The sequence below is a fragment of the Anomalospiza imberbis genome, chromosome Z, assembly GCF_031753505.1.
Source record: "Anomalospiza imberbis isolate Cuckoo-Finch-1a 21T00152 chromosome Z, ASM3175350v1, whole genome shotgun sequence".
Lineage (NCBI taxonomy): Eukaryota > Metazoa > Chordata > Aves > Passeriformes > Viduidae > Anomalospiza > Anomalospiza imberbis.
In genome coordinates, this window is record NC_089721.1 from 41,640,175 (window position 1) to 41,701,122 (window position 60,948).

General features: G+C 37.1%; 2 protein-coding genes across 3 annotated transcripts; both read left to right on the forward strand.

Annotated features, from left to right (window-relative positions):
- The first annotated feature begins 8,254 nt into the window (after positions 1-8,254).
- Positions 8,255-18,025, forward strand: NUDT12 (nudix hydrolase 12). Its single transcript, XM_068175732.1, is given in 7 exon segments — positions 8,255-8,460; position 8,849; positions 11,052-11,646; positions 12,597-12,764; positions 14,739-14,852; positions 16,227-16,426; positions 17,688-18,025. Coding segments are annotated over 7 exon segments (1,404 nt in total). The 3' UTR covers positions 17,808-18,025.
- A 13,089-nt stretch (positions 18,026-31,114) lies between these two features.
- LOC137464411 (uncharacterized) lies at positions 31,115-60,089 on the forward strand. Of its 2 annotated transcripts, XM_068175733.1 has the most exons (11): positions 31,115-32,865; positions 35,335-35,517; positions 38,724-38,891; positions 40,579-40,680; positions 43,472-43,582; positions 45,175-45,353; positions 53,452-53,609; positions 54,838-54,880; positions 57,277-57,463; positions 58,361-58,496; positions 59,824-60,089. In XM_068175733.1, the coding sequence occupies exons 1-11, from the start codon at positions 31,251-31,253 to the stop codon at positions 59,921-59,923; spliced, it is 2,982 nt and encodes a 993-aa protein (XP_068031834.1). In that variant the 5' UTR covers positions 31,115-31,250; the 3' UTR covers positions 59,924-60,089. The 2 variants fall into 2 exon arrangements, 1 of the variants encoding a protein (XP_068031834.1); XR_010994218.1 differs by lacking the exon at positions 57,277-57,463.
- The last annotated feature ends 859 nt before the right edge of the window (positions 60,090-60,948 follow it).

Below are 60,948 nucleotides of genomic sequence, written 5' to 3' on the forward strand. Positions count from 1 at the left end.
TTGGGGTAGGGATGTTTTACTGATAAAATCCCCTTAATTTGGGTATAGAATTCCCTTTGTTGGGCAGATAGCGTGGTCCCCATGCTATTTCTACCCAAAGCCTCACCCCTGGTGCAGAAAAGGCGAAAGAAAAAAAGCAAAAAACGCGAAAGACCCCGGCGGCCCGCCGCACACGCTGCGCGCTGCGTGATCCGTACCGCCGGAAACGCGGCAGAGCCCACCCACGTGAAGTATCAGCCGGGTACCCCCCGCGGCTAATCACTCACCAAACCGGAATCTTCGCAAATAAAAGCTGCTACCAGGGTCTTCTTTCCCGGGAAGCGTCCGTTCTTCGGCTTTCCGTAGCCGTGAATGGTTGCGCTTCCAGTCCCACGCGGGAAAACAGCGTGTTTTCCTGTGGGTGGCGGAGATGTCACTGACTTACTTCGGGGGGGCACTTGCTCCCGTTTTCAGTCCGGCACGGAGCACTTTTCCGTCGTGGACCGCGACCCTGCGGTGGCGGTGGCGGTTTTCCGCGCGGATCGCGCTCGCTCGTCTCGGCAGCGGCGCTCGCTGGTCGGCGGCGCGGCTTCGTGGCGGCGGCGCTCTCTGTGCGCGGCTCCCGGGTGCTCTGTGGTGACTCTCTGCCTGCTCCGCAGCTTCGCGCTGGCCGTGGCCCGGACGTTGGGCGTCACTCGCGGCTGCTCTTTACTTTGTCTGCCCCGGTCAGCTCCCGAATGCCCGGCTTGGGCTTCTCAGCTTTTCGTCGGGGCCGGGGCTCGCCGCAGTTTCCGGGCGCTTTTGCTGTCGCGCTCCAGGGTGGGCTGATGGCCGCGCTTTGCCGTCGGCGCGAGGGAAGAAACAAAGAGGCAGGGAATTCGTCCAAATCCGTCCGCGTGGCGGCTGGATGCTTTATTGGCTGCGAGAGCTGCGATGGAAAGGCTGCAGCCGATCCCAGCTTCGCACGGACGCAAATGGCCTCGAGCATGCCAAGGAGTGGGATCAAATAGGGAAGGGACAGGGCGGACGGGGAGCCCTCCCGCCCAATGGGTACAGACATCGCGGTGATGACGTGTACTACAGCGACCAATGGGAACACGGCAGGGGCGGACACGAGACTTTGGGGTGAGTGGCACCACGAGACCGGGAACACAGGCACGGAAATCGCAGGAGTAGGGGAAAACCCGGGGGATGCACGAGGGTGCAGAGAACTGGAAAACTAACAAAGGAAAAACCCATGTGAACCTAAACCTGGGATGCAACACATGTGTGGTCTGAGCAAATGGCTCTCAGATTGTGGTAAGGCAAAATGGCCCCAAACAAAAGATTGTATCAGATTAAATAGGGAGGGGGCGGACAGGGTGGAAACCTGGCTCACCCTATAGGGTTAAACTGAGATAGGGTTTCACAGCCAATGGTGACATAACAGAGGTGAGTACAGCGTTCTGGGACAAATAGGAATGTAAAGGTGGGGTGATTGACACAGAATTTTCATGAAGAAGCAAGGAGTGGTTACAAGGTTGACACCCAACAGGGAGTGACAACCCCTGATTGGCAGAACCAGGTAAGGAGAAACCCTGGGAAGAGTGAGATGATTGACAAATGACTGTGGATTTGTGTGGTGGGAACTCTTGGAGTAAACAACCTGGATTGAACCATTGTGAGGGAAAGATAGGAGTACAAGGAACATGTCTAACTAACATTATTTAAATCCCTGACTAAACCAACCCAACCTACAACAACTACACTATATACACTCTCCATTTGGATTGCACCTTTGACTAGGTCATTGAACAGCTGCATTTTAAGTGCCTTCATCTTACCCCTACAAATCAAGATTAAACAAGTTAAATAAGGTGCAGAAGCAGAAAATGGGGCAGTAGTCAGGCATTCAATCTCACAGAGGAAGCAGCTGGGACCTTTCATAGCAGTGGTCCCTTCTGAAAAGTCACTTGCTGAAAAAGTAAGGTTTTTGTGCTTCTGCCTTCCAGCTCTCCATACTGTCCCCACAAATTTAATTCAGGCACATTTTTTAAGCTTCAGCACTCATCACCTTCCACCCTCACATCATTTGCTTGGGGAAAATTTGTTTCATAACCATCATATGACAAACCATTCACTTTTCAGGAACACATTCTGCCCAGATTCTACATGCCTTTTGTCTTGTCAGACACAGTATGTATTGCAGTACATTCCACTGCTCCACTGGCCATGCCAGGGTCTGTCCTGCTGCGTGGTCTGGGGTCACTGTCCTTCTAAGGTCATCCTCCACCAACTGCACCACGGGGTCCGTCTGTCCCATCCCTGGCTGCCCTGCCCATGCCAGCTCCGCTGGGCGCCATCTCTGCTACCGGGGCCACTCCGCCTGCTTTGTTTCTGCTGGGAGCTGCCGAATCAGCCGCCATCAGCCATGTGTGGCTCGGTCACCACCAGAAGATCCCCTTTGGCAGTTCCAGCAGCGGACCCTGCCTGCGCCTTGGAGGACTAAGCCTCAGAGTGGATCCCTCCCCTAAACCCTCCTCTTGCCCTGCGTTCCGTTCCCTCAGTAACCACAACTCCAGCTGTTCAGGGAAACACTCTCTAGAGGAAGCACCTCCTGAGCGGGGTCAGGAATTTAATGATCAAGAGAATGTTGGCGGGGGGGGAGTCAGTCTCTCGAGGGCAATATACTGAAGGGGCTTTTGAAGCACAGCAGGGGAAAGAGGAGGCTCCAACTGAATGGTTGGGCAGACTTGGGAGAAATATAAGACAACGTTCCAGAATAGATCCTGAGACTTATGTGGAAAAAGCTTTGTTAAGGATTAACTGTATTATGGTGCTTGGCCAGAAATTAGGAAAAATTGGAGAAAATTGAAGATTGGCAGGATAAACCACTAGATGGTTTATTAAAGGAGGCTCAGAAAGTCTGTGGCCAACACCAAACACACAAGTACTACTCCGAGATATTGAAATGAACAGGGCTAATGCCCTTATTAATGTTCAGCTCTCTATTAAAAAGACCAGCTGGGCAGGGGGCACAACACAGAGCTCGCCCCCACTGTTGTAGCTTTCCCAGGTAGCCAAAAGGAAAGGAGGCATGCAGAGTCTGTCACTGAAGTCCAGAGCAGCAGCTGTCCCCTCTCCTTTCCTTGTGGCAACTTCAGGAAATTCCATCACTTCGTCTTTGCTTCCCACAGCCTACTCTAGTCTACTCTTTGTAGGTGATGGTGACGGGCAAAAGTCGATCAGGGGATGTGTTTCCCTCTTCCTCAGCTAGGGCATTTGTCTAGCCCCCTCTGCTGTGTTTAGTTCTTTATTTGTGGGTGTCTTTATCCCCTAAAAAATGCTCCCATGGTCCCAAGGGTTTTTATTTGCATTTTAGTCCCAGAATGTCAGTGTGGGTGGGGGAAGCAGGTTATCTCCTGGTAGTTTAGAGAAAACAAACAGAGCAATTAGCTAATTAACATTTCAATATCGGCACTCAGCTAGAGCCAGCAGCCATTCCAGTATTGCCGTGGGAACTAGGAAGGCCCTGCCCGTGTCCCCAGGAACACCGGGAACTTTGTTCATTACAGATATGACAGTTGTAGAGACAGGGGAACAGGAAAGAATAAAACCCCAATACAAACCAAGTGTCAGGAGCATTCCAGGAATTTCTGCTTTTACTGTAAGAGCAAAGGACATTATAGAAGAGATTGTCCTAAGAGAGTAACCGATCTGAAATTCTTCCGAGAGACAGGCACAAAAGAGGAATAGAGAAGTCATAAGCCCTATATTTTAGGGGACAAATACCATCTGGAACCAGTAATAACTTTAAAACTGGGTCCCCAAGGAGAAGAATTAGAAGCTGTGGGAGACACAGGGGCAGAAAGAACCTGTCTGTTAAATATTCCAAAAAGATATAGTGTGAGCAAAAGTAACAGGAGCAAAAGAAGAGAGTTTCACAGTTTCTGTCATTAAAAATGTAGCAATTGAGGGAGAAACTAAATTTTAAATAGGGGGTGTCTTATTAGTCCCAGGGGTGGGTAGCAACTTATTAGGACAAGATTTACAAGTGAAATTAGGAATAGGGGTTATCCCAGAAGATGGGAAAATGACAGCTAGAGTTTTAAAATTAGGCCAAGAGGATAAAGAAAGGAAGTTTGGGCTGGGAAAGGAAATAGGGGAGGATACTTCATACTGAGCAGATGTCTTCACTGAGCTATTGATTCAGCTAATACTTTCCCCTGTGCTGTATACAAGTAGTTTAAATTATTTATTCCAATTTGCATTGTGATTTTTCATCTTGAAACATGTAACTTACTGCACTCTAGGATTGAAAAACTAATTTACAGCTGTGACATAGCAAAACCTGTCTTTAATTTATTTTGAGTCAATGCAAGGCTATTCAATCAAGTGGTTCTCAGTGTGTAAAGTTAAACTAAAGGTAACACCAGCTGCTTAGTAGGTCAATGAGAAACATTTTTTCTTCCAGCCAGTCCTTTTTCATGTACCCAAAGGCATTTTTGCTTTCTTAGTTTTTGTTTTGTTTGTTTGTTAGTTTTTCTGGAAGTACTGATTACTTGCAGTGCACCTGGAACAGCAGCTAGAGTTGTGCATGCATAGCACTTCTGAAAAATAAGGCTCATTTTTTTACCCAGAATTGGAGGTGGCTACATATACAAAAGGGAACCTACAAAGCTGGATGAAGAAAAGGTTTCAGTATCTTCTAATGTAAGCTGTTAATTTGTTACTTTCAGCATCACTGTGGGTGTGTGACACACACAAAAAAAGATGGTGGGGAGCCTCTCTGCTTGCCGTAGTTTTATTTCTTGAGTGAGTTGGAGATCTGTGAGGAGGTTGTGGGTTCCTTGTGTGGTTTATCCAGGCCTGCAGGGGGAGCTTGGCCATGATTCCCTCTGTGCTGCAGGTAGCCCTGCAGTGTGGCAGCAGTAGCTTGCCTCTGGTGAGTTTGCAGGCAGGGTGCTTCACCACTGCAGTGCTCAGGTGCTGTTTCCTATTATGACATTAAGGTTTAAATTCAAGAGTGCCTCTTCCCATCCAGTTATTGTTTGTACCACAGGAACCTCTTTAGACAATGTATCCTGGCAGTCAAAGGGAGAGTATTGCAGAGACAAATTCCTTACTTGCTGTCCCCCCACTGTATTCATATTTTGTCCATTCCCTCTTCAAAATATGGATTTGTAAAATTCATACTATGTGTCCTCAGATGCCCTTCCCAAATCAAACCTTAGTTTTGTTGCAAATTGCATTACACTAACTAACATTGCCTTAAATTTTTTAGTGCAGGCAGGGTCACTTTGGAAGTAAGTTGTTGTTTACCTTGTTCCTGCAACCTTTTCAAGCTTGTGAATGGAAAAATTGTGATAGCAAAGCAAGTCTTCAGTTTTAGCACTGTGTCAGCTGTGACTAGCTAGTAGCCTTAACATATATAACGGAAGTAATTTAATTTGTAAAGAAGTTGAAAAAGGGGGAAGGAGTGATTGGCAGACTCACCTCTCCGAGACGTTAGAATGTAGACTGATGTTGGAAGGTGGACTGATGTTGGAACGTAGATGTTGAAATGTGAAGAGAGAGAAAGGGAGAGGAAGAGAGAGAGAGAGACCGAAGGGGAGAGTGAAATAAGCCCCCAAGGTCACCATGCCCGTGGCTGTCTGTAAGTTCTCCCCCACTAGGTAGAGTGACAAGGGGTGGGGAGAGAGGGGGGAGAGGCCAAGAACAGAGTTAAACACAAAGCTGTGAAAAAGAAGAGATAAGGATCAAAGCAAAAATAGATGGCACTCCAAAACCTCACAAAGTAGGTTTTATGGCAAGTTTTCTTTTTTTCTTTCTGGTTTTGTTTTTTTTTTTTTTTTTTTTTTTTTTGTTGTTGTTGTTGTTGTTGTCGTTAAGAAGAGGAGGCTTTTGTTCTGAAGAATGGGTCTGTAAGGCTAAAACAGTTAAATGTCACCCAAAAAGTCAAAAGCAAGAGATGTGATACATCTCATGTTAAAATTGGCCTGGTCTTTTTATTTAACAAATTATAGCTCACAGGTGAAAGAATTGGCCTTTGCAGCAATTAACACAGCTGCATACAAGAAGAAGAGGCAACTGTAGAAAAAGAGTTTAGTTAAACACAGAAAGTTTTGAAGAAAACTAATGGTAAAAGTTAATGCAGTACTGTCTTTCTTTTAACACTGTGTTATTAAGAAGTCCTTTCCAGGTACCACTAAAGCAGCAATCTGAATCACAGAAAGAGGGTGAATTCATGACAGCAAAATCAAAGGACTTGTGAAGAAACTTTAGGAATGGACTATCACATCTAAACCGGGTGATACCAAATTGACTTTCAGCTGGGACTGGGTGGTAAGGGTTCGGGAAAACCCAAATGATCCAAGGAATGTACAAAGAATAACACCTGAGAAATAAGGCAAAGTTTACATCACTGGTTTTAAGCACTGCTTGAATAAGCCCTGAGACACCTCCGACACCTCCTTGGGAGAGGAATACTGCCACTTCAGATAGGAAGATCAGGACAATTTTAATCAGAGTTCTTATATTCTGGCCTTAGTCTGTGACTTGTACAGGGAAGAAGGGAAATTACCATTAGTACTATACTGTATACTTAATTTGATTCATCCCATTACTGGACTCACTAGCTGGGTTATAAGTAAATGTTCAAATTATGGGAATAACTGGTATTATAGTTCATAAAATCTATGCTCTCGTTAATAGAAGTATCGAATATTGAATCAATCCCCTATACAGATAGAACTCAAAACAACTAAAATAAAAACTTGGTTTTGTGGATGGGAATTATCAGTGCCTGTTGACGGAGAGATACCTGAGAAACGGTAGGAAACCACAGTTAAGGAATGTTGAAAAGGACTTGCCTAAAAAAAATTAGTAAACAGGAGTGACAAGGGAAAAAGAGGGCAAGCCTGGATTGACCACTGTACTCGCTACCAAGAAGATCACACATACCTGCTATGGGAAGCAACTCCATAGGCAGGGGAGGTGCGGGTATAAGCCATACCAGACCTCTGCTATTCCTGTTTCTGTCACTCATTTGTTGTCTTTTACCTTTTGGGATATCGGCAAGATTATGTCACAAATGCTACAGAAAGCATTGCATGGAAAGAAACCAAAGTTCCTTTTTTGTTACACACACCCATTTCAACAGCCACTGTTATAACCCATCCAAATTAAGTACCTGCAGGCAAAATGGGGAAAAATACTGCATTATAAAGAACTTAGGAAAAAGTGGTAATAGATGGGGCATTGAATGTCCAATAGGAGAGAGATGGATTTGTTTTACATTTGATCTCAGAGATATAGTCCAAGATTCGGCAAAAAGGCAATTAGTAAACAAAAAGGTGAAACAAGCACAGCAATCTAGCTCTATATTGACCCCAAAATTATATACTGTATTGTATTATAGGACTCCAAGCAGTTATAAAGATCATAACAATCAAAGCTGCTCAGGCATTAGAATTAATATCGAGTCAGCAAAGCCAAACAAAAATTGTAGTGTATCAGAACAGGTTGGCTTTAGACTATTTATTGGCTAAAGATTGGGGGTGTTTGTGGAAAGTTTAATATATCAAATTGTTGAAAATAGATGACAACAGGGAGGTCATCCTGGGAAAAACAAAGGATATCAGAAAAAAATTATAACCCAGGTATCAGTCCAAAAATTGGAAAACAATGTTAAAAACTAACTGGTGGGGTAATGTATTGAGAATGGGATGGTGGATTAGGATTCTTCCTTTTATGTGTTACAATGGTTCTGATGTTTCTTCCTTGTTTAATCCCATGTTTCATTTGATTAACGACAGAGACCAAAGAATGCAAGTTGATAAGAAATATTGCTCAAGCCAAATGATTTATAAAGAATATGAGGAGGGATTGTGAAAAATGCATATTTTATGATTGGCTTTTTGTAAATATTACAATGAATATTATATATGTAATGTTAGAAAGTTATGCTGTATTAATTCTCTTAAGTAGTGTGTTAAATGTATTTTTAAGTTATAACACAATGCTAAAATAGAAACTATGCTATGTAAGATACTTTTTAACTAGCTCAAGAAAGAGATGAGATAATCAAGAAATTCTTCGCACAGAGATGGCAGTGACAGGGGCCCATAAAGAGTTACTGCCTCCTTATCAGAAAAGACATTCTTCCACCTTCTCTCTGTCTTTATGGAACCACCACAATTAAGGGGAAGTTAGATCTTTTACTTAAATCGTCTTAGTAGTGAGAGGCATGCTCTCAGGCATTTTTATTTTCTTTTTCTTACCTTTAGAAGGCACAATGACTGACTTTGAAAAGAACCTGCATCAGGACATGGTTTCTCAGCTGCATGACTTTGCTGCTGCTGGAGACATAGCCAGGCTGAAGGCACTGCTCAGCCACTCCCCGTCACTGGTCAATGCAGCTGCACAGAATGGCTGGACAGCCCTCCTGTACGGTGCTAGAAATGGACACCTCGAGATTGTGCAGGTTCTTTTTCAAGAGGGGTAAGCTCTTTAGTAGACCCCATTCGAGAGCTCTGTTTTGCACCCCTTTTTGCCCCCATCAGTTTTGTCTCAGAAGTAAATTTACCAGACAGATAATAGCAGAATTTTCAGGGCTAAGAAAATGTACTCTGTGTCAGTTTATAACTGTTTTCTGCTATTGCATCATGCTTTTCATATTTGCTAAGAAAGTCTAAAAGTTATAAGCAACTGTAAAGTTACTCCTTTGATATTCAAGGTTATGTTATCATTTTTCACAGAGGCCAACAGACTAGAACAAAGTTTGCACCCTAATTCCAACCACTGTATTGAATATAAATTGGGTGTATTTGATTGTTCCACTTAAATTTTTCCTCTAAACTTGATTTGTAATCCACTTGCATCTCTGTAGTGTAGAATGTTTGCTCACTCTTCAGTAGGACATCCCAGACTCATCTTTTCCAAAGTTACTTCAAATGGAAAATGCTTTAAAACTAAGTTAGAATCACATGCGTTTAACTGAATTTAACATTAATCAGGACCAGACTGTTCCGTTCTGAACTCCTAGTTACAGAAAAAAGCAAGTTTAGTTCATTCTTTAGTTAATGACTAACTTCAGGCATAGCCTTCCATATTCTCCAGTAATCATCCCATCCATTCTTGATTTTTTTTTCAGTCATACCCAAGACCTGTAGCCTCTGCTGGGGCTCAGAGTGGGGCATTAGATAAACCACTGGTTTCTACAATAATCAGTACATTCCAGTACGTAGAGGGTATCGTAGTGCCAGATTTTGTGTATTGAGGAATCTTTTGAGATGCTGGGGAATTTATCAGTTGGTAAATAGGATAACAGTTTTTTAACTTAAGCTTTTCTTAAAAAAAAAATAGTTAATATCGTTTTTTTAAATGTCCTTTTCGTGGCTGCTCTGTTAGGCAACTGAATATAGTTTGTTAGATGATTCTGTACCCTCACTGGTCTTCTTTTAGTTAGTGCTTAGAATAATTATTTTGACAATTAGAGTTGCTGGTTATACAAGCATGAATGTCTATGAAGATAATATTTCATAACATTATAGAGAATAATTCTAGAAATCTAGTCAATTTTTTTTGTCACGGAATTGTAGCATCATAGAATATCCTAAGTTGAAAGGCACTCACAAGGATTAAGTCCGAGTCATAGTCCTGCATAGCACTGTCTCCAAGGATCACACCATGTGCCTGAGAGCATTGTCCAAACACTTCTTGAACTCTGTCAGCCTTGATGCTGTGAACACTGTCCTGGGGAGACTGTTCCAGTGCCCAGCCACCCTCTGGGTAAAGAACATTTTCCTGATAGCAAACATAAACCTCTCCTGAGAGAGATTCATGTGATTCCCATGAGTCCTGTTACTGGTCATGAGAGGAGATCCTTTAGCAGCAAAAACTTGTAATTTAAGTTTTGAGTAGTTTTCTAAACAGTATACTCAAATACCCTCAAAACCTACTGAGTTTAATATAAAATCTCAAAATGGTCTTGCCTGTGTATCAGCAACATAAATAGTACTGTCATCTTCTGGTTTTAAAAACTGATGAGTCTAATATTTATTACATATTTTGTAGTTTACAGTGACATTTCTGTTTTACTTGCAAATTTAATATTAACAAATAATTAAATTGTGGTATTTTGACCTTCCAGTGAACCTCAACCTATTTAAAGCTTGGATTTCCTTTTGGTTTTAGTATTTAAATGTATGTGATGAGGCAACATTCCCTTACCTGCTTCACTTTACAGACATCTGGGTAACTAAAAGATCCCTACAGGAACCAGCTTCTGCCACTAATGAGAGGCTGTATTCTTGATTTGAATTTTATGGTAAATCATCCAATATCCTGAGTTAGATGGGACCCACAAGGATCAACTCCTGCAGCTGTACAGCTCATCCCAAGAATCCCACCATGTGCCCATGTGTTTGAAAGCATTGTCTAAACATTCCTTGAACTCTGGCTTTGTGCCCTGTCATTGGTCACCAGAGTGAAAAGATTAGTACCTGTACCTCTGCTTTCCCTTGTGAGGATGTTGGACACCCCAGTGAGATCTGTCCTCAGTCTTCTTTTCTCCAGACTGAACAAGCCAATTAACCTCAATAAAATATTTTATTGTAAAAGTCTTGTTGCTGCTTCCAGTAGATTCTAGAAAGTAATGCTTGTTAGGCTTCTTTTTTTTTCTTTTGTTTTTTTTTTTCCATTTTGATTACTGATTATGAGGAACAGACCTATAGCCTGACTTTTGAAGCTCTGGTTTTGAGCCTTTTTTTTAATGATACAGTATGTGGAATTTTAATAAATTCATTGCCTTTGTACTACTTCGTGAATTTTGGTGAATGGTAATCTGAAAAGGATCAAGAAGAAAGGATCAACAAAAATGAAATGCAGCCTTGGCAAAAGAAGAAGTATAATTATATTTTGTCACCATGATGCTAAACATTTTGCCTAAAGATTATCCCAGTATAGACAGTGTCTAGAAGTTCTTGTACCTTAATAGTGTCAGATGTGTATGCTCTAAGAATAATACAGCATCAGGACCCTTCCTAAACATATTTACTCTGGTAACCTCAGCTCTTTTCTGTTTATTCAAGTGTGACAGATCCATCATTAATAAATCAAGGCAGACAACTCTTGACATTGCTAAATTTTGGGGGTACAAACACATAGCCAATTTGTTAACTAATGTGAAAGGTGATCGGAAACCTAGATTTTTGTCAAATGATGTGAAAGAATATGAAAATTATTTTGGCATGACACTTCTGGAGTGAAGGAGTGATAAAAGAACAGATTCTAAGTGGTTAAGTAAAAAACAAAACCATCCAGCTACAGTGTACATCCTCTTCTCAAATCTAAGTCCCTTGGTTACTTTGGGTGGGGGAAGAGAGAGTTCACAGCAACCAGAAGTAAAGCTTTGCAGGCTGTACCACAAGGATGTGGAACAGTGCATGAACCAAACTGAAGAATGTACCTTGATTGTTCTTGGAGTGGACCTTCAGTTTGACATGAACCTGACGGCTGCTTGCAAGGGAAGAGTTGAGCAAGAAGATTAAGAAGATGGGTTAGTTGCTTGGTTTGCTCTTAGCATTGGTTCTGCTTCTGCTGAAAAACTTAAACAGAAGCACAAGGATTGTTACTTTCTTCACCCACCAATGCCAGCACTACTGCAGTTACCTGAAAAAGAAGCTGGTAAGATGCATAAAATGCAGCAAGTACAAAATGTATAATCATAAAGATACACTTTGGTATTCCCTGAGGTATAATTCAAAGAAAAGACAAACCACTGCAAAGAAATTTTGTTTTCAGTGGCTTTAGAAATATTTTGATTTTAAAAGCCTGGTAGTGGTTTTGTGAAGAATTTTGTATGTAAGCAGATGTGCATTTGTAAAGGACTAATTTCTGCAGTGACAGTATTAGACTGTAAAACCTATTGATCATCATGGGTTTTAAACAGTACTATTTAAATATTAATGTACAAACATTAGAAACATGAAGGAAAAAAATCTGTCATTATTGAGTTTTCAGTAATGAAATTATTAATTAAAATTAATAATCACAAAATTATTAATTACTAGAAATTAGAACCTAAGTTCTTCATAACAGCGTGCTGGATACTTATCTGACAAGGAAGTGTTAAAAAGTCAGGATGCCAAAGTGAGTTAGTGTTAGTAAGGACATTAACAACGTTGTAGCAGTTTTGTTTTTACATAAGGATAAAGGGAAAGTTCAACTTGAATCTTAAGTTTAAATGGAACAATGCATTATTATTTAGGGCTACCTGGAGTAGCCCTAAAATGGTCATCTGAAAAAGACTTGATACATGTAATTTTGGCAGTTTGCCTACACAAAGTGACTTCTGTGAGAAGCAGGGTATATTGATCTGGATGAATTTGTTTCTGAATATGTCTAAACTGCCCTGTAGCTTTTTAATACCGTGTTCTATTGCATTTGCTGTGCTGTAAAGGAAAAGGTCTACATAACTCATACTGCTCAACTTCTCTTATGAGAAATCATGATTATGAGTCAAACCACACTCTGATTTTTTGTGCTAAACTTCAGTACTTGATTTTTCTGTGCTGTTAAAAGCTTAACATTAATTAGTATTTGATTTTGTGCATTCTCAATGTATTGTTTTAAAGGAGTTATAGCCCAGGTGAGATCTGTTCTAGCATGGCACCACCATTACTGATTCTGCCCAACATGTGGGAGTGCAACCAAGATTGAAGAAGAGGGTTATAACAAAACTTGCTTAAAAGAAGATTATCCCAATCTCCAAGGAATTCATAACACATCATACCCAAGAGTTGGTGAGAATACTCACTCAAAAGTGACTTGCTTGTAAATCAATTGCTTGTAAATGTCTATGCGTGTAAATCAATTTATTTCTAGTTATTTCAGCTGCTTACTTCTGTCCTAGGTCTTCCATACTTGTTTCTCCTCAGGCTATGTCTGTCTCAGCTCTTTATGGATTAAGTAGTTCAGGCTTCTCTTTCTTGCACTAGTCTATGATACAGAATTGCTGTGACAATGCAACCTTTATTTCAACAAGTAACATCAATTAGAAATTCCAACAGTATAAATTACATACCAGCAGTGTAAAGGGCTGTGGCAGGCACATTCTTCTCTCTCTCAGGATTTTTTCATAGAGGAGCACAGAGAGAAGAAAGAGAAAACAATTTCTATTTCTGCTCCTTGTTTTTCCCATGTGGAATATGTTTGGGGAATTGTTTACCTGGGGTGATTGCTTGATTGGATTCTGGTGAGGATTGTTTGAGCCTGATGGCCAATCAGATCCACCTGTGGCTGGACTCTCAAGAGAGGGTCATGAGTTAGATATGGTAGTTAGAAAAGTAGGTATGTAGTTTTAGTATCTCCTTTAAACAGTATATTAATGTATTATAGTATAGTTATAATAAAGAAATCACTCAGCCTTCTGAACTGGAGTCAGACATCATCATTTCTTCCCATCAGGTTCACCTGCATTTACAATAAAGGGTCACATTTTACTTTTTTACTTAAAACTAGATGACAATAAAAAGGGGAAAAGATCACGAGTTGATAATATTGCTTAGACCAATAGGAGAAAATATTACGTTATAAAGAAAGAAAGACATACAATGAACAGAAGTGAGAAAATTTGTTGAAGTGCAACATCATATGAGAAACTGATAGCAAAGAGTAAACAAAGTCAAAGGAGGAAAGTACTCAGTACTTAGTCAGTATTTGCATTGTCAGCAAAGTGTCTAGTTATTTGGTTTTTAGTCAAAAGACATTCTTCAGACCTCTGTGGTGAAGAGAAGAGGATAATAAATGAGTTTGTTGCAGAAACTGTTGGTATATGCTGGATGCATAGCTAAGTTAGTACTGCTGATTCTCTTAGCAGATTGTGTCCTTTGGTTACAGGTAATTTCTGTCCTGCATTTCAAGCTTTGGTTAGTGCCGCTGTGCTCTCTCTGAAGCCCCCTGGCTTCACCTGCCCAGCAGAGGCACGGTCAGCAGTGAGGGACACTCCCTTGTGTCTCGTGGCAGATTCGGGGAGCGGCGAGCGCTTCGTTGTCTGCCTTGTATGGAGGAGGGGCGGCATCCAAGAAGGTAATGAGGGAGTCGACTCACGGCCGGGAAAAGTCTCAGGTTTATTGTAAGCTCCGAGGAGCTCTGAGTTCCATGTTCCTGCAGTTGAAAGTGACTCACAAGGCTTTCGTAATCACCTTAAGTGCTGGGGCGGAGACAAGGGGGAGGGACGCCCACTGCCCAGTGGGGGAATCTGGGGGAGTTTAGGGGAGTGGAAGGTAGGAGGACAGACAGAACCACAAACCAATGGGGGAAGGTTAAGGGAGGGACCCGTTGCCTTTGTCCACTGACTCGGTGCCCAAGGTGGAAAAATTTGGGATGGTGGGATTAGGAGCTGCGTGATGGGCAAGGCACCAGGGAGGGGTGGCTTTGGAGGAAGGGCAGGAGAGCTCAGGGTGGAACCATTGGGAGAAAATGGGGGGTAAAGGGGCAAACCATTACAGAACTGTTACAAAGATATAAAAACACAATACAACAGGTTAGTAAGCTGCTTCTACTAAGCATGTATGTTGCACAACGAAATAAAGAGGTATCTTGCATGGAAGGTAATCCCAAAGTGAAATTAAATAACAGCTTACTCTGGGCATGGACACAGTTATGATTTCAATATCATTTTTGTCTTTATATGCATTGGTATGTAATAGACTTGAAGTTTTTATTGCATTAAGTCTCTCAAATGTTGAAATATATTCATTTTATGTCCTTTGCAGATCCTGTTGTGATAATGCAAGCCATCCCTCCAGATGGCGACCATTGCCTTTTAGGTAGGCAGAAGAGATTTCCCCCAGGAATGTTTACCTGCCTTGCTGGATTTTTAGAACCTGGTGAATAATTTCATTTTCTGTTATCAAATGTATTTTCTCAATAAAAGTATTATACCTTTACAATTACAGAGAAATTTAATTTGTGTTATCTCAAATTGAAGTTTCTTTGCTTCCTTATAGATGAGTTGTTACAATAAATACACTTATTCTGTACTTTGCAGCTGATGGTTTATAAAAAAAAAAGCGAAGAGTAACTTGAGTAAATAAAAATACCAAACTGTTTTCAAATCATGTAGTCTTAAATCTCTACTTAAATGAAAAACAAAAATTTTAAAATATCTCGCCTTGACTGGTGATACTTAGCAAAGGATTTTAGCGTAGGAAAAGTAAGTGTTAAAGTATAAGGTAAAGCTAACGTGAAGTTAAGCGTATGCCTATGTTTTTAGGGCCTGATTGTTTCTATGGAAGATAAGTAGAAATTACATAATTCTGAAAGAAAGATAAAGAGATATTTCAATTGCTATGTCAAGCGATAATAGTTGAAATTAGTTACAATTTTAAGTACCTGCAGAACAACTTGTAAAATATTCTTCTGTTTTGAATAGATCTTTATCACCAGTGAAATTATAGTGAATAAATGTATTCAATAAATATGTGCAGGTTGACATACAGTGGCAGCATGAACAAGTTTATTCAAATATCATTTGGAAGAAGTCAAGATATTTATTTCTGATGGATGGACCATGTCCTTTAATGAACCTGTAATCAACAGTTACAGCACAGTACATGTGTGCCTATGTAGGCTGGTTACCATCCGCATTCCACACACATACACCTATAGTTTTCTATGGATATGGAGGCAAAGCTTTCCATTGCAGTTTCAATTTACAGTATTGTCTGCATGTATTAAGACAATGAAGAATGAGTCAGGCAAAGGGAATAATACAATGCAGAAATGTGAGCAAGTATTCTAAATCTCTGTTTTGTTACAATTGTAATTCTAAATACTGATTTTTCAAGTTGTAGTACATGCTGTTACAATCATACTGAAAATCCAGAAATTAACACAGTGTTAGTTACAAATGAACAGATCAATGTTTCAAGAATAATTACAGGAATTATATATTTTCTACCTAATTTTTGACATTTTAGATATATTGATAACGACTTGTGCATATAATGAATTATCCATTCAGGAAATAAATATTATTATGGAGAAATTTATTTTCAAAGGTCCATTTTGCTTTGATGGCTGTTTTACATTATTAGACTTTTGTGTCTCGTGCCAAGGTCTTTGCCCTGATCTGTGAACTAGATATTTATAGATAATTGCCTTGGGCAGTTTCAAATCTTTTGAGTCAATTCAAAGCACAGTATGTGATTGTTGCTTGGCGTATTTTCATGAGCTGCTTGTTCTTTGCCCTTTTTGATTAGGTGAAACCATAGAAAATGTTGTTCAAAGAGAAGTAGAGGAGGAGGCTGGAGTCAAAGTTGCCAATGTTCAGTATGTCTCTTGTCAGCCGTGGCCAATGCCATCATCCCTAATGATTGGCTGCTTAGCTGTTGCAGTGTCCACAGAAATTAAAGTTGACAAGAATGAAATAGAGGATGCCCACTGGTTCACTAGGGAACAGGTAAAGTTCATTTTCATTTTCTTCTTCTATTGATTAGTCTGTGACTGTATTGGTTCTGGCATACAACAGACACTTTATTTTTCAGCAAGTCAAATGAGCATGTGTACTCTTCATTTTACCATACTACAGTTGCATTATATTCTGGTTGTAGGTTAGACACAACCAGAAAAAGACAGGTATTCACAGCAATGTCTGAGTTACTTGCAAGCTCATTTTATGACATTCTTGCCAGCTTGCTCTTCACCTTTGCCTTCTGTGAGATAGCCAAGTTATTTTAACCCATTTCTTTAGCAAGCCTGTGCTTTTCATGCAGTAATATTATTTAATAGCATTATTCATTACAGTTTCTCCAGACAGTCTACCAGATTTGCTGTGAGGGTGGAAGTTAAAGTAAGGACTCTGGCAATTCATTAGATTGAACATCTTTTTTCATGCAATACTATTTTAATACTCTGTTATTAAATGCAGCTTACTGTGCATTAATAAGAAATCCTAAACTTAGCTTCCATCAGTAGGTAAAATATAGTAAAATAAAAGTGAGGCAGAAAAGACTTGCACAGAAGGATTTCAGTTCATGAGTAAAAGGAAAGATTACTTACACAACCTAGTTTTCACAAGTTTTCCTGTAGGAAGCTTGGGAGCTAAGCTTTTAATAACACTGGACTTCTGCCTGGCAGTTCAAAGCGTTTTGTCTCTAAGTCACCTTGAAAGCAAAGTTAGTCACCTACAATCTCAATGTGTTTCTGTTAACACTAGGATCATTATTTTAAGGGAATATCAGTTCTGAATACAACTAGTCACATGCAGATTGGTGTACAGCTGGAAATATGCTTCAAAAATTACTGAAAGTGTATTCACAAGTTACTTGCAACTGTTTCAGAAGACCAAGAAAACACATCTCTGTGGCACTACATGTAAACATTAAAAGAATTATTTTTTCACAGTGTAGAGCACCATCTGATGGTCCTTGCCATAAAAAGGCTTCACAGAAACCTTAAATAGTATACTAGTGGTCTCCACAGTTCTGTTATGAAGAAGGTACCCTTTGGAGCACATTAAACTCAAAAATGTCATAATTCACACAATGTTGGACTTCCTCTGCATTTATTTTGGAGAATCTCTTAGTAGCTCTTTAATAGGTATAGCAATGGTAGACTGATGGATCTTTATAGGAAGATAATTTCTGCATTAATACAATGTTAGATTCCATATAGTTTATAATGTTATATTCTAAAGATAAAAAAATCTGCTTTTATTGCAGGTCATGGAAGTTCTCATTAAAGCAAACCAGTGTTCTTTCTTTGTACCACCAAGTCAAGCTATTGCACAACAGTTGATGAAACATTGGATTGGAATGAATGCTAATCTTTATTTCAAATAATTGATTTCTTTAAGTTATTTCTTCAATTGAATGCTTAATTAGGAATAAATTAGAACTGTTTGTCTAGTGAATGTGTAACCAAGTGATTTTCTGAGCCTTTACATTGGTTCCAGAGCTAAATTATGCAAATCTTTGTAGGTGTTTTCAGACCTGAATTAGATTTGGACAAAACTCAATAATTATCCCAAGCAAGCAACCAAATAAGTAGAATTGGTATCTTGTTGACTACAGGCTGTATTTCTTGTTCTAGAATGAAATGATTATGCCTTTTTCTCTTGCACTTTTTATGTTTGATTTGGTCTTCCCCACTGGAAAGAGTCACAGCATTACAAAGAGGGCTGTCTGACCTTGCCTGCTGTTCTAGTTCTCTGCTTACATCCTCCTGTTTGGCCTTAATTTTCTCATTTTTGCATATCTCCATTTTCTACATTTGACCTGTCACATGTACAGTGACATTCAGTGTTGAAAGCCTTACCAAGTATGGTTATTTTAAAGTTAATAGCATATGTAAATAGTGAATATGTGGTACTTTGTATCTTTTACATTAATAACCTAATTTATATTAATGCTCTAAGCAGTGCATTTACTCATCCAACTTGGCCTGCACTTACCCAATTGTATGTCAGCCAGAATTTAAAGATATAACACAATACTTTGTTTTTTAAAAAGGTGTTGGAGAACCATCCCTGAATGCCTAAGTATTAGTGTTTTTATAAGATAATAATGTACTTATTGATGCTAGGCAGTGAGTAATTTCATTCTCTGATAAATAGAAATTAAATTATAGAATAATGGAGAAGGCAGAACAAGACATATCTCAAAATATGCACAAAGTTCTTTGTGGAAATAGAGATGCTAAGATTGTTACTGCTATTAAGAATCTTACAGTTGAAAGAAGTATATTAACTGCAGCTATAAGACTGGGATAGCAATATGTTAATTAAAATATTTTTTTATGTGTTTTTAATGCTACAGATCAGATTTGTGTCTTAATGTATCAAGTTATTTAAGATAATATTGATATTCTAAAAAGGAAAGTATACTGATTTGTTATTGATTTCATTATGTAATAGTTTGTAGTCTGTCATTCTGCAGCCATTGCAGGAATATCAAAAGAAATGCAAATGACCTGAGGAAAATGCAATTATAGTGACAAATGTAAACTTATTATTTTATTGCTTGTTTATTTGGAGTAATTTAAATTGTTTTTAATAGTGATTGGTGTAATATTTTTTCCAAAATTCTCAGCAACCTGGAATCAGTAAAACTGTTGTACAAATCCTGATTGTTCTTTTTTTCCCCATGCATGTCATACTATGCTCAGCAGTTTTCTTCTTTTTTTTTTTTTTTTTTTTTTTGTAGGGCAGTATCTAAGAAACTTTAAAGCAAAAAGCCTTCCTGACAGATTTAGAGTATTTGACATATTGTGTTGCTTCATTCTCTCCCTTGTTTTAGCCACACATAAAAATAAAATACAAGTTATCTCTTGAAGTGTCTGGCAAGGAGAAGGAAACAAGACACTGCTTCCCTTAAAAATTGCTTCTACAGAGAAGGCAAGTTATGGAAAGCTGTCATAGGCCACACGTACCAGCAGGACTGCATGGTGACAATGGCAATTTTCAGTTGCAGGTTGTTCATAGAGTAAAGGAGAATATTGGAAAGTCTGCAAAAAGTGGTGGAAGCTAAGCAATGAAAGGAAGTTTCAACTAGTGCTGTAGTGATTACATTCAGAGAGATGAACAACAAAGGAATGAGGAGCCAGATGGAAGAGGAAGGATCAAGTGTACAGCAAATATAGGTAGCATAAAAATAAGTAGTTTATGGCTTTGAGTTAGCTAAATGTACATGACTAAGACCCATAGGAATACATTTGGAACTACTGGAATAGTTTTTTGTGTAGAAAATTATGGTGAGTGTCTATAGAGATGGGCTTCTAAAAGTAAAACTCCAAGCACAGTATCCCTAACCAATACTGATGTAAATAACCTATTTTTTGAGAATCTGTATACCAGTATTTATCTGAAGTTACAATGCTAATAAGTAAATTGAAAATGTATACTTTTCTATATGAAGAAAAACAGAAAAATAATTACATGACAAAAGGAACCACACAATCTCTGATTTTGAGAGTAATACTTTAATGATCTTTCAAGTCTAACACCTTCAGTGTGTCAACGATTTTTAGTCTTTATATATTTTCAAAATCTAAGCCAAGCTTTTGTAAAAGGTTTTGAAACTTTCAAGGCCTTCTTCCCTTACCAACAGAAGAATTCCATTTGCAGGGAAGAAGACAAATCTATTTTGTTTAAGAAAACTAGTTAGATAAATTTAATATATTTAAGAAAATATTTTTCCTGCCTTTTTATTACTTAATTTGCCCTGTTTGTAGGTCAGAATTTGAATTTTTTTCAAAAATACCTATACATTTTTTGAAGGACAGTTACTTTTTGCAGTTTACATAGGAAATGTCAAATTGAAGAGCCAAATGCTGTGGTTATCTGGCAAATACAGCAGTGCAGGAAAGTGCCAAATTAAATTTATAAGCAGTTGAACAGACTGTAGTGGTTCAGACTGGAGTATTGTATGGGCAACACCTCCAGAAGATCTCAGTAGTTCAACTTACTCATAAGACAGCAGCAGCTTTGGAAGCAGGCTGTTTCTTGCTACAAAGTTAATGCAGTAGATTAAGAGAATAGTATTACTTACTAAAAAGAGTGTTTTTTTCTGCACTGTGAATAATGGTCTGTCTCTTTTCTCCCTTGCTTGTACAATGGTATCAGACCTAAAACAGTATTCATGACATCAGATGTACAAGGCAGAAAATTCCAGAGATGCCTTTTATCCCAATTTGCCTGTATACTAAAGAGAACTACCTTCTATTCAATACATAATTTGAAAATATTATGTATTTTATCTATTTTTATAATAATTTACAGATAATAGAAATAGTAGCTTAATAAAGCAGGAAAAGATAATTAGGTCTTTGAACACAAACCAAAATTGATATTTCTAATGAAACTGTAATCTCATGCAATGTAATGAAATTTTATGTAAGTATAATACCGATTATGATATTTTTATAAACTTTGCATTTGTCCCAATAAACATAATTCTTTTAACTCATTTTTCATTCTGGATATATGTAAATGCTTGAAAAGTAGAATCATTCCAGTGTTGATTCTATAATTTGAACATTAAGTTTTCTGTAGGAGTATTGGCAAGCCAGTAAATGATTACATTGAAGTCTGCAAGATGTGAGAGAAAAACGGGTGGATGTCAACAGGCTGATTAAAGGTAGGCCAGTCATGATGCTTCATGGAATTAAATATACTAATCAGATTCTGAGCTTAGCAGACAGAAATAGAAAAAGAAGTGGAACAAGGCTGTGAACATTGCTCCTTCTTTTATCTTTAATTTTAATTAGGTAATCTGATTGATTAAGACTTTTCAGACAGAGCAGACATTTTGTAGCTGCTGGGTAATTTAGTTGTTATTTTTATATCTGCTTTAGATGTAAAGAATTAAATAAGTGGTAGCCCTTTATTGCTTCATTGATTTGAAGGATATGTATATACTGTGTATCATTGCTGACTGGGTTTGATGGTACTGATGGAGATAAGTCTAAAGAAAAAAAAAATTGAATTTGTTATCCTATTAAGCGTTAGCAAGACAGCCAACCCATCCTTCATGAGCTTAGATAAGCAAACTGTTCACAGACAGTCCGTAACAGCAGGCATCTGAGGAAGATGAATATTGGCTCATGGCAATGGTAAGTATAAACCTTTTTTTGTTAAATTAGACTATTTTAGTTAGTATTCTGTAGCTACTAATTGTTATAATTCATCATAGATTTTATTAAATAGGAATTTTTTTCACAGTAAGAAAATATGACTGTTTTCCTAAATGATAGATTTTTGAGATGGATATTTGATTACTAAATCTGTATTGGTTACCTTATTTTAGCATATAAGTACTATAAATTTAGTGGTATATAATTTTGGAAATTAAAGCCTACCTGTATGAACTTGCTTTTTTTAGAAGTATTGCCTTTCTGCAAACAACATTTCACATTGGAATATGAGGAGTGCTATGATAAGACTACAGAATTAGTAGTCAAGAAGGAATGTTGAGAGTTGAGTTGAGAGAAGAAGATGTTGTTGAGTAGAGAAGCTTACCTTTTCATTTTTCAGTACTTAAATAAGCCTAAATAGTAATTTTCTTCCTCCTACCATTTCATCATCCTGCAAACTAGGCTAACTTTGGTAAAGTACATCCTTATTTCTTTCTAAGGAGAGAAGCCTTCTAACATTCAGCTAAGAAATGTAGGTATTTTCTCAAGACCTCTGCCAAAGCTAAAAAAGAGTGTATGAAATAAGAGTCTCAAATTCTTTTGTCACTCTAAATCTAAATTGCTCCTTACTTATTTTGTGTGAATTGCTGATCTGGAGAAAGTGACCCTGGAAACTGTATGGTCAGAAAATATGGTTCCCATTTTAGACACCAGAAATCAAATCCTAGAAGTTAGGATAGGGTGACAGATTTTGCCCATATTACATTCTATGAACAATGGAATATTTTTCATACATAATGGTAATTTATATTTTATAGTCCCAGACATTTTGAAAATAAAAAAAAAAAAAAAAAAAAAAAAAAAAACTTGTTTTTGAGAAAATTTTTATAGAGTACAATTACTCTGAAGGGTTTTTCTGGTGGTCTGAATTTCAAGTGTAAGCAAATGCTTCAAATTTACCTGATTTCTGTTTAGACAGATGAGGAATTCTGAACTGCAAATAAATTTGTGTAATTCAGAGACTGAGAAAGAATTATAGTACTACACTGACAATAACATCTTTGACTATAGAAACTACGTTTCATTATTGGCAATGGTTGTTATAGTTGTTATTGTTAATGTATGTTATAGTGAGATTTCTACTGGCTTCATCGCCAATTGTTGCATCCCATCTGGAGGGTATTTCCCATACCTGCTGTCATTTTTGGTACTGACAAAGCATGAGTTCCATAGATAGCATTCTAAATATCAGAATGACAAACTCACTGACATGAACAGGCTAATCCAGCTGATACTCAGTTTAGGAAGTTTTCCTTTGGTCTCTAAAATAGGACTAGCAGATGTCCAACAATGTAAACAGAAATGGCAATTTATGTGATTTTTAAAACACATTTTCAGAGCTTTTGATGAAGGAAAATTATTTTATGCAGTAGAAAAGAGAGGTCATGCACAGCAAATTCTGCTCTCTATTTATAAATATGTTTTTACTTATATGATAATAAACACATGAACATCCGTTGTAGTAAAGTGTAGAAATATTAATTAATTAGTAATTGTGTTAAAATCATGATGGAATGTTTTAGAGACCATTTACAGCACAGAGGCTACCTACTAGTCTGTTGCAGTGTAAGGCAGTGCACATTTTTAAATGAAGGTAAAAATGAAAAATGTTGCTGCAGAAATCTAAACATCTAAAATAAATGCTTATCTTTATTAATACATTATTTTGTCTTTTGTTGCAAAAGCTCAAAATAATTAACCAAAAAGCAAGATTACTTAATAGGTAGACAGGAGCTTTACAGGACATGAGTTTTACATATGATTTTGCAGAATTAAAAAAAAAAATAATAATAACCTGACTTCACTTCTCCCTAAAAAGGCAGAAATGCCTGTATCTAAACAGCCCACGATTGCTGATCTATATTTTACTACAACTTTGCTGGCACTTGGATTCTCAGTGCTGAGTTAAAATAATCTTGAAAACATTTGACTAACTGCAATTGCAGTAGCATTTTCTGAATCTAAAGTGAAGAATACCCCACCTGCAGGGAGACAGCTTTAACATATTGGAGAGAATAACACAACTATTATTTCTTTCCAAAAGCAATCTATTCAGCAATTCACATTGTGTCTATTTCTGCTTGTAGAAAAGTCAAAAATAATGCAAAATCTAATTACATGGGGTTTGAGTTTCCTAAATATGTGGATTTATGGCAAATGTGATAGTGTTAGTTGTTTAGACAGTAACCTTCCTTCTGAATCAGAACTGAAGATATACTGACTGGTGTTTGCAATCTTTTCACGGTCTGAAAAAAGAAAGGATCCTGATTTGTTGTGCTCAATAAAGTGCCACTGTAGCAGTGAGGAACAAAGTGACATGGACCCCCTTATGCATCCGAATGAGATCCCTTCATTGTGAAGAATCACACCCTTTTTATGCCTTTAATCTCTACCCAACAAAACTGAAACCAAACCAAGACTTAACAGAAAGAAGGCACCCACTGGCTGGCTCAGCTGCAGTGCTGGTGTCCACACGTGCTAGCATCCAATCATTTTCCTGCTCATACGCTGTCCATGTGTTCCTCCAGACAATCACAATCTCACTTCCAGCTGTCACCCAACTGACTCTTTCCTCACTCCTAACTGCCTTTCACCTCTCAAGTGACTTCCAACTGTCCAGCCTGCAGCTGTACCTTTCCCATGGGGCCTTCTGGTGAGAATAAACCTTAACCACTCTAGTAATTATTACCCCATATCCTATATAACCCATAATAATATATATAACCCTATAAAATCTTTTATTTTTTAATAAGCAATGAAAACCTATTAGGAAAAACCTAAACAACTCCCAAGAAATGAATAACAGTGACAACAATAATAACTATAACAACTGTTCAAAAACTGTAACATAGGCTTATAACATAGTAACTATATACACATCAATTCAAGACCCAACTGGATGAAGCTTGAGCAACCTAGTCTAGTGGAAGGTGTCCCTGTCCATGGCAGTGGAATTGGGATGAGATGATCTTTAAGTTACCTTACAGCCTGTGATTGTCTAGTTCACATGGAAAATTCAAACTTTAGTAATTAGAGGAGAGGAATTAAGCAGTGAGAGACTGGACCACACATAGCTAGTAACTTGAGAAGCGAAGTCAAAGCAATGATTAGCATGGAATAGAAGGATATTGTGAAATACAAAGAGACACAATGGAAATAAATGAGAATTAAATTCAGTGTTATTAAGTTCATCAAGGGAAACAGGGACAAAAAAATAGGATTCTGTATCAAAAGGAAGGAAACAGAAAGAAGGGATTAATATTGAAGCACTGAAGGAAAGAGAAGTAAAATATTCTTGTTTGAGAAAGGCCTGTTTTGGTGTGCTGTGACATCATTGTTCTAAAGTCTGTGAGCACTGGAGAATTCAGTAGTGAAGCATTCAGTGAGGTGCCACTCATAGCCAAAACCTTCTACAGCATAGGATTATAAGAAAGAGACTTAAAGTCTAAAAGGATAGATTATATTATCCTGAAAGAACTTAAAATATTTTTCAAATTTATTGTCATCACACCATTCTGATTCAGCATTAGCAAATATATCCTACACATTTTCCTTTCTTTTTTTTTCCTTTGTCTTTTCTGACAGTCTCATCTTTAAAGGTACACTGAACATGGCTGTTTAGAAAACAAAAGAACACATGTATTTTCACATAAAATCTCCACGATAAGTATATAAACATAAAGTAAAATAACTCCTGTGTTTTCAAATTTACTTCCAATCAGTGTTTTAGGGCAATTTTCCTGCATAACAAGATGAACTCAAAGCAATTCATTACATTGATTTTGGTTTGTTTTGGTTTTCTTTTTTTTTTTTTTTTTTCTTTCATTATCGCAGACCTTGTCATCATCTGCATTAACCTGAAGGAAACCACATTACAGACGTTATCAACAATGAAAATAAACAAATTCGAGGCAGAGATTTATACAGGTAGATCTGTAAATTTATAGTAGGATATAAATATAAATACAAACATTCCTAGATTGATCTTTTATTCAAAATTAGGATGTTGTTATTCTGAGTTAACCCAAGCACTAATCTATGTATTAAGAATAACCTATCATGTAAGAAACTGTGTCAATGGACTTTGGCTTCCATCCAGGCAAATGCTGAATGCCTTTATTCCCAGTTAAACTAATTTGTCTCTTGTTCATCTAGTGTCCAGCAGTGGACAAAATAGTTCCTAAGGCAAGGTCTTACCTTGCAGTCCTGATGCATACAACTTATCATTGCTCAAGTCAATAGGTCTACTCATGAGTGGGATTCAAGTTGATGAGATTCCTAATTCTTTATCACATCTCAGCCCCAGGACCAACGAAACAAGACTAGACCAAGACAATGCATGGGTAGAATAAATGAAAAGCAAAGAATGGGTGCCTCTTCTGATATGGTAGGCCTTAGAGAAGAAAGGATAAATTAGCATACAGAAATGTAGTATGGGCAGCAAAACTATTTGCATCATAAAATTGTTTCTAATGTTTTTTTGAAATTTAAGGTATCAACAATTTAACACACTGCAGGGACAATAAAAGTAATATGCAAATACTATAATTAATATCCAAGAGCTGATAGACTGAATAATAAAAACTAATATTAGAGTTGGTAAAACTAATCACAAGTGAACAGTGCAAATAATCATTATCATTTTTATTTATTTACTGCCAAATCCAGAAATTATTTTTAAAAATACAGCCTAATCATCCTGTTAACCTATATTGTAAATCTCGTTTTCAACAATAAGGCAAAATCTGTAATCCTACCTCTATAAATAACTGTGACCTGTGGCTATTTCTACTGATGATTTCACAGCTGCTTCCTCAGTTTTAAATTTTAGAATGTATTAGACCATTTCCCAAAACCCTGACATGCAGAGGATCAGCACTATCTACTGTATCTTCAGTATTTTCAGAGTGTCCCATGACACCAAATTCACATAAATATTTGAGTAGTAGTAGAAGTACTGATCATCTCAGACACAGAATTTGTTCTGCAAAGTTGAATGATATTCTATCATTACAAAACCTGGCAAAATTGGACATTACAACTATGAGGAGAAACTGAAATGAATATTATTTTCTTTATAACTGATCCACAATCCTTTCTATCTCCTTAATATTTAGGCATCTTTCTTGCAGTGATTCTTTCAGATACCTTACGTACTTTTTTATTCTTCAGTCTATCTTCAACCAAGCAAACCTTATCCCCAAAGCCATCATAATTCATATCCACTGCTAATTGATTACAGATATGCTTGTTATTCTTTCCTAAAAATAAGGCCTTAAACACTTCATGTAAAAATGTGTTTCTGGGCTTATCTTGTATTCAGCATTCAGTATAATTCAGAATTTAAACAAAGACTAAACTCTGGTACATACAACTGTAAAAGTAACCATCAAATATAAAGAGAAACTAAAGTAAAACATGCAGCTGTTTTTGATCTGCAGACAGTTTTTAACAGCATTTTATTAATGACAATTAGAAATCACATGTTCCATATTGAGGTTAACCATTTCATTACTTAGTATAGAAAAGCAGAAAAAAAACCATGGAAATTGAATTCCTGGAGAAAAATTAAAGTAGTATAGCAAATGCAAGTATTTTGGAAATATAACCATGAAGGTCAGGAAGGTGAAGGGTAGGAATTGAGTGTGTAGCATCTTCCTTAAGCTGAATTGAGGAAGTTCCTAGAAGTAAAAACGTTTTCCCAGTTTCACCTTAATGAAATAGAACTGAAACCTCAGCTGTAACAGTCACATTAGAGTTCTGTTAGTTCCTAAAGTCATGAATCTATGCATCAATCTGCAGACCTTACATATGACATCTCAAATATGAGGTTGTTACTCATGGCATACTCACATATGTAACTCTTTAATAAAGACAATATTGACTTTTATCTGAAACTAGTAGGCACTCCCTCATGCGCTACACTACAAATAGGTAACAGTCCTAGTTCTTGCCTCTGTGTCCTTTAAAGCCTTGTATTTGATTTTACGCTCATTCTTCTTTCTGAGAACAAAGCTCAGTTGGTGGGTTTGGCTGTCAAGCCAAAAGACTAAAGACTAAAAACTCCTGGAAAAAGTAAAGGTATATCTTCAAACTGAAATGAAGAGTGCAAACATTCCCAAGTGCCTACTGTAAAATGAGCACACCATTTTCACAGTCTCCCTGTAGTGTCTTCCAAACAGACAGAGAATTGCCTGCATTTTGTAGCCAGCTGATGAATGTACACGGGCATATTCAGTCATTCGGGTGTCCCAGGTTTAGGTTCACATGGGTTTTTCCTTTTTTAGTTTTCCAGTTCTCTGCACCCTCGTGCATCCCCCGGGTTTTCCCCTACTCCTGCGATTTCCGTGCCTGTGTTCCCGGTCTCGTGGTGCCACTCACCCCAAAGTCTCGTGTCCGCCCCTGCCGTGTTCCCATTGGTCGCTGTAGTACACGTCATCACCGCGATGTCTGTACCCATTGGGCGGGAGGGCTCCCCGTCCGCCCTGTCCCTTCCCTATTTGATCCCACTCCTCGGCATGCTCGAGGCCATTTGCGTCCGTGCGAAGCTGGGAGCGGCTGTAGCCTTTCCATCACAGCTCTCGCAGCCAATAAAGCATCCAGCCGCCACGCGGACGGATTTGGACGAATTCCCTGCCTCTTTGTTTCTTCCCTCGCGTCGACGGCAAAGCGCAGCCATCAGCCCACCCCGGAGCGCGACAGCAAAAGCGCCCGGGAACTGCGGCGAGCCCCGGCCCTGACGAAAAGCTGAGACGCCCAAGCCGGGCATTCGGGAGCGGATCGAGGCAGACAAAGTAAAGAGCAGCCGCGTTTGGGCCTCAAACAAACTTAAAATTTTTCAGAAGTAGAAATGACTGTCTCTTTAAAAAATTTTTTCCCAGTTGTTTGGATAGCTATGTATCACGGCATACAGTGACATGTAACATGAGTCTTAATGTGTCAGTGTAATTATTTTAAAAGCTTTATCCTTGTAACAAGATTCATATATTCTCATTATTCCAGGTAAGTTTGTGACCTTAAAAATTCGCTCACACTCCTTCCACATTGCATAGTCTGATAAGCAAGCATCAAAATACTATTATAGCTAATAACACTTGTAATTAGTTGATTTTTCCCAGCAATACCTCTATTGATTTCCAAGACCATGCCTATGATGTATTATGTGTTCAAATACTTCTCACTTCAAAGAATCTGTTCTCAAGAGAAGAAAACAATTATTAAGTATTTTGTTACACTTATAAATAAGACTGAATTTTAAATGAATGCTTGAAACAAAGTATTAATCTCTAAAAATCTGAATCAGATAAAATCATAGACTGTAAAAGATCACCCACTGCTCAAAGCTTCTACAGACTTTAAAGGGTATTGGTTCAGGCCCTATAACTGAGATCATGAGATCTTAAGATATTATTTGAAAATCTTCAAAAGTTGTTCCTAAATAACCAAAAGAAGAAATAAATGCATTAGTACTTGCTCTAGAACTTTTCTATTTTTTATAGAAAGTTATAATAAAGTTATAATAAGTTATTTAGTAAACCTGAGAGTTAGAGGGCAAAACTATTCCAGAGAATCTTTCTCATTATGCAATGTTTTCCTTCCCACACAGAAAACTAGAACACAGATGCCCTTGGTTCTTAGAAATGAGTAGAAAGAAAAGAAAAAGCTGCAAGAGCAGAAAGAGCTCAGATTCCAGAGAATGTAAGTTTACAGAAATATTTAATATAAAATAAAATCAACAGAAACCTATGTGGCTATTCTTAATTTTCTCACCAAGACAGAAATTCACTTTTGTGCCCATAGCTGTTTGTCAGATTGGAAATATTTACACTTAAGTGTGGGTACATACAGGTAATGTCTTGGTGAGGCTAGTTCTTTTATTTTAGTTAAGCTGCTATCCTATCTATTTCTGGCAAAGGTCTTCCAAATATATTGTTGTTCAATTGCCTCAAAATGTCATAATTCTGGGTGTAAATCTTTGTCTTAGTTTAATAGTTTGTTCTAATCCTGTTTAAGTAGATGTCACTATTAAACTGTTATCCTGTAATGCACATGACCTGTTCTAAAAAAAACCAAAGCAAGAGAGAATTTTATGTCATTGTGTGAATGCCATGAAATCTTGCCTAGTACAGCCAGGAAACATTATTTTATTCTACTTAGATCAGGTAACTGTGACTCACATCTCCTGGCAATGAGCCACTGACCTGCTGTGTGATTGTATTAATTAATCCCTTTGTTTATTCATCTGTGAAAGGATTATAAAAGCCAACTTCCATAGAACTTACCCAGACAGCAAGCAGGCAAGGGGATATTGACTGACCCAGTATGTTCACACAAACAAAGTAAATATTAGGAGGAGTAGTAAATTTTAAAATGTAGCTCTCACTATAAGCAAATAGAATATCTTATCCCCTAACAAAAGCAAAAAATTATTTTAAAAATTCCAAATATATTGAATTTCTCAGCTTAGAGTGAATTAATTTGGCCCTGATTATCTGATTTCACATTACATAGATAACTATGACAAAGCTAGTTAATACTGAAATGAAAAAAAAATGTGGAAAATACACTAGATCTTAAAGACAGTGTAGGCATTTTCTATGAAAACTGTCTCAAAGCTAATCACATATTTATGATACTGCTTACCAAATCACGGGAAAATGTTTTTTTCTTTTTGTTTTTACCGTAAATTAGATGCACAGTTGTCACCCATTTGTAAAAGCCAGCAAAGTGTAGGAAGCCTTGAAAATAAAGCACATCAGACTCTGTCTCACTTCACAGAGCCACTGGATGTAAAGGGTGCTGAAGAAGATGGAAAAGATCATGAAAACAAGAATCAGAGTAGCTCAGATGCTTCTGAATATAGAGAGCTTGATAATGTATCAGACATTGAAAAAGAAGGGAAGAAGGAAAAGAACTGCACTCCTAAAATTACCTCACCTCAGCAAGATGAAATCCTAGCTACAGTAACTTTTGGTGAGTCAGAGGGCTCATCCAAAGGAAAAATTACACTGTGGGGCAAGCCAGATTCTTCAGACTCCATTAGCTTAGCCGCTGGAAAAATTTCTGCAGAAGTAAAATGTGGTTCTTTTAATATGAAAGTAGAAATTAAGAATATTTCTTTGTTTGATTCTGGAACAAAAGTTGTGGATGAAAAAAGGAAGAGTTCGAAGAAGAAATGTCATGAAAGACAATGCCAGAAAAGTCAGTGTTCAAAATGTTCAAAGTATGAGTGCCCTTTAACTGAACATTCATCAGAACACCAGGGGCAATATAAGCGGTCTTCTAAACATAAAATTCAAATTGCCATCAATGAAAGTCCCTCCCTGGAAATGAACATTGAAACAAAAGACATTCAAGTGGAATATACCATCAGAAATAAAAATCTGAAGGTTAACATCAAAGCTGGTGAGCCGGCACAGAGCAAACCACTCAACAGGGAACACAAAGGGAGTGAAACAAATTATCCTCTAACAGAGGCACTGTGTAACACAGACTGTGAGTCATTGTTTAGCTTTCATGAAAAAGCAGATTTTACATTCCCAGATGGATATACACTTCTCCCTCCACCTAGAGAATTTGCTGACTGTGACAAAATGCACCTGGATACAATTGCAGAAGGCATATCTTCGAACCCTGTTAACAGCAGAAAGGAATCTGATGGTCTTACTACAGCCTTGAGTATTTGGGGGGAAGAAAATTATTTCTGTGAACTTAACACAGAGGACTATGAAGACCATACCAATGAAAAGGAAGATTTTTCTAAGGATAAAATACTTTTCTCAAAAATAAATAATACTAATTGTCATGTAGCTATTAATACCTTGCATAATCCAAACAATGGGAAAGAATGTGTTAGTAGGAGCAATGTATTATGTCAAGAAAGAAGTAACTGTGACAAACACAGAGACAGAGGACCAAAAACAGCAAGAAGAAAGTCTTTCCCAGATACTACCCTGGAGGTATCATCGCCAGTTCACCCTAGAAGGGATTCTGGCTTTTACTCACTGCCGTCCTTAAATGTATTGCTTAAGGAGACCAAAGCAGGAGATGTCCATAACAGGAATTCACATATTCCTACCAAATTTAAGGAACTTTGTAAGTGTCCTGACTTGACCTCCTCTCTGATAGAGCTTTGCAAGTATCCTGACTTCACCTCCTCACTGAGAAATTTGAAAAGTCTTAAGTCTTCATATCAGTATGCTTTCACATCATTTGATAATAATATTACCATTTATCCATCTGAGCCTGAAGAAGGCGTCTGTCTAGATGGGACTTGTTTACTGAAAGACTATGCAGACTCTGTGGGACAAGATGAAGAAACAGAAGAAACATTAATGGAGAGTCTTCATTCCAGTGGTACTATACCTGACAAAAGAGAAAATGACCATGAAGAGACTCTAGGAAACCTATCCCTGTGGGAAGAAGACTCTGAGTCTACTGAAGTTTTAGATAAAGAGAAATCAGTGTACAGCTCTGTAGAAAAGCATGTTGAATGGCAAAAGAAAGCTCACATGGTACAAGCCTCTCCACTTTCTACAAGCTCTTCAGGTGAATTCATTAATGACAAAGGAAGTACTAATTATGCATCTATAGAAAGCACCCCAAAACAATGTTCAGTTTTACAGTTAAATGTTCACCCACCTTATGCAGAGTCTGAGGTAACAAATAAAAGGAGACAGTCAGTACTGACTGACCCTCCAGTGATAACTGCTGAAGTAGAAGGAAGACTAGTCCAAGGCAACACTACATTGATACCTGAATGTTTTGGCTGTGCAGTGAAGAAAGAACCTAACCTTACCTGCAGTATACAAGAAAAATCCTTGCTGTCATCCTTGTTGTTAGATCACAAAGAGGATGACAAGAATAAAACATTGGAAAGCCTTTCTGAGGTACAGGAGGTATCTGGAGATGTACTTGGAGAATCTGATTGCCATAATAATTCAGCACAGGTCACCATATTATCTACCTCTTCAGTATGCATAGAAAAGAAAGATAATTTCACAGAACATTTAAACATTAAGCAAAGACTGGAGAAGTTTTGCAGTAAACAGTCGATTGATGACAGTTTAAGGAGAGAGCCTGGAGCAAATCAACTACCTTTGTTAGTCAAGTCCAACTTTGAAGAAATTGAATCAAGTTTTGAAATGAAAGAAGATTATTGTGAGACTGATGAGATCTCATCATCAGTAAAACAAATTAGTCAGAAAGGTAGGTGTTACAAGACTTTTCAAGTTAATATCACTTACACATCTTTTGCATAGGAGCTTTTATGACATTTGTTTTCTTGGAAAATGAATGTATATTAAAAGTTTACAATTATGTTGTTATGGTATATGTTTGGCCATGGGGTTATAATATGCAGTTATTCTGCTGAGGATTCTAGGAACCATCTTGCAGAGCCAAGAAATCTAAATTAAAAAAAAAAAAAACAGCTTTGATCAAGAAGCAGTTTTCCTACATTAAACTGCCCACCCATCCTATACATCTAGTGAGAGAAGAAAATATCATTGCAGGAAGTAATAGTAAAAGCAGTTGCCATGTGATATGAACTCAGAGCACAAATCTGTGTTTAAAACCGCATAAATCTGGCTTTCGAGTCCCTGTGATCAATATGGATACTGAATATATATGAATACATCTTGGTCTTAATTCTGGCTGAACATTTTCATGGAATGACCATAAGGGATCCTTTAACCTGCTTTTGTCCTCTCTTTAATATGTTTGAAGAGACTGCATATGAAAAAGGCTTATTTTTAATAGCTCATATTTTAAACATTTCTTGTCTTACTTTTTATAATCCATCTACTCATATCCATAACAGGTCTTGTAAAATTAGTGTTTTGAAGTATAAAAATTTTAAACCAACCTGGGACATTGCATGCTACAAAGTGAGCCTTTTACATTATGAATATGTACACACATACGTGTGTATGTGTGTTGTTAAAATATCAATCCAAACACTTTAATTTTATTTTTTTTATATTAATCAGGTTATATGCAAATATATCTCAGATTTACCTCTCCAGAAGATGATGTTTCCAGCAGATTTGGAGGTTAAGAGGTTTATATAATTGAAAAATATACATTTTCTTATGGAAAATGTCTTATATAATCCTAGTTCAAAGCAGCTGAAGTTTTCTAAAAATCTTTTAGTTCACCATACCTGCAGAAAGACCGGTATGACCTCCGTGGCTGTGTTGTTTGGCATTGGTAATGGAAATTAAAAAAAAAAAAAAAAACTGAAGTATTTTATACACTATATAGATATACTACATAGATTCATATTGCTATATAGACCAATATCTCAACATAAGTATCTCAATACCAAGTATCTCAATATCTCAGTATCAATAGGTAAAATAGAGAATTGATGAAATGGAACTCTCTATAGAACAAGGTAAAGAATTAAGATACTAAAGGAAAACTGCTTGTCAAAATCCTTGACTTCTCAGACATTAAACCTAAATGGTTAAGGACACAGCACAGAAGTGAGATATAGCTATGTTTCTCATTTTTATTTTATTTTCTCTTGTTTTATTCTCTCTTCCCTTTTGCCCCTTGCTAAGAATTATCTATGTGTGTTCTTTCTCATGCCTGTCATCTCACTTTGGCCCTCTTTTCGTCCAGAGTCATATTTTGATTTTCCTTCATTCCTAGCAATGCTGTGGAAGTCTTCCCTTAAATGAATAAATGCGTACATCCAGAATAAATTTTACAGCTCATTAATATGAATTAAAATCCACTTTTAGTTTAAGAATATCAGCCTACTTTGCCAAGACATTGGGCAGTATGGGGCTTCTGGAGTTTAGTAATCCAGTGACACTTGAAAACCAGTGTGTCATTTTTCAGCAAAGAATGAGAACATCTACAACAGAGAAAAGATGCCTCTGTGGTAAACAGGATGGGGGAAAGGCAATCTAGAATTCTTTGGTGTTCTGGGGGCTTCATGATTGTATGAGAAACTAAAAGACCCCTGCAAAGGGCACTAGAAGGGCATTGCAAGAGATAAGTTTCCTGTCTCTTAGCAATGGTCTGGAATAGTGCCCTGGAATCCCCTTGCTGAATTACATGTGATGAAGAACTGGGTGAAGCCAGAAAAAGGCTGTACAGCCATGAGTGTATCTACACAGTCCTCCAGGGAGCCTGTGGAGGTTGGACTTACTCACTATCTGCCCTTGCCAGTGGCTACAGTCACATTTTCAGTACAGAATATAATACAAGATGTGTTTTACCATTGTTGTTTTATCTGAAATAATAATGCAACAATTAAATTTATTCTGCCTTAACTAGAAAGAAATCTAAACCAGGAAAATCTTCATGCATATCTTGCAAGACTATTAGTATTCAAACAGGAGTTTTTATATCTACCTATTGGCCACTTCAAAAATGCATGATGTTAAACAAGATCCATGAGAAATTTGCAAGTTTCTGCATTAAAATAGTGATGTACTATTCTATGTAGGTATTTAACTAGAGATCCTTCTACTTCTCACTGTGTAAAGGCCTAAATTAGTCTAAAATACATATTTTCAGAATATTTTCAGTATTATTTGGTATTTTCATTTATATGTTGGTTAGATTATTCCTGTATTTAGAATGTGGAAATATTACACAGTAAAACTACTTACACAAGTTGTGTCACATATTTCTCACAAACAGCGTCTGGTTATAACTTAGACTTGAAATCAGAAATGAATAAAACCAGAAAATTGCCTTTGAAGAAAGACACCAGAGAAAGTGACAGTTCCCAGGATGATGCAATAGACCAGTGGGCCAGAAGACGGAAACAGTTTAAAGACAGCAAAAAGTGCAGTTCAACTGGAGGAAGCTCCATAAACAGCACAATCACTGAGGGATCAAGTGAGTACTTTAGTATTACACTTGGTATCTTTCCCCTTTATGTAATTGGTAATATGACAGGGTTTTCAGCTAAGGAAATTGATCTCCAGTTCACTATCTGAATGTCTGTGTCAGTCATTATCATGAGTAACAAGAAACATCAAGAAACATCCTTTCTCCTTAGTTAAGCAAACAATCTGACTAAGAAAAAGGTTGATTCTACCATGCATGTTCATGGTATAACATGTTCAAATAATATGCTCAAATAATATTAAGACAAACTCTAGGCACAAACACATAATTACCTGGCAGCAGGTTTGAGGTTATAACAAAAATCATTATCCTGATATCTACTTATGTCAAAGACATGCTGAGCTGGGAGTCTTTCCTCCTCCCAAAGGTAACCACCTGCTCCAACTTTAATCTATGTTTGTTGCCTAGATTGTTATTCACTGTGACTCATACCCGTCTCTTTAAGAAATCTGTCAAGTTGCCGCATGCAATTTCATCAGCTTAAATTTCATGGGAAGGAATTTTTAAGATGAACTGCTTAGTTAATTTACATTGCATGTAGATGGAGCCACCAAGCAAGGATTGCACAGTCTAGGGGGAACATATATGGTACTTCTTACTTTACATTGCCTTACCTCCTGTTTTGCTATTTTAGTAATATAAGAAATACTTTGTAGTGGTGAAGAAATGTGCACTTCCCTGTGGAAATATTCAGTGCTGCTATGAGTACTTTTGGTACAGGAAATTTTATTTGTAGGTGTATAGCCTCCTCGTCAAAGAAGGGAAAATATGAACCTATAAAAGACTCTGAACTGCGACGTTGCATTCTAATCAGGGATGCAACACTGAACTCTAAGACTTCAGTGCAAGTCCAATAGATGATAAATTATAAATATGTTCCATGCCTGTACCAAAGAGGTAGATCCTACATTAATTCACTGCCTAAACACAGATTTCAGTTGCCAGCTAGGATACCAAGAGGGACCTGAAATATGTGAATCAGCAGAAAACCCAAGCCTTTTTGAAGTAGTAATTGAAGAGCAAGCAGGATACCCTGAGGTATCTAATATGGTACAGGCCACCTCTGATCAGGTAACTGAGCCAATCCCTAAGGTTTTAATGCCTGTTAACAAAGGAGAAGTCATGACTAACATTTCACATGAAAATAAAAGAGGCTCTTTATTGGTATCAATTTTCATTGTTTGCCCCTAAAGCAGGTTCTAGGACATTGTATTAAGACTAGAAAGTTACCATGTCAAACCACCTGTACTCAAAAAAACTTACCAGAAGCTATACACACCAGGTTAAACTATTCCTTGATTTCAACAGTGATGTCTCTTGAATATAAAGCTGGACATAAGTTAGGCATGTGTTGGTTTCATAGAGAAAGCATATATATATTTTTAAGAAATCAAACAAGTCAAAAAAGAGCAAGTTGGAAAAGCTAAAATTGCTTTCCTTGAGACAAAATTTTGGGTAGCACATGGCATAGACCCAGAGTGGTCTCCATAACAGGTGACTGGGCAGACAGTTCTGTCACAGATTCTCACATCTAATCATTTTGGATAGTATGCCACATGCCTGATATTTCTGTCCCTTTTGGTTTAGTAGCTTGACTGTTCCTCTCTGTTGGCAGACAGCTCTGACACATGAAAGCAGCATCTCCTTACATTCTTAGTTCCAACATCTGGGAAGAATTTAAGTGCGCTTGTTTGTGACACTCCAGTTTGACATCTGTTCCAAAAACTCAAGGAGAAAAGAAAGGAAATATTTTGGCATAATTCCTTACTGTCAGCATGGCAGTGTATATAGTTTTGCCTATTTGTCACATTTTAACCTTCTCTAACACTACTAAAGTTATAAAAATTCATCATTAAACTGGCAAAATACTGTGCTGTTTGGTGCTAGACTGGGTTTTAATTTACACACTCAAGGTAAGATGAGCTTTAAGCATACCAGCATGGTAATATTTATTTATTTGTCTATTTGCTAGTAGCTTCTTAAACAGTTAAGCATGTAATCTCATACTTTCTGCATAATAAGGGAGGAGCCAGTGGACCTGGAGTATTTGTCTAGATAGACACAACTGAGCACATTTTCTAAGAGACAAAAGGACTTCCACTTAAATGTATTCAGGAAGTGACTTCCTGAACAAATATAACTTTAAATAAAGGCAAATTTTTATCTTCTCTGTTATTAAACTGCGAATCATTTTACATCAAACACAAGATAAACAAAGCAAACAGGTCTTTCCTCCAGCTGCATTAAATCTAGCTGCATTATATGAGGCATTTCATACTGAAAGGTACATGATGGTTTTTTCCTCTCAGAAAATTTATATTTTCAGTCTCTCTGTTAGCACAGCATCTGATGATGTATATATATGTATATATATGACTTTCATCATCCAGTCTTAACTTTGAAGTTCCAGCTTCTGGTCTGCTTAGGATGATGTTAGACTATTTATTTACATTCAACTTGCTGTTTATAACCTGTCAGAGCCAGCTGCCTGACATCCTATTGCCTTGAGAGCCTCAACTTCAGCAGAGAATTAGAGCTCTCCTCCATCTCCATGTGAGCTTATTGCAAGACATTGTGAATGTAAATTATTATAAAATATGAGTCTGAAAATCCTCAGGATAACACATCATACACATATTCAACAGCCAATGAAGGAACTAGCCAGGAGTTCTATGGTAAAAGAAAAAAAAAAAAAAAAAACACCACCAAACTATTATTTCCTCACCTCCTTTTTAAAAACAACTTCTGGAAGAGCTGAGATTAAGCAAATAGAAAATATGGTCATCAATGCTCCTGTCATGGAAGATACTTTTCATCTTCTCTTTTGTCTTCTGATATGAACTGAACTCAAATTTCGAGAAGATTTGTTTGATTTCCTAATCAAATGGGTCACATTAGATAGCTTAAGAACTACCTAAAGCCAGATTTGTCTTAAAGAGTTGCAGCTCTGGTTTTGACCACTTGCATTAAGACTTCACTTCTTACTCAAGTCCAACATGCATTAGCCTCCAGTATTGTGATCTTATATTTGGAAATCCTTGCAGACTTCTCCTTTAACAGCAAAAAAATTGAGGAACTCAGTACAAACAGTTCATTAAGAAGCTTGTGGCTCTTCTTGCATGCTGAGTGGCTGAGGTCTCTTATCCTTCAAACATTTTCCTGACATAACTTTTACTTGTTTATCGTCATGACAGTAAATTCAGAGGATGCTCGATCAGTAGATCTGGGACTATATTCTGAAAATGAGGAGAGAGGTTTTTATACAGAAAACTTTCATTCTGCTTCCTGGGTTTTCAGAGGAGATGATGTCTCTCCAGATAACAGTCCTAGATGTCTCAGCAAAAGACCTAGACCAGTGGCAAGTAAGTTGGCTAAAGCACCAGGTAATAAAAATTTATTTATTTTGGGCACTCTGAGAATTTCAGGGGAATGACATTTTGGAGTAGATGCTGGTGTCTTATGCTAAAGACAGGAAAAGAAGCAACACAAGAATTGTTAAAAAAAGAACCTAAATTGTTAAAAAAAGAACCCAAGGATTGTCAAAAAAATAAATAATTCTTATTTAGCTATTGTCTTGCAAAATATCATCATTACTTGATAATCTGGTTAAAGTTCATAACTAAACCTCATGAGATAAGGGTAGAGGCATTATAATTCCATTACTTCTTCAAGCATGGCAAAATCATAAAAATATTTATGGTCATAAAGTATTATGACATAAAATCTGTTTTACATCAAACTTTCAGGCATAGTTGATGCAGAAAGAAAATAGTCATTTGCTAGAGTGTGAAGGATTGTTCTATTCGTAGTTTAAATCTGTGCAAATAGATGTAGTGAACAACGTTTTCTGTGGGATGGGAGGTTTTCCTTCACTTCTCAGATGTTAAGTTACTCAAAAGTAACACAGTTCAAAGAACTAAGACAAGCTGAAACACTCCTATAGCTTTCTATGAGATTATCCTTTCTTGGAGCTCATAAACCATTCTGAATATGAGAAAAAAAATGTTCACTATAAATCTTCTGATACGAAATATTTCCCTTAACACACGTGAGAATATTCTGGGAAACCATTTTGATTGCTTCTTTTCCCAGGGGAGAGCTCAGAACTTCAGCATGATTGTTGAAGTCAGTATTGAAGTATCTGTTTTTGACAGATAACATCAACTGGCCTGCTATTAAAGTAACCTCGACAGCAATTTCTCTCTTCCAAATAGTACACAATTTGAAGACAAAACAGCTGTCATACATTACTATTGAATTGGCCTCCATTAAGAAAAAAAAAAAACACAGTAAGGTAGTCAAATGATCAAAACCAGACACTCCAGGAAATCAAATTTACACTGAAATCATTCTTAAGCATAGCATTTGCTAAAGAGCCAGGCCATTTAAGTCAGAATAATAATACTAATAGACTCTGAGAAAAAGATGGAAGTAGGCAATTAGACCCGGATCTTCCTTTTTACAGAAGGTGATCCCTTTAAGTGTTAAATTCTGATGAGTTGAAAGAGATTTTGGTCCTCTTGGCAGAAGATGCCACTGTGGCTGGGGAAGTTGGACTACAGGACTGGAATGCATTCTGAGAGTGTGGAGTGGAAGGATAAACAAAAGGAGAAGAAACAACTGTCCAAAAGATAGAGGCCTTCTGAAATATAAAAAGAATGAAACTATAAGAAACAGATTTAAACCCATTTGAGAAATTAGAGTGTATTTTGTATTTGCAGCATAGAGGTTTGACACAGAGACCATGAGTGTTTTTCTCTCCCAGAACACCATCAGTAGAGTGGAATACTTAACTCTTCATTACAAACTCCAGGCACTTAATTTAAATTTCTGTCTGCCTGTGCCCTAACATGAATTATATTTGATTTGTTGTGGTGTGAGGGGTGTCACTGCTGAGGACAGGCACTAAACAGCCAGGAGTGATACTGAAAGCACCCCAACCATTTGTAAAATCAGTAACACTCAGTACCTACAAAAAGTTTTAAAAACAGACTGCTGCTTATTAAATTGAATGGGTAAAGAAAAAAGTAACTTTCTTCCTGTTTTCAGTTCGAGAAAGAACAGTGAAGATCGCTAAAGGAACTGGCAATTACCCTTGGGGTTTCAGGATCCAGTTCTCAAAGCCTATCCTTGTGACTGAAGTTGACACAAGTAAGTTGTGTTTGTACCGGTTAATTTCTCCTGTGGAAATATAGAAAAAATAAAAACATAATATTACATACACTGATATAATGGTATGATATATGTCTACATGATATAATATGATCTACACAGTACAGAACATCTGTTTTATATTAATTTATAATACTGATGTAAACATTAATTTCCATAATTAGTGGGTGCAAGATGTTTGATAGCAAGAACTGCTCATGAACAGCTGTCTTAGAGCCCCACTATTCCTAGCAGTACATCAGACTCCACTGCCCTGTCTTCTTCCATGTCAGTTCATACCTTGTGCAAGTGCCTGCATTTTGCTTCCCTTGAGATGTAAAGTCTAAAACTTTTGTGGGCTGACATCCATGAATGACAATAGGCCATTAAAAATTAAAATGAGGATTCAGTGATCCTTCTAATATTTCCAAAAATCTTATTGGCTAGGGACATTTCTGCTTGGATCCATCGAGCCATCTGCCAGTCTTGACAGGTGGACTGTTAACTTCTTCTGGCAATTATGATGATTGTAAGGAGCCCCAAAAGAAACTCCAAAACCCAAGTGAGTGAGCAAAAAGTGGCAGATGATTTTCAGCAAAGATGAAATGTAAGTTACTGCCTCTAGAGAAGAATGAGCTAGCTGTACCTTAATAATGGTGTTGGCACTTTCGCTCCGGAATGAGATCTTGGAAGTCACCACTGAAAGGTCTCTGAAATCATTGGCTCTGTGCATAATGTCAACTTAGAAATCTGGCTAAAAGTTGACTCAGTCAGTAACAGCAGAGAGAATGAGACACAGGCAGTCTGTCATTTTACTGCTGCCCAAGACCTTGGCTCATCCAAATCTAGGGCACTGCTTGCTCTACTGCTCTGAATCTCAGGACAGGCACAGGAGAATCAGAAAAAGAGCAGAATGTGCAGGAGACTGTGATAGATTCTTACTAAAAAGAGCAGATACTATGCAAAATGTCATCCCATACAGAGAAGGCTAGTGCATGCCTTCTGGCATAACATCTGAAAATAGCTCTGTCATTATTACCAGCCTAATGTATTAGATTGTCCATCATCCTGACAACACTGGGAAAGCCTGTGAATTCAGGAGCCTGTGAGTTCATAAGTTTTTTACCTAAATACAAATAAAATCATATATCCTGCATACAATAGCTCTGACACTTAGCAATTTGTCTGTTCTAGTTAAAATTAAGTATAGCAACTCTCCTTTTATATCACTCTTTTATTTGTATGTTGTTTCCAAATGCAGTTGTTTAAAACATTGACAACATTAAAAAAAATAGGGGTTTTTTTTCAGACAAGCTTGTAGTAAAATAATGTTTTCTCAAAGTGTAACTCATTTCATTGGGAAGAAATTATTCCCTGTAAGAGTGGTGAGGCACTCGCACAGCTTGCCCAGAGAGGTTGTGGATGCCCCATCCCTTCGAAAGTTCAAGGCAGGGTTAAATGGGACTTTGAGAAACCTGGTCTAGTGGAAGGGGATCAGAACTAGATGATCTTTATGGTCACTTTCAGCTGAAATAATTCTATGATTCTATAATGAATATTTTAATAATATTTTTACAGACAACTTATGGTCCTAAAGTCTGGTATGGCATGCTCAAGGCCAGCACAACCCAAAATGTTCTGACATTTACAAATTATTTTTAATACATATGAGGGTGGACTGGGGCTTTATTGTGCCTGTTTATTATTAAACTTTTATTAATCTTACCCCTACAATTTCTAAGCATTCTCAGAAATACACTGAAGGATCACATTTACTGCATCATAGGGTGCAAAATCTTTAAAAGCATACATTAAATGTTAAGGACATGAAATAATATTTTCCACAACTATTATTTCACAGTACATTAAGAAGGCTTATTTATAAATAAGATAAATACCGTATCTGAGAAATTTGTAACTGGGATTTAAGTAACTGTGTATTGGTACCCATGAATAGAGCATATTTATCACCTCCATAGTTTGCTTCCATTCCTGGCTGGCATGTGTCTGAGTAATGTTTTATTAGAAATGCATGTCCTTTGCAATGGTTAGCAAATAAATAAAAGGTGATGCATTAAAAATCTGATTCAGTTCTTCCTTCACAGGGACTTTTTAACTTACCATGTAATTTCTTCTTAAAGCCAGAAATCCTCAAAATGCTATATCCAAATTCTATTAACTAGCAAAGATAAATACCAGTACAGAAGGTACTCTTTTGGGGTTAAATTCAAAGTTTATCAGAATAATAGATTTTTTTTCCTACTGACTCTATTGAGCTTTGCATCAGATTTTTCTTTGCACTTCAGGCCAAAAAAACTCTCGGATACTGAAATATCTATTTGAATCTTAAAGCATTTAAATCCTAATGGCATTTTAAATGAAATTTCTCCATTGCCAGTGATTATCTAGGGTTGCGCCAGTATCCAAATCCTGAAGCTTCATTAACAGATGAGTAATAAGTTGGTCAGTAAAACTCATTCCACCTCCAAGCTGACATTGTGAAGGCCCTAAAACATAATCCTTGATTGGTTGAACAGATACTTGTTTTGCTAGAAAAGTGTGATCATATAGACATGCGATATCTTAGTACTAAATAAATTTTTGCATTTGTTTTTTGGTTTTGATGGTTTTCATTTGTTTGTTTTTGGTTTTGTTTTTCTCTTTCTTTTTCTTTTTCACTTTCTCCTTTTCTCTCTTTTTCTTTTTCTTTTTCTTTCTCTTTTTCTTTTTCTTTTTCTTTTTCTTTTTCTTTTTCTTTCTCTTTTTCTCTTTTTCTCTTTTTCAACTCCAGATAGTGCTGCTGAAGAAGCAGGGCTTCAAGTTGGGGATATTCTGATAGCAGTAAATGGAAATGATGTCACCAATATGCCACATTCAGAAGCTGCAAATCTGGCAAGAAAAGGTAATTCTGAGATCACAGTAAATTAAATGAATGAGTCAGATTTTCTGTTGAATGCTCCAAGTATATCCAGTCAAATGGGGTGATGTATGCAACAGAAATCTCAATTAATAGTTTAATGCCTTACTATTTCATACCATAGTATTGCCAAGGTAACTTTTTTATCTAGACCTTGTTTTTTAGACACTTTAGAAAATTATTCCCCAAAAAGCATGTGCCTGTAAAGGTTTTGGCTCTCCTGTTACAAAGAAAGTGACTCAGAAAGACCTGAAAATGACTGCAGAGACACAAATGCCTTATTTATGCCTTATACTTCCTCAGGGAGAGACTTCACATCTTCCTTTTGTTTCTCTGTTGCCAGGTTCTGAAGTCTAGTCAGGAGATCAGAGAGTTTATTTCATGAGGCATCCTTTGTGCCACTACAGAAACAATCAGGGACATTAGTCCAGTATAACCTTCCCAGAATTGTGATGACTAAAACCCAAAGATAGCCATGTTTACATGCTGAAAATTACCTTACTGCTATTCCCTTATTTATCCCAGATAAAGTTTTGGCAAAGGCTAGTGGGAAAGACAATAAATTAAAATACTTTACAAGGCAATGACAAATTTAACTTGACACATACTGTGTTCTTTAATCATATAGCTGACATTCACACTGTTGTATTTAAGAGAATGTTGAGTGTTTTAGGAGATAAATCTCTGATTACTGGTATTTTCAAGTCCTCAGAGAACACCCCCTGCATTGAATTTTGGCACACCGACAGCATTCCCAAAGGCAAGTGTCCCCCAAAAAGAAACCCAGCATATGTTTTGCAGATGAAATTGTGTCACAGTCACACTTCTTAATCTGCCTTCAGGCATTACCACTTGCTCTTTAGTGTTAATGCAATCAGAATTTCAGGCCTTTAGGGTCAAAATCATAGATACATTGATACTGTCAGCAAATACTGTGATTTTGCATCTCATTGATAATGAAGATAACATATTTTTTTAATCTTGCAATCTATCATCTCTTCTGAGTGCTTACCTTTTGCAAATGATTATTAGATGCTTTAGCACAGGTTAGCTTCCAACAGCCCCCCTCCTTAGTGAGGGGCACAGGAAAGGTTACAATACTCCAAGGCATGGAAAATGAAAAATTCTTAAGAGCATATGTAAAATGACAGAGACTGAAGGTGCCCCTAAGAGCATTTTCAGCAATTTTTGATTAAACCTCAATTTATGTAGACCCATTTGAGCAATGGAATTCAATTACGTCTCCTAACTGATAAAATAGACAAGTGCCAAAGATGCTGCTTGCAAAGACATGTCACAAAAAATTGTTTTAGATGTGTCTTCAGATAGCTGGCTCCACTACTAGTTCTCAACACAAAATTAGTTTCCTTCCTGAATTTGTCATAAAAGAAGGCCAAATAGCACTTGATTTAATATGCTTCCTTGACTCCTCTGCTTATTTTTACTTCTAGAAGCTACTCTGGTAGGACATGGGCATGGTATAGAATACCACCTTCCTTCTCCCTAACCTACATGGGCATTCAGAAATATGGACACATTTATAGTTTTGACTTATGTTTTCACATGTAATATTTTAGGTCCTGATATCCTGACTATGATAGTGGGATCAGACATCAGCCGTTACCCCAACACCCCCAAACCTACCTGCCGAGGATATCTGCACAAACGAACACAATCAGCAATACTAAAGGGCTGGAGAAAGAGGTGGTTTGTGCTGAAACATAATGGTTGCCTACACTATTACAAACACAAGAAGGTAAGGAGAGTGACTGGTGGGGAGTCAAACTGTCTCCTGAATTATGGAGTGTAGCAGTTCTATACTCAAATTTACAGATCATTATCTTGACTTATGGTATTTGCAGCATAACATCAATGCTATAGGGTTTTGCATGAAGTGTATAAAGGAGACTAGTTGAGTGCTCTTCTACAGTTCTGTATGCACCTTACATTTCAAGTAGAATGGCTGTTAGTCTTGTTTCTCTGCATCTGTCAAGGTAGACACATGAGCCATCTAATCAGGAATATGCTGCAGAACTACTGGGTATGCAACAAAATAGTCTGGGCAGTGCTTTATTTCAGCACTAGCTATTCTGATGTCAAAACAAAACCAAGTAAAATACTTCACACTAAAAAGATTCAAACATGTAGGAAACATTATTTTGGAGAGATTTCATTTTATTTTTTTTATTTTACCAGATCCATCATCAAACTCCTGAAATGTGAAAATGCATATCTAGTTATACTTTAAACACTTTCCAGTTTTTGATCAATTAAATATCACAGAATGTTAGATAAATTGGAGTGAGGACTGGAAGGTGCCTCATAATCTTACATTTACTAAGATTTACTTACATTTTCACTTCTTCCTTTCAACTAGTAGGTTTCTTTTAATTCATTTGTTCCTCAACTACCTTATTTGTTGCACTAAGAAAATAAGCATTTCAATCATACAAACTATGTGCATTTGCTTTTTTCTTAAAAAGAGTAATTACATTTAAAGCACTGCATAAATATTTTAGAGAAATAGCTAACTACTGCTTATTTTCTTGCATTATCCAAGACTAGCGCCCTTCAATTACTTCTAAAATTATTTTATGCTGTTTTTTTGCTTTCTGTCCCTGGACTCCAAAGAATACATTTCAGAATACTGAAATATTGAGGTGCTATTTTAGCAGATGAAAACACAAGGATTTTCTTTACTGCCTCATGTGTTTACAGGGTACTCTGAAGAGTCATTTAATACAAGAGAGAGAGAGAGAGAGAAGTAAAGAGAAAGAAGAGAGAGAGAGAGAGAGAAATACTTCACTACTGAGAGATCTAATGCCCAAATGAAATAAGAGGGATCTCAAGTGGATTCATTGGCACTTCTTTCTTTTAGTGTGATTTGTCTCAGGATGTAAAAAGAGGACTGCTCATCCCACTTTTTTTTTCTAAGGGAATTACAAATAATATATTTCATTTATCACAGCTTTTATGTTTTATGCCAGCTGCATGATTAAATTGGCAAGATTATGTTTCAGGTCTTGCCTCATTCCGGAGGAAAAAAAAATTCACTTACTGTATCTAGAAAGTTCTTTGAAATAGTTAATGGAAGGCAAGAATAATTCAGGAAGAAAAAAACTTCAGGAAGAGCTGTCACTATCCAGCAAAATCGCCCGGGTAATCAATTTACTCATCTTCATTCTGTTGTTAAGAACATCGGCTTACATTTGTGTATTTCCAGTGACTCCAGCAAGGCCATGCCTGGTTTCCAATAGTATAAGAAGACAACTTGGCTTTTTATTTAAGCCTGAAATGCAGCATATAATGTTTTGTAGTGGAGAAAGAAAAGGGTGATTAATCTCTGCTATAGTCCATATCAAAAAACAAGGGAGCTAGATTTCCTCATCATTTACAACCAGATATTATCCATCTTGAATTTTTCTCTTCCCGCCTAGCTTAAAAAGAAGATTTGTAGAGTTTTCTACATTTGACTCTCCCATGTAATTGCTGCTCTTTTTGAGTCATCTCTAGCCAGTCACACATTGGTGAAGTGATAGCTGTTGGAAAATATTCAGTCACTTCCCATGCAAGGTTACTTTCTTTTCCCTCAAACAGATGCTGCCAACAGATATCCTTGACTCTACAATCCATATCAGTAGCTAAAACATATTTTTCACCTCAGTGGTTGTAGCAGTGTTTGCCACCTCAGAGCAGAGATATTTTTGTGTTAGAACTTTGGTTTTGGTAAATTACTGAGATCAGCAGAAATAAGTGATTTATAATACGTTTGCCTACACTTGGCAACCATGGAGTTACCATATATTCTACAGGCCTGATCCGCTGTTGTCCAGAGCACTGGATTTTCTCAAACATGCTAAATCCTTATTTTTCAGTTTTTCCAGTTTTTCTATTAAAGGAAAGATGTCTGGAAATTATGAGGAGACAGACATGAATGTACACTTAAATACTTCCCTGAGGCAAGTATAAGCAGACAAGTTTCTTGTGCTTGAACTTAACACATTTTTTCAGGGAAAGCTGAAAACACATCAGCATAATCACACACTGATCCTTTCTTTACAGATAGCAACGTTTGCTCCTCCAAAAGCACCATTTGCTGCTCATCACAGTAAAGGGACTGCAAAGTCACCACAAAATGTTTGTAGTGAAGACTTCAGTATAGGACAAATAAGTCTTAATCAGCTTTACATGAGACCATAAAGATAGAAAAAGCAATCTACCTCACAGCAGCAAAGCATCATTTCAACATGTTAAATCTCTAAGCTGTCATCAGCAAGTCACTTTTAGAACATGACAGCTAACTTGAAAACCTTAAAATATGTTGCTGTCTTCAGGATAAAAAATACTGGTCTTCTGACTTCATTAAAGAAAAGGAATATAATTTCCAGGACCCAGGAACAAACGGGCCTTTAAGGAGTTTAAAGACTATGGAGCATGCATTCATTTATCATGGGGACGTACCTGCTAGAGTGCTAACAGTGTTTGAAGCTTATTAGGAAAACACAAGGATTAAGAAGGCATTATAATCAAAAACTTGTTTCCTTAAATTCCTCATTATAAATATCCATCATGTAAGGAGTTCAACAAATTTAATACTGGCTTTTACAAAACCACTAAAAGTGCCATTGAAAGCCAGAATTTCCTACTTTCAATTCATCATTGCTTTCTTGCTAAGTAAGACTGGATAAATAAAAAAAATATTTATAACAATTTATAACTCCTCTCTGGTTTTTCTCTTGCAGTGTTTCTAGGAATTGTTTTCAGCCCTTTGGACATAAGTAGGCCTTGGTAAAGAGGATAGTGAGAGAGATAACTAATCTAGCTCCTGAAAGGAAATGAAGAAATAAATATCATAGTGGTTATCATCTAGGAGAAACTCTAAAGATGCCTGCCTCCAACAGGAAAGTTATCAATGTATCTCCATGGCAGACTTCCTTTCCAGAAGTCAGAGATTGATTAATTCTAGTCAAACAAGCTCTATCAGGTCCTTGTATTATTTTTGTAATTCATTCCATTTCACTGTCCAATTCCCTCGGCTAAGAATGATGTAGAACTCTAGTAGATGGAAATAAAGATCTAAAGGTTTTGGGTTTGTTGCCAGCATTTTGTATGGAGTCCAAGTAGGAAAGTCAAAAGAAGAAGCTGTAATAGGAAAGAAGTAGGAGCAGTTATGTTGAAAGGAATAGTCAAGTTGGAAACTATTGCCTTGACAGTAGAAAATAGCATGGTTTAGGCATTCAGCTGTAGTGAGAGACTGAACTCTGAATAAAGAGAAAATCGACTTTCATGTGTAGCCCCAAGTCTCAGAGAAATGGCCTTCATGATAGTTCATGTTGATAATGCTAAGAAACATGTTATAAGAAAACTACAACATATATTCTTGAAAAACTCTCTTCCTGTGGCAGCATTGAAGGACAGGAATGTGCTTTTTGACAGTCTTCATTGTAATTGTATATAATAATGTCACTTTTAAAAAGAGAATTATGATTTGCATTTCTTAAGCTCACAAGTTTAATGCCTCTAGGAAGCCCTTGGGCAGAGTGTAACTAAGACAAAGTATCTCAAAGCTGAGGGGAGGGCAGTGAGAAGACATGCATTTCTTATAATCCAAAACAATTACACCCCAACCTGGTAAATAGCTATTTCATCACCTAAATCATTAGATGTTAGGTCATATCCCTGTTTCCATTAGAAGAGAAGAGTGAAGGAAAAAAATGTTTTTAAATTATTTTCATTTCTATGGTATATGGAGTCCAATTATTACACCAAGAAAGAAATCCCTTGCCTGCCATGTGCAGAGCCTTCAGAGAATTTCAATCTATGACAAATATTCAGTCCTTTGTTCTCTTGAACAAGCCTGTGTGTTCATTGCTAAGCCTAATCCCTTTATATAAAAGGCTTAGCTTGAAATAGATTTAGGTCTGAGCCATTGCTTATAGAGGTATCATTTCTATTTATTCTTCATTCTTGCTTGGAGCTGTATCACCATAGTCTGGAAGCTGCCACTTTATATAGAGCCTGTGTATAATCTGATTTCCTAACATTTACCATGACTCCCATGGCTCTAGAATATACTTTTCAGTTGACATTTAAGAACCTGCTGAATCCATTGTCTCCAATACATACTCTATATTATTTCTATTGAGAAATAATGCTGGCTGATGATTTACATGTTAATTTTGGCTTAAAAGATTGCATACCCTGACCCAGAGGAAGTCATACACAGATACATTATTTGATCTGATTCAAGTTGTTCAAAATTTTAACTCAATATTTCTTTCTGTGAGACTAAGTCCTGCAAACTGTTCATTACCTTTTAATTGCAAGAAATTATTCAACCTCAAGAAAGAGCCAACTGGACCAATTGGAATGTGAAGATTAACAATTCCATGAGACCATTTGATTGTACTTCATCTGACAGCCAATACTGTTTTGTGTAGGATAATTAGGTTCTTCAAATCAGCGATGCTTTTAAATGTTTTTCCATATTGTTTTGTTCAGTATAATTCTCCTCTCTCTAGTTTATATGTAAATTATTTAAAGAAAAACAAAATGAAATACTAAGTGAATTCATCTCTACTAGCAAAAAAATGCCATATGCACTGATATGGAGTCTAGAGCTGCCTGTTCACTGATATATGCAAGCCCTTTCCTCAAGGGCAAAGGAGACAGATGTAAGGAAAAAAGACATAAAAAGCATTTGTCTTTTCTCTGTAAAGAAGGAGTAAATGTAAACAGGCTTTAGCTGTAATTTCCTTAAAGAACCAAAAAATGACCTACCACAAATACAGTGATTAGAAAAAAAGACATAGGGAGAAGAAGATTTTAGTGATATACTAAGCAAGCAGCACCAGACCTCAAGGAGAAGCTGGTCAGAGAAAACCAGAAAATAATAGATGGCGAAAATGCCAGGGAGGGTTGTGGACACATCAGCTATGATGGAGAAAGCTAGGCAAATAAGAAATAAGCAAAAAGAAAAAAAAGTTCCATTTCCTGTCTCAATTAAGAACACTGTCTCAATTTTAGGAACACTGAGGGACATCCAGGAAGATATTTTTGAAAGAAAGTCAAAATTTGGTCATGCCACTACTGGCCTGAAACCAGTCTGAACCAGTGGCCTCAGGGCAACTGCCTCACACGTCTTCTGCCAGTCTCCCAAGCTAGCCAAGACTTCATTTTCTGCTTTCTAGCACTGCTCGGTTTTCACATTTTCTTTTAGATTCCTTCTAGGATTTGATATTGTTTTCTGTAAAGTTACTTTCATTCCCTCTTGCTAGTAGTTGCAGACTCTTTTGTATATTACTTTCAAGTTCATTTCATAGTTACTTGTGTCATTATTTTTTATATTTTTTTACTGCTAAAAGCATGAAATGTGCATATATTTCCTCAGCTGCTTCTTAATGATACATGAAGAAACTTAATTTTTATAGCAAATATAACTGTACTTGAACAAAATTGGAGTACAGTGAATCACTCAGGAAATACTATTAATGACATTACTGGAATTCTGGAATTACTTGTACTCAATTAAATAGGGCTATATGCACTGCCTTAATGAGCATTTGATACAATATAGGAAGGAGACATCTAACTTTCTATGTTTATTTCTTTCTAATTTCAGTTTCTCATCATTATACATTGTTTAATACTCTACTTTTTTTTTTCAGAAACATTTAACCTAAAACTCAGATCATCTTAGAAAAACCTGCAGTATAGGAATGGTTACTTCAGATGTTTCTCCTGTTCATAGAATAGCATGTACCAAAGCACCTGCTTCCTGCCTTCTACCTAGAGAACTTCATCCATGTTTGATACTGAAGACTGCCTAGAATTCATAAACTAGATGATCACAACCTTGAGGAAAGAAAAAAATATTTTAGTTTAGCGCAGAATGGAACAGTAGTAGCTAAAATCTGAGTTAGTTAATTTAAAATCTGTACAAAACATATAATCATCTCAGGCAGCATCACATAGGTATATTAGGTTCCATAATGGCAGTATCATCAATGAGTTAAACTTCAGTCTCAGGCATAAGAAATTACTTTTTTTTTTTTTTTTTGTCAATATACCTTTGGCACTTCTTGTAGCAAAGGAATATTTGCCAAAGGAATGATCTCTTATTCATGAAAGCAACATAAGTGAAAAAACACCCCTTACAAATATGTGGATGTGACACATAGGCCATGGTGGTGGAAGTGAACAAGGTAGTGACTGGACTAATGGTTTGACATGATCATTATGAAGGTCTTTTCCAAGCTTAACAATTCGATGATTCTCTGGTCTAGATTATCAGAATTAGGGGAGCACGGCTCTCTATCATTCAGTGAAGGGCATTTGGTCTCCCTTTAAATGCTTCCAATCCATCTTATTCCATTCCTAGATGTATTTGAAACACAGTGGACATAAATTATTCTTGATGCTACAAAACTTCTATTTACATTCATTCGAGACACCACAGAAAGTGTTTACAAAATAAGTTTATATGGATGTGCATTAACAGTGAGCAATCATTTCAGTATCTAAAGTGACCATTTACCTGCAGGACCATGGACAGGATCCTAGTGAATAATACCTCTTTGGCAAAGCACGGGGCTGTGCTTTGCCGTAGGAATGGGATTTGGACCTGAATACATGTTTTGGTTATGCTGTCTTTGCAATGTTATTTTGTGTCTGAAGGCAATATAAGTAAAGTAGTCACACAGCACTGTCAATTTGCAGGATTGCTTTCATCTTCTTTAGTTTGGCATTAAAAAAATAGGAAGGCAAGGAAGTGTAGAAATCAAAGAAATGTATTCATGAGTATTTATTTATACTGTTGTCATTGTTTGGGACTCTTTTTGTTCTCACAGAAGAATTATGTGTAAAAAAGTGATAATTACATGTGCCAGTGAGAATACAATCAAGTATTTAACTATTTCGTTCCTACAAGTGAATTTTGTTCAAGGAAAGCTCTTTATGATTATTTTTAGGCTAAGGAGAACTTACATGAGGCAACTACACTTCAGCTCCTTCTGACAAAATTTAATTAATTCCCAACAATCAATCAATTTTATTCTATGAGACTCCACCATCTGTGTACTTTGCAAACTGCACTCACGCTCTTCAGAGGCCCCAGAATTAACTTTCTTTTTTCATTTTATTCTCACCAAATTTGATGCTATTTTTAGAGCTCCAGTCACAGATCGTCAAGGAAAAGGGGCTGACAATATTTTGTAAACATAGCCAGAGTTCACTGTCCAGATGTGTGCACCTTTGTTTTGAGTTATGACATGTATTTAAGGAGAGCTGGGCTGGGAAATTGTAGGGATAAACTGCTTCACCAAAAAGGAGCTTAATGGCTCTTTATTGCTAACCACAGGGAAAAACATTGGCAGTGCCCTCCAGTCTCAAAGAGCTTTGATACAATCAGAAACGAGCAAAACGGTTTTGAAGTGCTCTGCATTGAAGGTTGTCTGAATTGTGTGGGAAGGTTTATGAACATAATGATATTTACAGCAACTTTGCAAAGGAACTGAAATTGTGCTCACTATTTTCAAATAAAAGTCCTTTTTGCCTGTACCTACGCATAAAAGGTGAGTGTTTGTGCATAAACCAAACTGCAACCACAGCACTGTTTATCAGAGAGACCCATGATCCTGAATTCTTCAGTGCACCTTGAAAATCCTGGTATCACTCAGCTGCACCCTCAATGTTTAGAATATCTACACATACCTAGAAAGTTTTTTGCATGAAGAGATGGCTTCTGATGAACCAAAAACAATTAAGAGAGCAAAAAGAGAGACGCAGGTTTAGAGGGTGTTTGATTAGTTTCATATTAGTTCTGAACTTTGTGCACTCTTTCTTTCTAATTGCAGGATGAAGGGAAGTGCAGACCCCTGGAAGTAACAAAGCTAGAAGGAGCAGAAATTGGTGTTGACACCAGTCTGGGTAAACCATTTGTTTTTAAATGTATACCTCAAGCTGGAAACAGGATTTTCTACTTCTGTGCAACTTCCAATCAAGAAATGAAGAGGTAAGTAATCTTTCGTTTTAATGTCTTCTGTTTTGTTACACCAGTGTGGGAAGAAGATTGAATCTTTGGAGGATGTTCACAATACCTACCTTAGGGAAAAAAATTAAAAATCTATCAGCAACTTAAGGGAAGATAATGTTTCTATTTTTCAATTGCAGAAGCTTCAGAAATTGTTTTTCAGTTTCATAGCTTTTTTCTTTAAATAAAATCTTTAGTGGTCACATTTTGTTACACACCTAATTTCTTGATTTATCCTGAGAACAAAAATTTCAACCCTATTCTCATGCCTTCTCTCCCACTTTTATATCAAATGGAAGTGTAAATTTTCCTGTGGATCTAAATTTGCTTATCAGTCTCTTTTCTGCCCAAGGACAGCGCTAGTAATAAATATAATCCCATTTTCATCTCATTTTCTGTCGTTCTGTCACATTTTTGTTTTAGTATTTTAAAATGCAAATGTGCCACAAAAGCATGTTGGTTCTGATAAGAGGCAATGTCTTCAGGTTTGACGCAGAGTTAGAATTTAAAAATACTGTTTTGCATTTCCCAAAGACAACAGGTGACAAAGCAAGAGGCTAAAATCACCCCTAATACGAGCAATGGAGTAATAACTTTCAAAAAGTACTGTAATCAAGTCTTATTTTTCTCTTTGTTTTACTGTGAATTGTCAGAAAAATAAAGCTGTGAATTAGGTTGATAGTTTGGTATTCATACACCCATTTTTAATATCATGTTACTACTTAACATAACCCACCATTGTAATAGCAAAGTATTTTCCATTTCCATATTTTATATCACCCATAGCACAACAGAATAACTTTGCCAACAAATAGCTTGCTTTATTCTATAGTTTCCAGTTTAAGGGGTTTTTACATTTCCCACTAATTCATTGTCTGCATTATAACAAAGACAAGGACAGTAATCATTTAGCCTGACAAGTTGAACTATATTTGAACTATATATTTTGATATATAGATTCCCTTGTCTGCAATATCGCCTTTATTTATTACAATGTGTTATACAGCAAGCTTTGGGACTTAAATTTTTGAGTCAGCAATGTTTATTTAGATTTAATCTGTTAGTTTTCTGATTTAAAGCCTTGAATATGTCCTGAACATTGTGCATCCCTTTAGATGCTGCATATATCAGCAAGAATCAGAAGAGGCAGTGAAGCATATTTGTTCTGATCTACCAAACTAATCTATTCTCACTTTTTGTCGTATTACAGGTGGCTGGAGGCTATGGATAAAGCAGTGCATCCCATCCATCAGGTAATGCTGAATTTAGGTGAAAAGCATGTGTACAGCAGATTGTGCAGAAGACTGTGAGAGAGTAGCTGTGGTTGTACATGGTCAGGTGCAGATAACAACATGGAACCTGCACACTTTTGTTCTATTGGGCTACGAAGCACTCCCAATGTAAGAGCCATATACAGAATTATAACTCAGCTTATACATTTTGCTGTGATATGGTAGATTTAATCAAAATGCTCCCTCTCCAGATATGAGCAGCTTTAGGCTGGTTTGGAAACATGACATGAAATTAGTGTAGCAGGCAGAAAGCAAGGGTAAAGATGACTCTCACAAGCTCATGTTAAGCCTTAGGTAATACTGTTCAGGGTAAAAGAAGAGAAGGGCCATATCTTCCTAAGTATTCCTAAGAATTCCAACAGAATATTGGGTGGCTATGAGACGTGATTGCTGAGTTCTTATTTTCTGTGTTTTCAGAGATAAAGAAAGATAATATGTTGATAAAAACTGATTTATCCATCTCTTTACACTGTTATGTTCTTTGCTGGCCCCTGTGGCTGGGAAAAATACAGCCATAACTGATCTTGAGCTGCTACTTGGAGACCTTACTCAGCCCAGCATAATTCAGTATCAATGGTCTCTGGCTGACTCTTGAACTGGGAATTGATAAGTTGATTTTAGTATTTCCAGACACAGAGGTCAAAGACATTTTAGTCTGCCCTTTCCTGGCCCCGTGAGTCCTACTCTCCTGCTGTAGACAGACCATCTTTATAAAAATATGAAAATTGCAAGGTACAGATTAAAACCTGCATTAATGGTTAAAAAAAAAAAATATGAGTGATTCCTTCAGCAGCATTTAATGATAGGTTTAAAAACAGGGAACTGTGTTTCTTGATGATTTAATACCTTTTGCACTGAATTAAAATTGATCAAACATGTATTTCTTTTGGCTTTAGCTTTCACATGAGGTTACATGTGCAAACCCAAACTTGTTTCCAAGTATAGTCTTCCTGAGCATTTCTCAAAAGAATATGAAGGAATCCACACACTTGAAAACAGCAAAAATAGATAAAATAATTAAAAGTGTGTATCCAAACTTAAAGAAACAATAAAACAGCCTGAGCCAAAAAGGATAATAAAGGCTTACATAGACAAAACATATCAAAAGAATCCTTCTTTAGTGCAGAATGCATAAATAACCTGTTATATAAGATGTTCAACATTACACATACAGAAGCATCATTCATGCATTCATCCATTTACAATACAGTAAAAAAAAAAAGGGAAGGGAAGTTCCGGGAAGGGAAGGGAAACATTTTGTGTGGGTTAGTGCTTCCATCCAAGTCTGAATGCAATCAGTCCCACTGACAGCCACCATAATATTTTCTCTGAAACCCAGAGAGCAGATGGTGAGTTTTGTCTTGCCAGATTATATAGCATAAAGACTACTGAGGTCAAGCAACCAATATGACAATTTAAAAAAAAAAAAAAAAAAAAAAAAAAAAAAAAAAAAAAAAAAAAAAAAAACCAAAAAAAACCAAACTTCATACAGCTGTAAAGTAATCCTTTTTGTACCTACAAAACATGTACTGAAAAATAAAATAGGTGCAGAAAGGACAAATCATTATTTTAAGTAGAGAGTAGACATCTGGGTATTTTCTATCACATACAGAGTTATGTAATTTCATTCTGAGCATTGAATTTTGTTGTAACTTAACCCCGGTAGCAGCTCAGCCCCACACAGCTGCCCACTCACTAGCTCCCAGTGTGAGAGGGGGAAAGAACCAGAAGACTAAAAGTGAGAAGACTAGTAGGTTGAAATAAAGGCATTTTAATAGGTAAAGCAAAACCCATACACAGGGGAAGAACAAACCAAGGGATTCATTCACCCCTTCCCATGGCTGGGCAGGTGTTCAGCCATCCCCAGGAAAGTAGGGCCTCATCACATGTCATGGGTACTCAGGAAGAGAAACACCACCACTCCAAACTTTCCCCCTCTTCCTTCTTCTTCCCCAAGTTTCATATGCTGAGCATGTTGTATGGTCTGGGATAAGCTTGTGGTTGGTTAGGGTCACCTGTTCTAGCTGAGTTCCCTCCCAGCTCCTTGTGCATTCCCAACCTCCTCACTGCTGGGGTGAAGGGCAGAAAGCCCTTGGCTCAGTTCAAGCCCTCCTCAGCAATGACTAAAACATCCCTGTGTTGTCAACACTGTTTTCAGCACAAAACACAAACACAGCCCCATACTAGTTACTGTGAAGAAAATTAACCCTATTCCAGACAAAGCCAGGACAACTTTTCAGAGTATTTTCACAACAAAAGCTAATTTCTTGGCAAAAGACTAGAGCTTGTGTCTTTTCATACTAGCATGTCCTCCTTAATTTTTTACCAGAATATTTCATTACATACTTACTTTACAGAATCATGTGTGGGTAGATGTCACACTGCATAACACTACACTCCCACCATTGGCTATCAAAAACCCTGAGTGCCTGGGGCTTCTCCACCAGCTGGACAGGAGCAAAGATGTCTGGATTCAGCACTACTGCATTCTGAAGGATGGTTGTTTGTACTTTTATGCCACTCTCCGGTCTACACCTGCCCAAGGTAGGGATGGCTGCTAGATTTGAATTGATTATTGAAGTAGAAATGTTTCACTGCAGTTTCCAAGTAGAAATTTTACCATTAATGGGAGTTTCTTATCAGGAAATTCATGCTGTTCCATGAAGATGAATGAAGGAAAACCAGACTCAGCCTCTATTTATTCACTAGTCACCTAATTCTGACCCTAGTCTTTTTTCCTTTTCCTCCCACATTTTTATTTTTTCTTTCTGAAATGGAGTATTCTACACACATTACCTTAGGAGCATTTATCAGAAACAAGATCCACCCTTCTAAAGCATTTTATGATGGGTTGAGGCTGTCCCACTGATGGGAGTCTCCTGAAAGCTGTCAAATCCTGCATGTCAGGAAGTACCCACAGATATAATAAACTCTGACTGGTTGCCCTGAAACTACCAGGTTTTCACATTACCTTGTTAAAGCTATACCATCCCTCAATATGCAAAAGTTTCCTACTGTTGTGGAGCCTGTGGTCAGGAAATTATGTGAAATTCATATCCCTTTAGTTTTTAAAGGAATGAAAAAGAAAGTATCAGCAACAAGAATCCCTCTTCCAAAGAACTTTACAGTAGCTTGAGGCAGCCTCATTAATGGCAGTCAAAAACTGAGAAAAATATTTTGCCATGTCTTATTTAGTGTAAAGCTAAATAAATCTTTATTGCTCATCATTTGATAGATAGGAAACCTGTTTAACACTGTTGAAATCAATTTTCATAAAAGAAATGGAACTTTCAGATTTTTAAATCTAAAGTATATAAAACTCTGCGAATACACCAAACTGAAAATCCAATTTGCCAGATTTGTTGGTATGCTTATAATTGGCAGTAATTCTATAAATGGTATCTGCAATATACATAAAGCATGCTGTTTTATTCTATCCAGGTGGCCTTTACCTGCAGGGCTATATTGTGAGTGAACAGTCCCTGGGCTCTAAGAGATCTGTCATTGAACTCAAACCTCCATCTGAAGAATTTAAAACTTTTTACTTGTGTGCAGAGAATGTAAATGAAAACAAAAGGTAAACCAAACATTTCTAATTCGTCTTTTTTTTTTTTTCCAGTTTATTTACCAGACTTTAGGAGACCAGGAACTCTGTAGCTTGGGAAGATCTAGTGACAACTTTGCAGTCTGTTTTTACTTTTCCCCCTAGATTTCCCTTTAGCAGTAGCCTTATTCAAACTGCAGTAAAACATTGTTCTGGTTTGAAAGCAAAACCAGTGAGGGACTCCAAATCAGAAATACAATTTATTAGGAAAAGGGAAAAAATGAAAATACATGCAATAATACAAAAGAAAAACCATTGACAGAGTCAGAATACAACCTGACATCCCTTTGGCCAGCATGTTGGTAGCGGTCTAAATTGGAGTGGCTGCAGTCCTCCTGGAGTGGCAGATGTGGTTCTATTGGAGCAGTGGTCCTGTAGAAGGGTGTAGTCTTCCTCTGAGGGTCCAGTGGAAAACCCCAGCTGTTCCTCTTGGGAACTTGTGGAAAGGCTGCCTCTGATGTCCCCAAAACACAGATTATATCCAGTTAGGAATGCTTGGCTCCTCCCTCTGGGCAGAGCATCTCATAATGGGATGTTATAGTTCTTGTCAGTCATGCAGTGACATTCAGTAGCCTGTTATCAGCATATGTCTCCCCTGAGAGAGGATTGGTTGTGAAAGAGATAAGGAAAACTACTCACTTAACAGAAGACAACTGCTACACAGATAGTAATAGAATACATCTTGCTTCTCAATCTGGGACAAACATATCCTGGAATATGTGAGTCATCAGTTCTGTTCTTTTCAATGCTGGAACAACAGCAAGGCCGGCTTGCAGAGGTTTGGAAATAAACCTGGATAAGGTGTCTTTCACAATTATGTGTGGGTGATTATACTGAACACAAAAGCTATGGCACTTCTCATTAGTGAGAGTGCAGTGTATATCCTTTTCATTCCCAAGAATTATTGACTTCTATCAATGACCTTTGCAATTTAACTAATTTAAGCAAATTGAACAACAGAAACACATTTTGAAGGTAAATTCCCTCACCATAATCCAGTCAAATTCCCACACCTGTGGGAGTTTTATTTAAAGCCTATTAATTACTCTACCTAGGCTTTAATTTAATGAACAGAAGACAAAGCTTTTTTTAAAGCTTGCTGTTTAAGCTATAAATTGCTGTTAAGCTATATTGTATTTGTAGCCAACTTCTCCACCTTCTGCATCTCTCCAATCCACTGATTATGAGTACACATAGTAACAGAGCTGAACTCCACTTATTAAAGGTGTGTCTCAAAGGGCAGAGAAATGCATACATGAGACTTGATCAGGGACAATTGTTGGTCTTTCATTTCTTCTAGGTGGATTACAGCTTTGAAAGCTTCAATTAATAAATGGTTACCCCTACACCAGGCAATCCAAGATTTCATGAACAAACCACTGGAGGAGACAAGGATGTGAGAAAAAAGCTCAGGTTTTCCCCTGTTTTTGTTTTGCATTTAAAATTCCATACTATATCTTTTGAGCCATCTCAAGAGATACTCTAGCAGCAGCTAATCTTTAGTATTGCTATACATTCAGAACTTTTGGAAGCATTAAAAAATAAATGCAAAGCAATGTTGCCTTCTTTGTCACTGTATTTTGTGTTTCTACTTCAATTCAAACCACACATAGAGTCTACTTTACAGCTGTGACATAACATACATTTCACGTACCTTTTGTACTCCCTGCTGGGTTTTTTTGGGGGGTTTGTTGTTTTGGGTTTTTTTTTTTTTTTGGGGGGGGATTTTTTGCAAATGCAGTCTTTGCAAAGTGTTCCGCTTTTTCATCCAGATGATTCATATGTAGGTTTGCCCATAAGTTTCTAGGTGTTGTGGTGCTTGAAACCAGCTGAGTTTATTGAAGGGTTAGCAGCTACATACTATTACATGGAGTAAATCTGAACATTTTTGTTGTGCTATTGTACTTTCTATCTTGAGATTTAATTTTATGATGATTTTGATTTGGTCATCTGCCATCACATCACAGCACATTTGTGAACAGAAATCAATTCAAGAATCAAAGGATGCAGTTTCCTCCAAAGTTAGCAGTAAAAGACAGCAGCATAACTCTTCCTATGAATAAATCTGGATATTCAGTTTCCAAGCTTATCAAAATGCTAATTCAAGTAAAATTACAAAGGTTAGTTCAAAGATGTACCCAACACAAACAAAAAAAAATTGCCAGTCGATGAAATTGTAATTATAAAAGCTGTGATACTTGCTTTTCTTATGATCTTTAGACCTTAAGATTGTTTGAACACACTAGAAACTTGGCTACTCACTTGCTGTTACCATTAGCCTGGAAAATATTAATTGCAATGCAGAAAAAAGCTAACAAAAAGCAAGTGGTGCTCCCCCCCCCAGCCACTACAAATGTATTTTTTAAGAGACAGATTCATTAGCTTTACATGCTTGAAGCAATAGTACTTCAAAGAATGCTGCTAA

Excerpts from the sequence above, each read along its gene's own strand:
- LOC137464411 (XM_068175733.1), top strand. The coding sequence starts at position 31,251 with ATGCACCTGGATACAATTGCAGAAGGCATATCTTCGAACCCTGTTAAC. Across the intron at positions 38,892-40,578 it reads AAGACCTAGACCAGTGGCAA|TTCGAGAAAGAACAGTGAAG; the intron begins GTAAGTTGGCTA and ends TCCTGTTTTCAG. Across the intron at positions 40,681-43,471 it reads TGTGACTGAAGTTGACACAA|ATAGTGCTGCTGAAGAAGCA; the intron begins GTAAGTTGTGTT and ends TTTCAACTCCAG.